Here is a 70,563-nt window from a genome sequence, read left to right on the forward strand (position 1 = left end):
GAGTACACCAGGGAGAGAGTACACCAGGGATAGAGTACACCAGGGATAGAGTACACCAGGGAGAGAGTATACCAGGGATAGAGTACACCAGGGATAGAGTACACCAGGGATAGAGTACACCAGGGAGAGAGTACACCAGGGATAGAGTACACCAGGGATAGAGTACACCAGGGAGAGAGTACACCAGGGAGAGAGTATGCCAGGGAGTTCTTGGAATTCCTCAGAGGGTTTAGAGTTCTTCAAGGTGTTATCCAAGGCTCAGAAATAGAAATTAAATATATAATGATAGTCACAGAACCTCTGATGGGACGGGCATGGTGGGTCACATCTGTTATCCTAGCACATTGTGAAGCTAAGGTTAGAGGAATGTTTGAAGCCATGTATTGGAGACCACACTGGGCAGTATAGTTAGACCCCATTTTGAAAAAAAAAAAAAAAAAAAAAGATTAGCTGAGCACCATGCACATGCCCATAGTCCTAGCTACTTGGGAGGCTGAGGAAGGAAGATCACATGAGTTCAGGAGTTTGAGGCTGCAGTGAGCCATGATAACCTCTGGTTAACAGATGGGGACCATATCTCAAAAAAAAAAAAAAAAGAAAAAGAAAAAGAAAAGAAAACTTCTGATCAATCAATTATTAACAAGTCGAGTAATTTAAAAAATAAAGTTCTTCTTGTTAAAGATACAACAATAGAATTCGAAAACAAGAGTTTTGAAGAAGTTACAAATCGTGATGCCACATTTGGTCGGCTACGGGTCTCTGCAACTTACAGAACATGTCAGAAGATGCATCAATATTCCACAGGAGAAACTTACATTTAAAATTAAAATCAAACTTCCATAAAACTGACTTGCTTGAAGAGTTTAATCCTTTGAAAAAAATAGTTCCACAAGAACCGCCAGCTCCAGATATACTAAAATTTGTCTCAAAATAATTTATCCCAGTGTTGTCAGACGTTAGATAATATTCCAGAAACAGTTGCTTCAGCAGATTCTTTTCAAAAGGAAAAATGAAGTTGTTCAAGGCATAAAGTTCGTTGACCTAATAAATAAATTGACACAAAAGTTGGTTAGAAAAATTATTGGAATCTTCTAGATCCAATTAATAAAGTAATATTATTTATTCTATTAAAACTATGACACTGATTTCTGGTGGGGATTTTTATGATTCTGTTATTACTCTTCTATAAATATTATCCCTATTACATATTTCAAATGATAAAAAATATAGGCTTGAGAAAGCTGAATATCCTCCCGCCTTTCATGACACTTTCTTCTGCTGTTCTTCGAACAAGGTGCCCCGCATTTCCATTTTGCACCGAGCCTTGGGAATTTTGTAGCCGGCCCTGCCATGGCCATTTTTATACAAGTTATCTCATTTGATCCTCAGAAGCAAACATGCCAGGGTGGTATTACCCTGGTTTACAGAGGCAGGTCCTGGAGCCTAGAAAGGTTAGAGGACAAAGTCACCTGGCTACTAAGTGGCAGAGATGCAATTTGAAATAAAATCCCCCTCTCTTCAAAGTCCATATTCCTAACCACCGCCACGTGGTGTCCTGATAACCTCCGCTCTTCCTCTTCCTACAACGCCAAAGCTACAGTAATGCTCTGCCTAAGGCCAGAGTCCATGGAGCTACTGTCATCCTCTCCCATCTCCTGAGCTGAGTGCTGAGTCCAGAGCCTGGCCTGACCTGCAGGAGGTGAGGGAATGAACGCGCAGTTACTGCCACCTGTTGGCGGCTCATCTATCTGAACCTGAAACGCAGATTAATCTCAGTTTCCTGCCTGCCTGAAGCCTGGATGTGCACCTGAGACTTCTAGCAATTTCTCGTTTCCCCTAATGAACCTATTGAGAGTTCTCACAATTTTATGCATTCTCTCAAGCAATTAGCTTTCATTTATTTATTTTTAATGTTCTCTTTTGTGTCCACATTCTTTTTTATTCACTCATTTTCCTGTTTACTTTCAGCTTCATTTGTTCTTTTTCTCCCCCAGGGTTGTTACAGTGGAATATTCGATTGTCTATTTCTGAGCTTTTCTATTTCCCATTATAATAGCAGTTAATGTTATGAATTTCCCTCCAAGCACTGCTTTAGCTGTATTGCCACAAATTTTGGTATGTTATGTTTCCATTTGCTGTCATGTGAAAACATTTTTAAATTTCTCCTTTGACTCATTAGAAATATGTTGAGTAATGTCCAGATATGGTGGGAATTTTCCAGCTATTTTCCTTTAATCACAGTTTCATACATTCCGCTGTGGATAGACATTGTGTTTCATATGATTTAAAATTGCTTTGATTTTTTGTTTCTTATACCAGTACGAGCTCTCTTAGATAATATTTTAATGCATTTTACTGTTATTGGGAGGAGTGTCCTGTAAAGCTTAAATAGGTCGCAATGGATGATACTGTTATTCAAGTCCTCTCTATCTTTATTTATACTTTGCTGCTAAAAAAAAAAATCATTTCAAAGAAAAAAGAGTTGAAATATTCAATGATAATTGTTAATTTTTAAATTTCTTCTTTTAGTTCTATTAATTTCTATTTAAGAACTTTGAGATTCTCTTATTAGGTGCATACTAATTTAATAATAATAATATCTGTTCTTGGTGATTTAACAACTTTATCATTGGAAAACATAGCCTCTTTACCAGTAATAATACACCTTGCTGTAAGATCTACTTTGATTTATAGCCAATTAGCCAATACAGCTAATTCTGTTTTCATTAGATTAATGATTCCATACTATAATTCTTTCTACCCCTTTACTATGAACCTATCTTTGTCCTTACATTTGATAAAGATATTGGATTTTTATAGACAGCATGTATTTGGGTCTTGTTTTATACTACAAGTTTGCTAGTGAGGAATTCTCTTAGTTTTTGTTGTTGTCATTAGAAAATGCCTGGCCGGGAGGCTGAGGCAGGAGAATGGCGTAAACCCGGGAGGTGGAGCTTGCAGTGAGCTGAGATCCGGCCACTGCACTCCAGCCTGGGCGACAGAGCGAGACTCTGTCTCAAAAAAAAAAAAAAAAAAAAGGAAAATGCCTGGCCTTCCGCATTCCCCTCTATGCACACAAATAATGTCATCTGCTTGGAATGAACCTAGTCTACCATTTCTCAGTCAAGGAAACCTGGACATTAAGAAATTCACCCAAGGCCGAGTGTGGTGGCTCATGCATGTAGTTCCCAGCACTTTGGGAGGCTGAGGCAGGCGGATCACGAGGTCAGGAGATCAAGACCTTCCTGGCTAACATGGTGAAACCCTGTCTCTACCAAAACTATAAAATATTAGCTGGGCGTGGTCGCAGGCACCAGTAGTCGCAGCTACTCAGGAGGCTGAGGCAGGAGAATGGCATGAACCTGGGAGACAGAGCTTGCAGTGAACTGAGATCCAGCCACTGCACTCCAGCCTGGGTGACAGAGTGAGACTCCGTCTCTTCCAAAAAAAAAAAAAAAAAAAAAGTGAAAAAGAAAAGAAAAGAAAAGAAAATGCCTTTACTTATTATTGGAATCTGTGTTTAGCATTGGTCTAGAAATGTATTTTTGCTTGTAAGGGCCCTATGTTGACATAGTTTTCTTCATTTGGTACTTAAATATGTCACTTTATTTTTTCTACTTCTGTAAGCAGTGTCTTCTCTCAGCATGTTTTTAAGATTTTCTCATTATTTTTGATTCAAAACAATTTGATTATTTATGGTTTGGCTCTGTGTCCCTACCCAAATCTCATCTGGAATTATAATCCTATAATCCCCAGTGTGGGGAGCGGGACCTGGTGGCAGGTGTTGATCATGGGGAGGTGATTTCTGCCATGCTGTTCTCATGATAGTGAGTGAATTCTCAAGAGATGTGATGGTTTTATAAGTGGCAGTTTCCTTCTGTGCTTGCTCTTGAGCTCTGTCTCTCTTCCTCTCTCTTTCTCTCTCTTTTTTCTGACACCATGGTAGACTTGCTTGCTTCCATTTCACCGTCCATCATGAGTGTGAGATTCCCGAGGCCTCCTGGCCATGCTTTCTGTTAATCCTGAATAACTGTGAGTCAAAGATACCTCTTTTATTTATAATTATCCAGTCTCAGGTAGATCTTTACAGCAGTCTGAAAATGAACTTGTGTAATTATGATATTCTTGTTCTGTTTTTTTAAAATAATTATTATTCTTTGATGTCTTTCAATACCAAATTTGTATGTTTCTAGTCTCACGACATTAATAAAAATAGGCTATTATTTCATTAACTTTATATTTTCTCCTGGAACTTCTTTCTGCCTTCCATCCACGTAGGTGCTGGATTGCTTGATATTTCTATGAAGTGCACTGTTTATTTTTTATCCAGCCTTTTATTTTCTCCCTTTGCTTCATTTCCTCATTTGTTTGTGTTAATGTAGACTCAGCCTTACTGATCCTTTCTTCTATGCTGTCATACATCATAAATCCAATTCAGAATATTTTTTTGTTCACACGCTCATTTTGTTCTATTGCTGGAGGGTCCATTTTGTTCTTTACATGTGTTCTTCCTCATCAAAAAGGTTTACTCTTCAGCCCTTGACATATTTATAACTTTTGTGATAGCTCCTTTACATTCCTTTTTCTAATCCTAGTATCTTTGTCATTATTGGGTCTGTTTTTACTGAATGACTTTTCTGCTAGTTTTGGGCCATATTTTCCTACTTCTTTTCATGCTTGGAAATCTTTTATTGGAATCAGGATCTAATAAGGCCTATTTTTTTTTTTTTTTTTTAATTAGGAAACAGGGTCTTGCTCCGTTGCCCATGCCGGAATGCATTGGGGCAATCTCAAGTCACAGAACCTCTGCCTCCCTGGTTGAAGCAATTCTCTTATCTCAGCCTCCTGAGTAGCTGGGACTACAGGCCTGTGCCACCAAGTCCAGCTAATTTTTGTATTTTTCGTAGACATAGGTTGGCCTGGCTGATCTTGAGCTCCTGTCCTCAAGTGATTCACCTGTCTTGGCCTCTCAAAGTGCTGAGATTATAGGCATAAACCGCCACGCCTGATCAGCTTAAATTGCTGAATAATAATTTTGGTTGTTGGTTTTTTTTTTTTCCGAAAGAATGCTAGAGATTATCTGGTTCATTTTTGGGGTTCTATACATTCATTTGCTTTTTTCAGGAATGAATTCAAATTGTCTTGATGCAGTAGTTGCAGAACAGTTTAATCTAGAGCTGACTAGCACCACTACTTGCTGATGACTTTCTGAGGACTCTGAATTATCTCCACTTTACTGTGGGGATGAAGAGTTTTCAAGACTTGTCTGTCCTCCTGAAACTGCCACTCACTCCCTTACAGCGTCTTTGCTTTTTTCTGACTTGGGGAATCATAGCTTAAGTGTGCACACATCATAACATAGCCCAAGAGTGAAAGCACTCTTATTTTTTCCAACACTCAAGATCAATGCTTCCTTCACTGGCCCACTCTCTGATATGTGCACTGGAAATTGGATTCTGGTACAGGTTGGCTGTTTGTACTCTCCAAATACTGTGTTGAAATGTAATCCCCAGTCTTGGAGGTGGAACCTGGCAGGAGGTGTCTGGGTCATTGGGGTGGATCCCTCATGAATGGCTTGGTGCTGTCCCAGAGATAATCAGTGAGTTCCTTCTTTGAGTCATGGGAGATCTGGTTGTTTAACACAGTGTGGCACCTCCCCAACTCTGGCTCCTTCTCTGACTTGTGATACTCCTGTTCCCCCTTCCCTTTCCTACACAAATGGAAGCTTTCTGAGGCCTCAAAAGGAGCAGATGCTGGCACCATGCTACTCATACAGCCTACAGAATAGGGAACCAAAATAAACTTCTTTTCCTTATGAACTACCCAGCATTAGGTATTCCTTTATAGCAGTAAAAACAAACTGACACAGAAAATTGGTACTGTTCAGGGGGCATTGCTGTAAAGACAGCAGAAAATATGGAAGTGGCTTTGTCACTGGGTACTGGCAGAGGCTGAAAGAGTTTCCAGGGCCCAGCAAAAGATAGGAAGATGAGGGAAAGTTGGAACTCTTTAGAAACCTGTTAAATGTATGTGACCAAAGTGCTCATAGAGATATGGACAGTGAAGTCCAGGCTGTCAGGTGTAAGATGGAAAAGTGGAAGTTATTGGGAATTGACAAGGGTCACCAGTGTTACACCCTAGTATAGAGCTTGGCCGCATTGTGTCCATGTCCTAGAGATTTATGCAAAGTTGAACTTTAGAGTGATTACTTAGAGGATCTGATCTAAGTAATTTCCAAGGAGCAAAATAGTCAAGATATGTGGCTGCTTCTGCAAGCTAACAGTGAGATACAGGAGCAAAGAAATGATTTAAATATGGAACTTATATTTAAAGGGGAAGCAAAGTATAAAAGTTTGGAAAATTTGCAGCCTAGGAATTTAGTAGAGAAAGAAAAAGCATGTTGAGAAGAGGAATGTAAGTGGGCTGTGGAGAATCACTTGCTAGAGAGATTCCATGACTGAGAAGGAGCCATGTGCTAATGGCCAAGACAATGGGGAAAAGGCTTACAAGGCATTTTTGAAAACTTTGAGGCATGCCCTCCTACTACAGCCCACAGGCCTAGGAGGAAAGAATGGTTCAGTGGCCACACCCAGGGCACAGCTGCCCTGCTCAGCCTCAAGACACTGTTCCCACATCCTGGCTGCCCAGGCTCCAGCCTCAGCTCAAAGGGCCTAATGTACAGATTGGCCACTGCTTCAGTGGGTGAAAGCCATAATGTCTTGGCAGCTTTCATGTGGTGTTAAGCCTGCAAGTATGCAGAGTGCAAAAAGGAAAGAGGCTTGGCAGCTTCCACCTACATTTCAGAGGATGTGTGGCCAAGCCTGGTTCTCCAGGCAGAAAACTGCTGCAGAGGGAGAATACCAACAGAAAAATTCTACTAGTGCAGTGCTAAGGGAAAAGTGGGGTTGGATTCCCCACACAGTGTCCCCAGTGGGGCATTACCTAGTGGAGCTGAGGGAAGGGGAATACTGCTGTACAGACTTGAGAATAGGAGCACCACTGACAGCTTGTACCCTCAACATAGAAGAGCCACAGGCATCAGATTCTGACCTGTGACAGGAGCCATGTGGGCTGCACCCTGGAAAGCCACAGGGGCAGAGCTGCCCAAGGTCTTCAGAGCCCACCCTCACACCAGAATACGGAACATGGAATCAAGAATTGTTTTGGAGCTTTGGGGTTTAACGGCTTCCCTGCTGAGTTTCTGACATGTGTGGGGCCTGTAATCCCTTTTATTGTCCAGTTTCTGCCTTTTGGAATGGTGGTGTCTAGTCAATGCCTGAACCATCATTGTAACTTGAAAGGCAATAACTTATTTTTGATAGTACAGGCTAAAAGGTGGAAGGAACTTGAGTCTCAGGGGATGAGACTTTGGACTTTGGACTTTTGATTCAGTTAATGCTGGAAGGAATTAAGACTTTTGGGAGTGATTGGGAAGGGATGATTGTATTTTGCAATGTAAGAAGGACATGAGATTTGAGGGTCCAGGGGAAGAATAATATTTTTCAGATGTTTGTCCCCTTTAAACCTCATGCTGAAATCTAATCCTCAATGTTGGAAGTGGAATCTGGTGGGGAGTGTTTGAGTTGTGGGGTGAATCCCTGATGAATGACTAAGTGCTTTGGTCCCAATAATGAGTGAGTTCTTGCTCCGACTTCATACAACATGTAGTTGTTTAAAAGAATCTGGGACCTCCTTTCACCCTCTCGCTCTGCTCTCACCAGGTGATATTACTGCTCCCACTTCACTTTCCACTAGGACTGAAGGCTTATTGAGGCCTAATGAGGGCCAGATGCAGGTATCATGCTTCTCACACAGCCTGCAGAATAGTGAGCCAAAATAACTTCCTTTCCTGCTGTATTATTCCACCTCAAGTATTCCTTTAGAGCAACACACACAGACTAACACAAGGAGTATTGTGTTGTGTGAGCTTTGACCTCGGTCTTCTCAATGCCACAGGATGCTGGTCTCCATGGGAGTCTTCCTCCCTGTCCTGTCTTTCAAGACCCAAATGGCCATTAAAGGGTCTTCTCAAATGAAAGGAGAGTTTCATCCTAAGAGAGTTTTGCTGCTTCCCCTAGAACATAGGAATGAATGCCATTGTCATGGTGACATTTTAATTTTTCTTTTCCTGTGAAGTTTCACTTCTTTTATACAATCAACTGATATATGCTTCCAGGAACCAGGAAATCCACTAATTTATTCAAAATAATAATATATGCATGGTGAATATTAAATGACTAAATAAAGGCAGGGTCTGACTGTCCTGGCATCAAGGTAGGTGAGTGTGACTGAGTTGGACAATTACAGGATTAGACCCCGCCTTGATTTAAATTTTGGACATTTTCTTGATTATGGTGATTTTTCATGAATGTTATTTTTTTAAAAATCTATCACATTATAAGATCATCTATCTTAAGTATGGAATATATTAATGCTTGCATTTTATATCTGAGGCCAGAGCCTCCCTCAATACACCCTAGTCCTGGCTCTGTCATCGCATCTGGATATTATCTGCATCCAGATAAAAATGTTTTTACTCTAACAAGGTCTGGTTACTTTTTTCAATCTTGAGATTAGGAAAAACAATGGATTATTTTGGAAGAAAGGTGCATTTTCCCTGAGGTTGATGATATGCACATTTAGTGCAGAGTTAATGTGAAGAAATAGAGAGCTTCTTCTGCATGTAGGATACACCCACAGAGTTCATGATTGAAGGAACAAACCCTCCCAAGGAGAGAGAGCGGGGCCAGGGAGCCATCCTGATGCTTCCCCTTAAAGTTGATGCATCTTTCTTCTTGAGGTTTACTCCCGGCTGCTTGTGTCCCATGCTGTATGGTCCTCACTTAATTGTGCCCTCCAAAAGACTTGTTTTTAAGAACATTTACTTGGATCCTATTGAGTTTGTATGTAAGGACACCCTTGTACAACTGCATTTTGCCATCCAAGTTATGAAATAGCTTATGAATGAGCAGCACATAAATGAATAAGACAAAGTCCACACCAGTAGAACTCTCATAGCTAAATGGAGAATTAAAAATTCATGCACCTCTGTAGGAGGCGTAATTGCATAGGAAACCTTAACCAGAAGAAGGGAGTCCTTGTGAAGAACAGAGGACTGGGCATCCCCTCCCTTGGCAGATCCGCTATGATTCCATGAGGAAAGTGGTCTTCGAGTAGGGCTTGCTTTTTTTAGGGAAGATGTGGGGTAGGCATACAAGGGGAGGGTGTAGGAGGAGCAAAGCACACGTTCTACAAAAATGTCGGGAATAACTGGGAAGGTCAAGGGATCCAAATAATACAGATGCCTGTGACCCTGGAAAGCACTCCAAGCCCCACTGTGGCATCCTTGACCCATGCCTGGAGAGAAGAAAAGGGTGTTCCAAGGATGTTAGAGATTGGCCTGCCCAAACCAGCACCACACCATGACCACAATGACTAGGATCAAGATTCTGTAAATCTGAACACCACAGTTTAATTTTGTTTACATGTCGCACATCTCTGACAAGGGAGCCCTTTCTGAATCCACATCAGTTACAGCAGCTTCTTGGCCTCCTCATGGCTTTTTGCAGCATTTTATTGCAGAGACACCACAGATGCCGATATGTTTATACCTTCTAGGGCAAAAGCCTGGATGACATATGGCACCACTCCTAAGGCAGGTAACAGGATTCCTTATATCACCAAAAACACCTAACAGGAAAAACACAAAAAGAGCAAACAGCGTGTTAGAACTCAAAACTCATGTTGCAAAAACACAAACGCTGTGTCTGTATTGCCTTGAATAGATCTGCAGTGGACTTCTTTCTGAAGCCAGGGCTTTTCCATGAGACGCGAGTCAATCATTTGGATGGAAGTTTCTGACATGGAAACTGGCACTGCTGTGGTTTTGGGGATGTTAGTTTTTGTCGAATCTGATTGTGAAAGACCCTGATCTCTCCTGAGTGACTGGCGTCTCCCGGTGGGGTCTGGTAGGAGCTCGGTAATGTTCTCTTGTGACTTCAGCTCCACCACAAGTAGATAAGATCAAAGCCACCCTACCTCCGTTTTAACACACAAGCCAGTAACTTTTTGCTTTTCAAATCATTTAGTCTGTTAAGTATTTGATCTGAGATGGGATAAAAAGATACAACTCACAGAAATTGTTCAATGTGAAATTAACACCATGTAACTTACAGTTGAAAACCACAATTAACCATAGAAATAAACTTTTGTAATTGCTTGTTTCTAATATCTAAGTCCTGGTTTCACCCCATTCTTCTTTTTTTATCCCTCCCTGCCTCTCTCCCTCCCTCCCTGCCTCTCTGCCTCTGTCCCTCCCTCCCTGCCTCCCTCCCTCCTTTGCTCCCTGCCTGCCATCCTGCCTCTCTCCCTCCCTGCCTCCGTCCCTCTCTGCCTCCCTCCCTCCCTCCCTGCCTCCCTGCCTCCCTGCCTTGCTTCATGATACTGTCCTGGGTGTTGGAAAATTTGAGGTCTCTGGAGCCACTCAGAGCCCCGTTCTTCTCAAAAAACCCAGGACTCATAAATAAAATTGGTAACATGACGCTTTCACAATATAATATCTATGTGATTAATTGTTTTGGGTTTTAGTCTCAAATTTTCTTTTTCCCTCTCTCCATCCTTCCCTTCCACTCTCCCTCTTTTATCCTTTCATGGTTTTTATTTTATTTCCATAACATGAAGGAGAAAATGAAGCTTAGGCGTCCCGGTTAAAAGTTGCTTTCCATGGGCCGTCTCTAGACTGTGAACCTGCGGTGGCCTCGTGGCAGGGACTGTTCTCAGGGTCTCCGATCGGAAAAGTCCTGGGGAAGAGTGTCTGCAGCAGTAGCTCCTACAGTATAGGCTGCACCTTAAAATTATTTGGAACTCTCTACGTTGCAGTATCTACCCTTTCAATATAAAAATTTAGAAAATGACATTCTGTACTACTTTCTTTAGATAAAATTAAATTTCTGACTTTTATTTAAAAAGTCACCTAACAGGTTTCAACCACAGTCTTAGCAGTTATAGCATGGAAAGCAGTGAGGAGATGAGATTTACAAGCTACTGGGCTCCTTCATATTGGCTTAGAAGAGAGAGTGAGGTGTCCATCGGGTTCTCAAGCTCCTTTTCTATTGAAGGAAGCAATGCTTGGTTCAACTAAGTAGGGCATTCAGTCTACTCAGTCTAAAAACGTGGGTAGAAGAAACGAAAGAGAGAGAAAGAAGGTCATGCTCTGGGGAGACAGGGAGAAAGAAAGAGATAAAAGAACAAGAGAGAGAGGGAAGGAGAGAGAGAATCAGGAAAGAAGGATAGAGGGGACACAGAGAGAGAGAGAGGCAGGAAAGAGAGGTATGAGGGAGAGACAGGTGGAGGGATACGAGAGGAGACAGGGAGCCTGTACCCCATTCTTCCATTTTTCCAACCTCCCATTTCCCTGGCCCACCTCACCTGGAAGAGGCATCAGGAATATGAAGAGGAACGAGAAGAGCAGATACAGGACCTTCATGGCTGATGGCTGGGAACTTCACCAGGAGCTGAGTCTGGGGAAGACACCGAGCCTTCCACCTTATAAAGGTCCTGGCCCGTGGTCACCGGGTAGAGTTCAGAACTGGTATTGGCTGCAACGCTCATTACACGGATTAGAATTCAACCACTTTGGTGAGTCAGAGAATGGTCCTCAAAGAACAATGCACACGCAGGAGATCTTATGCAAATTTGGACTCGGGAAACCCCAGAAAATCCCTTCCTCCTGCTCTTGGGACCAGAAAATTCCTCTTATCTTGTGCCACTTAAAATCCAGTGTATGAGTAGAATGAAGGACTGGACCTGTCTCACAAGGGAACAAACTCAAACTCAGGGTCTGTAACCTGCCACTCACCTGCTGCCCACTCTGTGAGATGCCCTGTTTTTCCTGAGTGTTTGTGGGCAGTCTCAGGCCAAACTGAGAGGTCTTTCCATGTAATTCTACCCATTGCTGGAACATTCAGCTCCTGGGGCTGATACAGGGCTGGCTCAAACTCAAGGACCCTGGAGGGGCTCAGGGCTTCTGGAGGCACCAGGAGCATGGTGGGCCCCATCCTCCCAGGTGATCCGAGCTAGTGAAATTCATGTGAAAGCTCCCCTGAAACTCCCCATCTTCCCCCCGGGACAGAGATGAGGCAGATGGGTGCCCGCTTCCTCCCTCTGAGAAGGAGAATGGGAAGGTGGGATTGTGACTACATGTGTCCCCTCAGAGTCCACCTAGGCCCGGGCCAGGAGGTGGCCTTTGGCCCATAGTTGAATTCCTTAGGGTCACGCCATCACTCAGGGAAGGTCAGCTCCACAGGACTTCAGGGCTCTGGGAGCCAGGCTTTCTCTGCTTTCTACAGACGTCAGCGTGAAGGGAGCTCACTGTTGCTGGGATTTGGCGGAGCGGCACGGAGTGGGGGTGCAAGGCCTCCACGTGGTCTCCTTGTTGGTGATGGGACGCACTTTTGAAGGAGCCCGATGTTTTCAGGGCTGTGTGAAGTCTCTGAGGCCTCTCAGGACCCCGTCCTTTCTCCGTAACCCAGAGGAGCAATCGGCGGCCACAGGCAACGGACAGAGCCCTGTGCCGGGCCCTCAGGAGAGGACTTTTCTCGGGAAAATGAGTGGCCTTCATCCTAGTTCCTCCCTCTTTGGCTGTAAGGGCAGTTTGAGAAACAAGCAGGCCCCAGTGTCCGTGTCTGTGATGTCTCGGCAGTGCAGCTGTGACAGAGCCATGGGGACGATGAGCCTTTACTCATGGCCTGCCTGGTCTCTTCCTTTAAAATGTCAGGTTCTGAAGAACCCTGATTCCTGTCAGGCCAGGGGTGGATTTAAAGGACGCTGGTAGTGATATTGTGTGGCCAAGATACTTAATGACATTTTTATAAAAGGAAGTTTCTAGACCTAGAATGGTGGCTCAGGCCTGTCATCCCAGCACTATGGGAGGCCGAGGCAGGTGGCTCACGTGAGGTCAGAAGTATGAGACCAGTTTGACCAACACGAAAAAACCCCGTCTCTATGAAAAATACAAAAATTAGCCAGGCGTGGTGACTTATGCCTATAATTCCAGGTATTTGGGAGTTGAGGCACGGGAATCGCTTATGACAGAGCAAGACTTAGTCTCAAAGCAAAAAAAAAAGAAGGTTCTGACGGCATATGCAAAGAGAGGGCTGGGTCAAGTCCTGTCAGAACTGCTAAACAAATATGCATCCAGGGCTGGAGCTCAGTCACCAAGGAGTCACTCGGATTGGCAGGAGTTTGTCTCCCTGTGTGTTGAGCAGGCTGGAATTGAGGGGCAGACTCATTCATTCCTGACACTAAAACTATTTCTTCCTGGTGAAGAAAGCATACAGAGAAACGGAATAGGAAATAAAGCCTTTATGTGCTCTGCCTAAATTAATAATTTATGGCCTTTTTTTTTTGGTATATTTGCATGTCACCTTTAGAAAGTAAGGGGCAGCCCTCACTTGCTGCTGATGACCTGCCTCGCCATGTGCATGTCCTGCCACGACCACGTAGAAATGCTTCAATGACCCACAGTCTTTTGCCAGATGAGACTGGTGTCCAGGGTACCGGCTCCTCATCTCACTCGGACTGATGCCAAAGATGTACAATTTGGTGCCAATGTCCGAGCCTTAATGCTTCCAGGTGTAGACCTTTTAGCTGATGCTGTAGCCTTATAATGGGGCCAAAGGGAAGAACAGTGATTACTGAACAGAGCTGGGGAAGTCCCAAAGTAACAAAAGATGGTGTGACTGATGCAAAGTCAATTGACTTAAAGGATAAATATAAAAACACTGGAGCTAAACTTGTCCAAGATGTTGCCAATAACACAAATGAAGAGACTGGGGATGGCACTCCCACTGCTACTGCACTGGTACCCTCTCTTTCCAAGTAAGGCTTCCAGAAGGTTAGCAAAGGTGCTAATTCCAGTGCAAATCAAAAGAGGTGTGACGTTAGCTGTTGATGCTGTATTCGCTGAACTTAAAAAGCAGTCTAAACCTGTGACGAAACCTGAAAATTGTGCAGGTTGCTACAATTTCTGCAAATGCAGACAAATTGGTAACATCATCTCTGATGCAATGAAAAAGGTTAGAAGAAAGGGTGTCATCACAGTAAAGTTTGGAAAAACGTTGACCGATGAATGAGAAATTATTGAAGACATGAAAATTTGACAGAGGATATATTTCTCCATACTTTATGAATACATCAAAAGGTCTGAAATGTGAATTCCAGGATGCCTATGTTCTGTTGCGTGAAAAGAAAATTTCTAGTGTCCAGTCCATTGTACCTGCTCTTGAAATTGCCAGTGCTCACCGTAAATCTTTGGTCATAATTGCTGAAGACATTCATGGAGAAGCTCTAAGTACAGTTGTCTCCAATAGGCCAAAGGTTGATCTTCAGGTTGTGGCAGTCAAAGCTCCAGGGTTTGGTGACAATAGAAAGAATCAGCTTAAAGATATTGCTACTGGTGGTGCAGTGCTTGGAGAAGGGGGCTGACACTAAATCTTGAAGATGTTCAGCCTCGTGACTTAGGAGAAGTTGGAGAGGTCACTGTGATCAAAGACGATGCCATGCTCTTAAAAGGAAAAGGTAACAAGGCTCCAATTGAAAAATGTATTCAAGAAATCATTGACCGGTCACATGTCACCACTAGTGAATATGAAAAGGAAAAACTGAATGAACAGCTGGAGAAATTTTCAGATGGAGTAGCTGTGCTGAAGGTTGGTGGGACAAGTGATGTTGAAGTGAATGAAAAGACAGAGTTACAGGTGCCCTTGATGCTACAAGAGCGGCCGTTGAAGACATTGTTTAGGGAGGGGGTTGTGCCCTGCTTTGGTGCATTCCAGCCTGGACTCATTGACTCCAGCTAACAAAGATCAAAAAATTGGTATAAAAATTATTTTAAAAACACTCAAAATTTCAGCAATGACCATTGCTAAGAATGCAGGGGTTGCAGGATCTTTGATAGTTGAGAAAATTATGCAAAGTTCCTCAAAAGTTGGTTATGATACTATGTTGGGAGATTTTGTGAAAGAGTGGGAAAAGACATTATTGACCCAACAAAGGTAGTGAGAATTGCTTTATTGGATGCTGCTGGCATGGCCTCTCTGTTAACTACAGCAGATGTTGTAGTCACAGAAATTCCTAAAGAAGGGAATGGCCCTGGAATGGGTGCAATGTGTGGAATGGGAGGTGATATGGGAGTTCACCTGTTCTAATTCTTAGAGTAGTGCTTTACCTTTATTAATGAATTGTGACAGGAATCCCAAGGCAGTGTTCCTCACCAATAACTTCAGAGAAGTCAGTTGGAGAAAAGGAAGAAAAGGTTGGCTGATGTTTAAGAAACCACTATAACCATCGGCTACTTGTTTCAGCTGACAAAATCTATCATGGTTTACAGCTATCATTATCCATGCCTACGGATAATTTATTTTCTTTTTTGGATGAAAAAATGTTGTACATTCCTGATACTGGGTACAAGAGTCATGTACCAACGCACAGCTTTCAACTTAAATCACTGAGTCATTTTTACTACTGTTCTGTTCAAATCAGGATTTTAGTGCTTGCCACCACCAGATGAGAAGTTAAGCAGCCTTTCTGTGCAGAGTGAGAATAATTGTGCACATAGTAGAGAAACACCCAATTATGTGACAACCTTTGTGTAATAAAAATTTGTTTAAAGTTAAAAAAAAGAAAGAGGCAAACATCATGACACTTCACGGTAATTATCTCAGCATGAATCTCTTAAATATGAGGGAAAATTCCCACATCAAGCACAATACAATTTACACATGTTAAGAAAATAATTCTTCGATATTATTTATTATCTTGTCAATATTTCACATTTCTCCAGTTGTTCCAACTATGGCTTCATGGCTGTTGATGTTTCCGGATACAAGTTAATCTAGATTTGCATATTGAATTAGGCTGTCACATCTCTTAATTTGTTGAGTAGATATTCTTAAGGAAATGTCATGGTACTATGAGAAGAAGCTTACTGGGGCTTAGAGTTTGAATTAAGGGACTGATTCCCATCTTTTTCATGTGTGGCATCACTCCTGATTGATACGTTCTTAATGACTCCTATGATTAGCATTATTGTTATAAAAGTAATACACTCACATTTAAAAACTCACCCATATCAGAGAGTGAATTTTTTCCTATACAGAAGTTCCAATCCCAGGAACCACCGATAGCATTGTGGTTTTATACTTGTTGTCCTCTCTAGATCTCAGTACTTTTGTGAGGCCTTGTTAGAGAAGGAGGTAAAATTGCTCTGAAATAGGAAAGTCACTGTGACATGCAGCGCCTCTGTGCCCGTGGGGAAGAAGCCACCAGGGCTATGGTAACATGGGCCTGGTCGCTCAAGGACAGCTGAGCTGACTGTTCCCATGAAGATTCCAGTGGTTGCAGCTGCTTCTTTTATCTTGGCACAGCCCAATGAGACTCCTTCACAGCTGTGCTCATGCTAGTGATGAAGTGTGTTTGATAAGGACCAATAGAGGGGCATCTTTGTTTTAAAGGATGGGTTATTATCCTGTTTCAGCAAGGAAGACTGTCCACTGGCGGAACCATGGGGTTCTTCACCAAAACCAGAGATGCAGCAATTCTAGGATTTGGAGACATGTTAAGATATAAATGACTTTTTTTTTTTTTTATTAATGAGCTAAAAGCAAAGCCAGGTTGTGTATAAAATGGGAACCAGCAAGTTTGACTGATAAATAGACTCACTGTGCTGTCTTTTAATGGAACATGACCCATGCTGTGTCCTTGTACCTCTTTCTGTCACTGGGGAGAGAATTTCAGGCTGTTTCTTTGTGGCAAAATGGTTCACTTCCCCAGGCAAGAGTGGAAACCCTCATTCCTATAGATAGGCTCCTAGAAAGCAAAGCCTCTCGTATCTATGATCTAGAAAACAAAATCTCTGTGCATTATGTCCTCAATGTTAAGTAACAGAAGCAGTTTTACTGGTTCTCAATTCCGGAGGCAGGGCCAGCTTCGTGGGCTTGAGGGCAGGGCAGTGACACAGGGACTTACTCTCAGTAGGGCCGGTGCCTGGTGGCAGGCTCTGCTGATAGCCCCCTGACTTCCTCAGTTTTTTCTGTGAACTTGTGTTTTGTAAGTGAAGCTCACTGAGACAATGGAGTAGGCGCATGGGCAGAATGGCTATGAGGGGAGACAAGGTGGGCAGGCTCAGGCCCAGGGACATGAAGGCCACATACTAGAGCTTGATGCCCTGAGCATAGACATTCTTGGAGTAGCCCAGGCATGTCTGGACCGGATGGGAGGTGGCAGCAGCAGCCGCCGCAGTGTCCTCAGCCCTGGGGTGAAAGGAGGGTCTCTGTTTGGAGGCAGCACCAACACCTCTGTGCCTGTGCTTTCTCAGAGTCATCCTTGGAGCTTCTGCACAAATACTTACCCCCTGACCTGAGCACCAAGACAGGAACCATAGGAGCTCAGATAGCAAATTGGGAGGAGAGAATCACAAAACAAAAGTGTGCCTGTGGACATGGCAATAGAGTATACCAGGGATAGAGTATACCAGGGATAGAGTAAACAAGTGATAGAATATACCAGCAGTAGCATATACCAGCGATAGAGTATACCAGGGATAGAGTATACCAGCGATAGAGTATACCAGGGATATAGTATACCAGCGATAGAGTATACCAGAGAGAGAGTATACCAGTAATAGAGTATACCAGGGATAGAGTATACCAGCAATAGAGTATACCAGTGATAGAGCATACCAGGGATAGAGTATACCAGGGATAGAGTATACCAGCGATAGAGTATACCAGCGATAGAGTATACCAGCGATAGAGTATACCAGCAATAGAGTATACCAGTGATAGAGCATACCAGGGATAGAGTATACCAGCAATAGAGTATACCAGGGAGAGAGTATACTATGGAGTTCTTGGAATTCCTCAGAGAGTTTAGAGTTCTTCAAGGAATTATCCAAGGGACAGAAATAGAAATTAAATATATAATGATAGTCATGAAACCTCTGATGGGACAGGCATGGTGGGTCACACTTGTTATCCCAGCACGTTGTGAAGCTGAGATCTGAGGAATGTTTGAAGCCATGTGTTGGAGACCACCCTGGGCCATATACTTAGTTAGACCCCATCATAAAAAAAACAACAACAAAGATTAGCTGAGCACAGTGGCACATGCCCATAGTCCTAGCTACTTGGGAAGTTGAGGAAGGAGGATCACATGAGTTCAGGAGTTTGAGGCTGCAGTGAGCCATGGTAATCTCTGGTCAACAGACGGAGACCATATCTCAAAAAAAAAAAAAAAAAAAAGAAAAGGAGAGAAAAGAAAACTTCCGATCAATCAATTATTAACAAGAAGAGCAATTTTAAAAATAAAGTTCTTCTTGTTGTTAAAGATACAACAATAGAATTCAAAAACAAGAGTTTTGAATAAGTTACAAATCATGATGCCACATTTGGTCGGCTGTGGGCCTCTGCAGCTTACAGACCATGTCAGAAGATGCATCCAAATTCCACTGGAGAAATTTACACTTAAAATTAAATTCAAACTTCCATAAAACTGATTTGCTTAAAGAGTTTAATCCTTTGACAAAAATAGTTCCACAAGAACCACCAGCTCCAGATATACTAAAAATTTGTGTCAAAATAATTTATCGCAGTGCTGTGAGAACTTATATAATATTCCAGAAACAGTTGCTTCAGCAGATTCTTTTCAAAAGGAAAAATGAAGTTGTTCAAGGCATATATTAATTGACAGAAACGTTGGCCAGAAAATTTTTTTGATTTATCGAGATCCAATTAATAAAGTATTACTATTTATTCTATTAAAACTATGACACTGATTTCTGGTGGGGATTTATGTGATTCTGTTGTTACTCTTCTATAAATATTATCCCTATTACATATTTCAAATGATAAAAAATATTGGCTTGAGAAAGCTGAATATCCTCCCGCCTTTCATGACACTTTCTTCTGCTGTTCTTCGAACAAGGTGCCCCGCATGTCCATTTTGCACTGAGCCTTGGGAATTTTGTAGCCGGCCCTGCTGTGGCCATTTTTATACAAGTTATCTCCTTTGATCCTCAGGAACAAACATGCCAGGGTGGTATTACCCTGGTTTACAGAGGCAGGTCCTGGAACCTAGAAAGGTTAGAGGACATATTCAAAGTCACTTGGCTACTATGTGGCAGAGATGCAATTTGAAATAAAATCCCCCTCTCTTCAAAGTCCATATTCCTTACCACTGCCACACGGTGTCCTGATAACCTCCGCTCTTTCTCTTCCTACAACGCCAAAGCTACAGTAATGCTCTGCCTAAGGCCAGAGTCCATGGAGCTACTGTCATCCTCTCCCATCTCCTGAGCTGAGTGCTGAGTCCAGAGCCTGGCCTGATCTGCAGGAGGTGAGGGAATCAGCGCGCAGTTACTGCCACCTGTTGGCGGCTCATCTATCTGACCCTGAAACGCAGATTAATCTCAGTTTCCTGCCTGCCTGAAGCCTGGGTGTGCACCTGAGACTTCTAGTAATTTCCCTTAATGAACCTATTGAGAGTTCTCACAATTTTATGCATTCTCTCAAGCAATTAGCTTTCTTTTATTTATTTTTAATGTTCTCTTTTGTGTCCACATTCTTTTTTATTCACTCGTTTTCCTATTTACTTTTAGCTTCATTCGTTCTTTTCCCCCCCCAGGATTTTTACAGTGGAATATTAGATTGTCTATTTCTGAGCTTTTCTATTTCCCATTATAATAGCAGTTAATGTTATAAATTTCCCTCCAAGCACTGCTTTAGCTGTATTGCCACAAATTTTGGTATGTTATGTTTCCATTTGCTGTCATGTGAAAACATTTTTAAATTTCTCCTTTGACTCATTAGAAATATGTTGAGTAATGTTCATATATGTGGGGAATTTTCCAGCTATTTTCCTTTAATCACAGTTTCATACATTCCACTGTGGATAGACATTGTGTTTCATATGATTTAAAATTGCTTTGATTTTTTGTTTCTTAGACCAGTATGAGCTCTCTTAGATAATATTTTAATGCATTTTACTGTTATTGGGAGGAATGTCCTGTAAAGCTTAAATAGGTCGCAATGGATGATACTGTTTTTCAAGTCTTCTCTATCTTTATTTATACTTTTCTGCTAAAAAAAAAAAAACCATTTCAAAGAAAAAAGAGTTGAAATATTCATTTTTTTAAAAAATGTTCTACTATGATACATCTTTTTAATTTATTTTTTATTATTTATTTATTTATTATTATTATACTTTAAGTTCTAGGGTACATGTGCATAACGTGCAGGTTTGTTACATATGTATACTTGTGCCATGTTGGTGTGCTGCACCCATCAACTTGTCAGCACCCATCAACTCGTCATTTACATCAGGTATAACTCCCAATGCAATCCCTCCCCCCTCTCCCCTCCCCATGATAGGCCCCAGTGTGTGATATTCCCCTTCCCAAGTCCAAGTGATCTCATTGTTCAGTTCCCACCTATGAGTGAGAACATGCGGTGTTTGGTTTTCTGTTCTTGTGATAGTTTGCTAAGAATGATGGTTTCCAGCTGCATCCATGTCCCTACAAAGGACACAAACTCATCCTTTTTTATGGCTGCATAGTATTCCATGGTGTATATGTGCCACATTTTCTTAATCCAGTCTGTCACTGATGGACATTTGGGTTGATTCCAAGTCTTTGCTATTGTGAATAGTGCCGCAATAAACATACATGTGCATGTGTCTTTATAGAAGCATGATTTATAATCCTTTGGGTATATACCCAGTAACGGGATGGCTGGGTCATATGGTACATCTAGTTCTAGATCCTTGAGGAATCGCCATACTGTTTTCCATAATGGTTGAACTAGTTTACAATCCCACCAACAGTGTAAAAGTGTTCCTATTCTCCACATCCTCTCCAGCAGCTGTTATTTCCTGACTTTTTAATGATCGCCATTCTAACTGGCGTGAGATGGTATCTCATTGTGGTTTTGATTTGCATTTCTCTGATGGCCAGTGATGATGAGCATTTTTTTCATGTGTCTGTTGGCTGTATGAATGTCTTCTTTTGCGAAATGTCTGTTCATATCCTTTGCCCACTTTTGGATGGGGTTGTTTGTTTTTTTCTTGTAAATTTGTTTGAGTTCTTTGTAGGTTCTGGATATTAGCCTTTTGTCAGATGAGTAGATTGCAAAAATTTTCTCCCATTCTGTAGGTTGCCTGTTCACTCTGATGGTAGTTTCTTTTGCTGTGCAGAAGCTCTTTAGTTTAATGAGATCCCATTTGTCAATTTTGGCTTTTGCTGCCGTTGCTTTTGGTGTTTTAGACATGAAGTCCTTGCCCATGCCTATGTCCTGAATGGTACTACCTAGGTTTTCTTCTAGGGTTTTTATGGTATTAAGTCTAACATTTAAGTCTCTAATCCATCTTGAATTAATTTTCCTATAAGGAGTAAGGAAAGGATCCAGTTTCAGCTTTCTACTTATGGCTAGCCAATTTTCCCAGCACCATTTGTTAAATAGGGAATCCTTTCCCCATTTCTTGTTTCTCTCAGGTTTGTCAAAGATCAGATGGCTGTAGATGTGTGGTATTATTTCTGAGGACTCTGTTCTGTTCCATTGGTCTATATCTCTGTTTTGGTACCAGTACCATGCTGTTTTGGTTACTGTAGCCTTGTAGTATAGTTTGAAGTCAGGTAGCGTGATGCCTCCAGCTTTGTTCTTTTGACTTAGGATTGTCTTGGTGATGCGGGCTCTTTTTTGGTTCCATATGAACTTTAAAGCAGTTTTTTCCAATTCTGTGAAGAAACTCATTGGTAGCTTGATGGAGATGGCATTGAATCTATAAATAACTTTGGGCAGTATGGCCATTTTCACGATATTGATTCTTCCTATCCATGAGCATGGTATGTTCTTCCATTTGTTTGTGTCCTCTTTTATTTCACTGAGCAGTGGTTTGTAGTTCTCCTTCAAGAGGTCCTTTACATCCCTTGTAAGTTGGATTCCTAGGTATTTGATTCTCTTTGAAGCAATTGTGAATGGAAGTTCATTCCTGATTTGGCTCTCTGTTTGTCTGTTACTGGTGTATAAGAATGCTTGTGATTTTTGCACATTAATTTTGTATCCTGAGACTTTGCTGAAGTTGCTTATCAGTTTAAGGAGATTTTAGGCTGAGACAATGGGGTTTTCTAAATATACAATCATGTCATCTGCAAACAGGGACAATTTGACTTCTTCTTTTCCTAACTGAATACCCTTGATTTCTTTCTCTTGCCTTATTGCCCTAGCCAGAACTTCCAACACTATGTTGAATAGGAGTGGTGAGAGAGGGCATCCCTGTCTTGTGCCAGTTTTCAAAGGGAATTTTTCCAGTTTTTGCCCATTCAGTATGATATTGGCTGTGGGTTTGTCATAAATAGCTCTTACTATTTTTAGGTACGTTCCATCAATACTGAATTATTCAATGGTAATTGTTAATTTTTAAATTTCTTCTCTTAGTTCTATTAATTTCTTTTTAAAGACTTTGAGATTCTCTTATTAGGTGCATACTAATTTAATAATAATAATATCTGTTCTTGGTGATTTAACAACTTTATGATTGGAAAACATAGCCTCTTTACCAGTAATAATACACCTTGCTGTAAAATCTACTTTGATTTATAACCAATTAGCCAATACAGCTAATTCTGTTTTCATTAGATTAATGATTCTGTACTATAATTCTTTCCACTCCTTTACTATCAACCTATCTTTGTCCTTATATTTGATAAAGACATTGGGTTTTTATAGACAGCATGCATTTGGGTCTTGTTTTATACTACAAGTTTGCTAGTGAGGAATTCTCTTAGTTTTGTTGTTGTCATTAGAAAATGCTTGGCCTTCCGCATCCCCCTCTATGCACACAAATAATGTCATTTGCTTGGAATGAACCTAGTCTACCATCTCTCAGTCAAGGACACCTGGACATTAAGAAATTCACCCAAGGCCGGGTGTGGTGGCTCACACCTATAGTTCCCAACACTTTGGGAGGCCGAGGTGGGTGGATCACGAGGTCAGGAGATCAAGACCTTCCTGGCTAACATGGTGAAACCCTGTCTCTACTAAAAATACAAAATAATTAGGCTGGCATGGTGGCAGGCCCCTGTAGTCAAAGCTACTTGGGAGGCTGAGGCAGGAGAATGGCGTGAACCCAGGAGGCAGAGGTTGCAGTGAGCCGAGATCGCACCACTGCATTCCAGCCTGGGTGACAGAGCGAGACTCCGATCTCCTTAAAAAACAAACAAACAAACAAACAAAAAACAAAGAAAAGAAAAGAAAAGAAAATGCCTTTACTTATTATTGGAATCTGTGTTTAGCATTGGTCTAGAAATGTATTTTTGCTTGTAAGGGTCCTATGTTGACATAGTTTTCTTCATTTGGTACTTAAATATGTCACTTTATTTTTTCTACTTCTGTAAGCAGTGTCTTCTCTCAGCATGTTTTTAAGATTTTCTCATTATTTTTGATTCAAAACAATTTGATTATTTATGGTTTGGCTCTGTGTCCCTACCCAAATCTCATCTGGAATTATAATCCTATAATCCCCAGTGTGGGGAGCGGGACCTGGTGGCAGGTGTTGATCATGGGGAGGTGATTTCTGCCATGCTGTTCTCATGATAGTGAGTGAATTCTCAAGAGATGTGATGGTTTTATAAGTGGCAGTTTCCTTCTGTGCTTGCTCTTGAGCTCTGTCTCTCTTCCTCTCTCTTTCTCTCTCTTTTTTCTGACACCATGGTAGACTTACGTGCTTCCATTTCACCGTCCATCATGAGTGTGAGACTCCCGAGGCCTCCTAGCCGTGCTTTCTGTTAATCCTGAGTAACTGTGAGTCAAAGAAACCTCTTTTATTTCTAATTATCCAGTCTCAGGTAGATCTTTACAGCAGTCTGAAAATGAACTTGTGTAATTATGATATTCTTGTTCTGTTTTTTTGAAATAATTATTCTTCTTGGATGTCTTTCAGTACCAAATTTGTATGTTTCTAGTCTCATGGCATTAATAAAAATAGGCTATTATTTCATTAACTTTATATTTTCTCCTGGAACTTCTTTCTGCCTTCACACACACGTAGGTGCTGGATTGCTTGATATTTCTATGAAGTGCACTGTTTATTTTTTATCCAGCCTTTTATTTTCTCCCTTTGCTTCATTTCCTCATTTGTTTGTGTTAATGTAGACTCAGCCTTACTGATCCTTTCTTCTATGCTGTCATACGTCGTAAATCCAATTCAGAATATTTTTTGTTCACACGCTCATTTTGTTCTATTGCTGGAGGGTCCATTTTGTTCTTTACATGTGTTCTTCCTCATCAAAAAGGTTTACTCTTCAGCCCTTGACATATTTATAACTTTTGTGATAGCTCCTTTACATTCCTTTTTCTAATCCTAGTATCTTTGTCATTATTGGGTCTGTTTTTACTGAATGACTTTTCTGCTAGTTTTGGGCCATATTTTCCTACTTCTTTTCATGCTTGGAAATCTTTTATTGGAATCAGGATCTAATAAGGCCTTTTTTTTTTTTTTTTTTTAATTAGGAAACAGGGTCTTGCTCCGTTGCCCACTCCGGAATGCAGTGGGGCAATCTCTGCATCCCTGGTTGAAGCAATTCTCTTATCTCAGCCTCCTGAGTAGCTGGGACTACAGGCCTGTGCCACCATGCCCAGCTAATTTTTGTATTTTTCGTAGACATAGGTTGGCCTGGCTGATCTTGAGCTCCTGTCCTCAAGTGATTCACCTGTCTTGGCCTCTCAAAGTGCTGAGATTATAGGCATAAACCGCCACGCCTGATCAGCTTAAATTGCTGAATAACAATTTTGGTTGTTGGTTTTTTTTTTTTTTTTTCCGAAAGAATGCTAGAGATTATCTGGTTCATTTTTGGGGTTCTATACATTCATTTGCTTTTTTTCAGGAATGAATTCAAATTGTCTTGATGCAGTAGTTGCAGAATAGTTTAATCTAGAGCTGACTAGCACCACTACTTGCTGATGACTTTCTGAGGACTCTGAGTTCTCTCCACTTTGCTGTGGGGATGAAGAGTTTTCAAGACTTGTCTGTCCTCCTGAAACTGCCATTCACTCCCTTACAGAGTCTTTGCTTTTTTCTGGCCTGGAAAATCTTAGCCCATGTGTGCACACGTCATGACATAGCCCAAGAGTGAAAGCACTCTTATTTTCTCCAACACTCAAGATCAATGCTTCCTTCACTGGCCCACTCTCTGATATGTGCACTGGAAATTGGGCTCTGGTACAGGTTGGGTGTTTGTACTCTCCAAATACTATGTTGAAATGTAATCCCCAGTCTTGGAGGTGGAACCTGGCAGGAGGTGTCTGGGTCATTGGGGTGGATCCCTCATGAATGGCTTGGTGCTGTCCCAGAGATAATCAGTGAGTTCCTTCTTTGAGTCATGGGAGATCTGGTTGTTTAACACAGTGTGGCACCTCCCCAACTCTGGCTCCTTCTCCTGACTTGTGATAATCCTGTTCCCCCTTCCCTTTCCTACCCAGAGGGAAGCTTTCTGAGGCCTCAAAAGGAGCAGATGCTGGCACCATGCTACTCATACAGCCTACAGAATAGGGAACCAAAATACACTTCTTTTCCTTATGAACTACCCAGCATTAGGTATTCCTTTATAGCAGTATAAACAAACTGACACAGAAAATTGGTACTGAGCAAGGGGCATTGCTGTAAAGACAGCAGAAAATATGGAAGTGGCTTTGTCACTGGGTACTGGCAGAGGCTGAAAGAGTTTACAGGGCCCAGCAAAAGATAGGAAGATGAGGGAAAGTTGGAACTCTTTAGAAACTTGTTAAATGTATGTGACCAAAATGCTCATAGAGATATGGACAGTGAAGTCCAGGCTATCAAGGTGTGAGGTGGAAAAGTGGAAGTTATTGGGAATTGGAACAAGGGTCACCAGTGTTAAACTCCAGTAAAGAACTTGCCTGCATTGTGTCCATGTCCTAGGGATTTCAGCAAAGTTGAACTTTAGAGTGATTACTTAGAGGATCTGATCTAAGTAATTTCCAAGGAGCAAAATAGTCAAGATATGTGGCTCCTTCTACAAGCTTACAGCGAGATACAGGAGCAAAGAAATGATTTAAATATGGAACTTATATTTAAAAGGGAAGCAAAGTATAAAAGTTTGGAAAATTTGCAGCCTAGGAATTTAGTGGAGAAAGAAAAAGCATGTTGAGAAGAGGAATGTAAGTGGGCTGTGGAGAATCACTTGCTAGAGAGATTCCATGACTGAGAAGGAGCCATGTGCTAATGGCCAAGACAATGGGGAAAAGGCTTACAAGGCATTTTTGAAAACTTTGAGGCATGCCCTCCTACTACAGCCCACAGGCCTAGGAGGAAAGAATGGTTCAGTGGCCACACCCAGGGCACAGCTGCCCTGCTCAGCCCCAAGACACTGTTCCCACATCCTGGCTGCCCAGGCTCCAGCTTCAGCTCAAAGGACCTAATGTACAGATTGGTCACTGCTTCAGTGGGTGAAAGCCATAACGTCTTGGCAGCTTTCATGTGGTGTTAAGCCTGCAAGTATGCAGAGTGCAAAAAGGAAAGAGGCTTGGCAGCTTCCACCTACATTTCAGAGGATGTGTGGCCAAGCCTGGTTCTCCAGGCAGAAAACTGCTGCAGAGGGAGAATACCAACAGAAAAACTCTACCAGGGCAGTGCTAAGGGGAAAAGTGGGGTTGGATTCCCCACACAGTGTCCCCAGCGGGGCATTGCCTAGTGGAGCTGAGGGAAGGGGAACACTGCCGTCCAGACCTGAGAATAGGAGCACCATTGACAGCTTGTACCCTCAGCATGGAAGAGCCACAGGCATCAGATTCTGACCTGTGACAGGAGCCATGTGGGCTGCACCCTGGAAAGCCACAGGGGCAGAGCTGCCCAAGGTCTTCAGAGCCCACCCTCACACCAGAATTCGGAACAGGGAATCAAGAATTGTTTTGGAGCTTTGAAGTTTAATAGCTTCCCTGCTGAGTTTCTGACATGTGTGGGGCCTGTAATCCCTTTTATTGTCCAGTGTCTGCCTTTTGGAATGATGGTGAGTAGCCAACGCCTGAACCATCATTGTAACTTGAAAATAAATAACTTGTTTTTGATAGTACAGGCTAAAAGGTGGAAGGAACTTGAGTCTCAGGGGATGAGACATTGGACTTTGGACTTTTGATTCAGTTAATGCTGGAAGGAATTAAGACTTTTGGGAGTGATTGGGAAGGGATGATTGTATTTTGCAATGTGAGAAGGACATGAGATTTGAGGGTCCAGGGGAAGAATAATATTTTTCAGATGTTTGTCCCCTCGAAACCTCATGCTAAAATCTAATCCTCAATGTTGGAAGTGGAATCTAGTGGGGAGTGTTTGAGTTGTGGGGTGAATCCCTGATGAATGACTAAGTGCTTTCGTCCCAATAATGAGTGAGTTCTTGCTCCGATTTCATACAACATGTAGTTGTTTAAAAGAGTCTGGGACCTCCTTTCACCTTCTCGCTCTGCTCTCACCAGGTGATATTACTGCTCCCACTTCACTTTCCACTAGGACTGAAGGCTTATTGAGGCCTAACGAGGGGCAGATGCAGGTATCATGCTTCTCACACAGCCTGCACAATAGTGAGCCAAAATAACTTCCTTTCCTGCCGTATTATCCCACATCAGGTATTCCTTTAGAGCAACACACACAGACTAACACAAGGAGTATTGTGTTGTGTGAGCTTTGACCTCGGTCTTCTCAATGCCACAGGATGCTGGTCTCCACGTGAGTCTTCCTCCCTGTCCTATCTTTCAAGACCCAAATGGCCATTAAAGGGTCTTCTCAAATAAAAGGAGAGTTTCTTCCTAAGAGAGTTTTGCTGCTTCCCCTAGAACATAGGGATGAATGTCATTGTCATGGTGACATTTTAATTTTTTTTTCCTTGTGAAACTTCACTTCTTTTATACAATCAACTGATATATGCTTCCGGGAACCAGGAAATCCACTAATTTATTCAAAATAATATTGTATACATGGTGAATAGTAAATGACTAAATAAAGGCAGGGTCTGACTGTCCTGGCATCAAGGTAGGTGAGTGTGACTGAGTTGGACAATTACAGGATTAGACCCCATCTTGATTTAAATTTTGGACGTTTTGTTGATTATGGTGATTTTTTCATGAATATTATTTTTGTAAAAATCTATCACATTATGAGATCATCTGTCTTAAGTAGGGAATATATTAATGCTTACGTTTTATACCTGAGGCCAGAGCCTCCCTCGCTTCACCCTAGTCCTGGCTCTGTCATCACATCTGGATAAAATCTGCATCCAGATAAAAATGCTTTTACTCTAACAAGGTCTGGTTACTTTTTTCAATCTTGAGATTAGGAAAGACAATGGATTATTTTGGACCGAAGGCACATTTTCCCTGAGGTCGATGATATGCACATTTAGTAGAGAGTCAATGTGAAGAAATAGAGAGCTTCTTCTGCATGTAGGATACACCCACGGAGTTCATGATTGAAGGAACAAACCCTCCCAAGGAGAGAGAGCAGGGCCAGGGAGCCATCCTGATGCTCCCCCTTAAAGTTGATGTGTCTTTCTTCTTGAGGTTTGCTCCCCTCTGCTTGTGTCCCATGTTGTATTGTCCTCATTTAATTGTGCCCTCCAAAAAACTTGTTTTTAGGAGCATTTACTTGGATCCTATTATGGTTGTATGTAAGGAAACTCTTGTACAACTGCTTTTTGCCATCCAATTTATGAAATAGCTTATGAATGACCAGCACATAAATGAATAAGACAAAGTCCACACCAGTAGAACTCTCAAAGTTAAATGGAGAATTAAAAATTCATGCACCTCTGTAGGAGGTGTAACTGATAAGAAATCTTAACCAGAAGAAGGGAGTCCTTGTGAAGAACAGAGGACTGGGCATCCCCTCCCTTGGCAGATCCACTATGATTCCATGAGGGAAGTGGTCTTTGAGTTGGGCTTCTTTTTTATTTAGGGAAGATGTGGGGTAGGCGAGGGCATGCAAGGGGAGGGTGTAGGAGGAGCAAAGCACATGTTCTAGGAAAATGCTGGGAATAACAGGGGAAGGTCAAGGGATCCAAAAAATACAGATGCCTATGACTCTGGAAAGCACTCCAAGCCCCGCTGTGGCATCCCTGACCCCTGCCTGGAGAGCAGAAAAGGATGTTCCAAGGATGTTAGAGATTGGCCTGCCCAAACCAGCACCACACCATGATCACAATGACTAGGACCAAGATTCCGTAAATCTGAACACCACAGTTTAATTTTGTTCACATGTCGCACATCTCTGATGAGGGATCCTTTTCTGAATCCACATCAGTTACTGCAACTTCTTGGCCTCCTCATGGCTTTTTGCAGCATTTTATTGCAGAGACACCACAGATGCCGATATGTTTATACCTTTTAGGGCAAAAGCCTGGATGACATATGGCACCACTCCTAACGCAGGTAACAGGATTCCTTATATCACCAAAAACACCTAACAGGAAAAAAACACACAAAAAGAGCAAACAGCGTGTTAGAACTCAAAACTCAGATTGCAAAAACACAAACCCTGTGTCATTATTGCCTTGAGTAAATCCACAGTGGGCTTCTTTCCCAAGCCTGGGCTTTTCCATCATGATAACGCTATGTGAGTTAATCATTTGGATGGAAGTTTCTGACATTGAAACTGGAACTGCTGTGGTTTGGAGGATGTTTGTTTTTGTCGAATCTGATTGTGAAAGACCCTGATCTCTCCTGAGTGACTGGGGCCTCCGGGTGGGGTCTGGTAGGAGCTCGGCAACGTTCTCTTGTGACTTCAGCCCCACCACAAGTAGATAAGATCAAAGCCACCCTACCTCTGTTTAACACATAAGTCAATAACCTTTTGCTTTTCAAATCATTTAGTCTGTTAAGTATTTGATTTGAGATGGAATAAAAAGCTGAAACTCACAGGAATTGTTTAATGTGAAATCAACACCACGTAACTTAGAGTTGAAAACCACAATTAACCATAGAAATAAACTTTTGTAATGGCTTGTTTCTAATATCTAAATCCTGGTTTCAATCTCATTCTTCTTTGTTTATCCCTCCCTGCCTCCCTGCCTCCCTCCCTCCCTCCCTCCTTGCCTGGTTCCCTCCCTGCTTCCCTCCCTCCCTCCTTGCCTCCCTCCCTCCCTCCCTCACTGCCTCCCTGCCTCCCTGCCTTCCTTCATGATACTGTTCTAGGTGTTGGAAAATATGAGGTCTCTGATGCCTCTCAGAGCCCCGTTCTTCTCAAAAAACCCAGGACTCATAAATAAAATTGGTAACATGAGGTTTTCACAATAAAATATCTATGTGATTAATTGTTTTAGGTCTTAGTCTGAAATTTTCTTTTTCCCTCTCTCCATCCTTCCCTTCCACTCTCCCTCTTTTATGCTTTCATGGTTTTTATTTTATTTCCATAATATCAAGGAGAAAATGAAGCTTAGGCATCCCGGTTAAGAGTTGCTTTCCATGGGCCGTCTCTGGACTGTGAACCTGCGGTGGCCTCGTGGCAGGGACTGTTTTCAGGGCCTCCAACTGGAAAAGTCCTAGGGGCAGAGTGTCTGCAGCAGTAGCTCCTACAGTATAGGCTGGGCCTTAAGATTATCTGGAATTCTCTAGGTTGCAGTATCTACCCTTTCAATATAAAAATTTAGAAAATGACATTCTGGACTACTTTCTTTAGATAAAATCAAAATTTCTGACTTTTATTTAAAAAGTCACCAACAGGTTTCAACCACAGTCTTAGCAGTTACAATGTGGAAAGCAGTGAGGAGATGAGATTTACAAGCTACTGGGCTCCTTCATATTGGCTTAGAAGAGAGAGTGAGGTGTCCATTGGGTTCTCCAGCTCCTTTTCTATTGAAGGAAGCAATGCTTGGTTCAATTAAGTAGGGCATTCAGTCTACTCTGTCTAAAATCGTGGGTAGAAGAAACGAAAGAGAGAGAAAGAAAGACGTGCTCTGGGGAGAGAGGGATAAAGAAAGAGACATAAAAGAGAGAGAGAGAGAGGGAAGAAGAGAGAGAAGCAGGAGAGAAGGATGGAGGGGACAGAGAGAGAGAGAGAGAGGCAGGAGAGAGAGGGATGAGGGAGAGATAGGTGGAAGGGAATGAGAGGAGACAGGGAGCCTGTACCCCATTCTTCCATTTTTCCAACCTCCCATTTCCCTGGCCCACCTCACCTGGAAGAGGCATCAGGAATATGAAGAGGAACGAGAAGAGGAGATACAGGACCTTCATGGCTGATGGCTGGGAACTTCACCAGGAGCTGAGTCTGGGGAAGACACCGAGCCGTCCACCTTATAAAGGTCTTGGCCGGTGGTCACCGGGTAGAGTTCAGAACTGGTATTGGCTGCAACACTCATTACAGGGATTAGAATTCAACCACTTTGGTGAGTCAGAGAATGGTCCTCAAAGAACAATGCACACGCAGGAGATCTTATGCAAATTTGGACTCGGGAAACCCCAGAAAATCCCTTCCTCCTGCTCTTGGGACCAGAAAATTCCTCTTATCTTGTGCCACTTAAAATCCAGTGTATGAATGGAGTGAGGGGCTGCACCTGTCTCACAGGGGAACAAACTCAAAATCAGGGCCAGTAACCTGCCACTCACCTGCTGCCCACTCTGTGAGACACCCTGTTTTTCCTGAGTGTTTGTGGGCAGTCTCAGGCCAAATTGAGAGCTCTTTCCATCTCATTCTATCCATTGCTGGAACATTCAGCTCCTGGGGCTGATACAAGGCTGGCTCAAACCCAAGGACCCTGGAGGGACTCAGGGCTTCTGGCAGCACCAGGAGCATGGTGGGCCCCGTCCTCCCAGGTGATCCGAGCTAGTGAAATTCATGTGAAAGCTCCCCTGAAACTCCCCATCTTCCCCCCAGGACAGAGATGAGGCAGATGGGTGCCCGCTTCCTTCCTCCGAGAAGGAGAATGGGAGGGTGGGATTCTGACTACATGTGTCCCCTCAGAGTCCACCTAGGCCCGGGCCAGGAGGTGGCCTTTGGCCCACAGTTGAATTCCTTAGGCTCACGCCGTCACTCAGGGAAGGTCAGCTCCACAGGACTTCAGGGCTCTGGGAGCCAGGCTTTCTCTGCTTTCTACAGACGTCAGCGTGAAGGGAGCTCACTGTTGCTGGGATTTGGCGGAGCGGCACGGAGTGGGGGTGCAAGGCCTCCACATAGTCTCCTTGTTGGTGATGGGACACACTTTTGAAGGAGCCCGATGTTTTCAGGGCTGTGTGAAGTCTCTGAGGTCTCTCAGGACCCCGTCCTTTCTCCGTAACCCAGAGGAGCAATCGGCGGCCACAGGCAACGGACAGAGCCCTGTGCCAGGCCCTCAGGAGAGGACCTTTCTCGGGAAAATGAGTGGCCTTCATCCTAGTTCCTCCCTCTTTGGCTGTAAGGGCAGTTTGAGAAACAAGCAGGCCCCAGTGTCCGTGTCTGTGATGTCTCGGCAGTGCAGCTGTGACAGAGCCATGGGGACGATGAGCCTTTACTCATGGCCTGCCTGGTCTCTTCCTTTAAAATGTCAGGTTCTGAAGAACCCTGATTCCTGTCAGGCCAGGGGTGGATTTAAAGGACGCTGGTAGTGATATTGTGTGGCCAAGATACTTAATGACATTTTTATAAAAGGAAGTTTCTAGACCTAGAATGGTGGCTCAGGCCTGTCATCCCAGCACTATGGGAGGCCGAGGCAGGTGGCTCACGTGAGGTCAGAAGTATGAGACCAGTTTGACCAACACGAAAAAACCCCGTCTCTATGAAAAATACAAAAATTAGCCAGGCGTGGTGACTTATGCCTATAATTCCAGGTATTTGGGAAGTTGAGGCACGGGAATCGCTTATGACAGAGCAAGACTCAGTCTCAAAGCAAAAAAAAAAGAAGGTTCTGACGGCATATGCAAAGAGAGGGCTGGGTCAAGTGCTGTCAGAACTGCTAAACAAATATGCATCCAGGGCTGGAGCTCAGTCACCAGGGAGTCACTCAGATTGTCAGGAGTTTGTCTCCCTGTGTGTTGAGCAGGCTGGAATTGAGGGGCAGACTCATTCATTCCTGACACTAAAGCTATTTCTTCCTGGTGAAGAAAGCATACAGAGAAACGGAATAGGAAATAAAACCTTTATGTGCTCTGCCTAAATTAATAATTTATGGCCTTTGTTTTTTTGGTATATTTGCATGTCACCTTTAGAAAGTAAGGGGCAGCCCTCACTTGCTGCTGATGACCTGCCTCGCCATGCGCATGTCCTGCCACCGCCCCGCAGAAATGCTTCAATGACCCACAGTCTTTTGCCAGATGAGCCCAGTGTCCAGGGTACTGGCTCCTCATCTCACTCGGACTGATGCCAAAGATGTACAATTTGGTGCCAATGTCCGAGCCTTAATGCTTCAAGGTGTAGGCCTTTTAACCGATGCTGTAGCCTTATAATGGGGCGAAAGGGAAGAACAGTGATTACTGAACAGAGCTGGGGAAGTCCCAAAGTAACAAAAGATGGTGTGACTGATGCAAAGTCAATTGACTTAAAGGATAAATATAAAAACACTGGAGCTAAACTTGTCCAAGATGTTGCCAATAACACAAATGAAGAGACTGGGGACGGCACTCCCACTGCTACTGCACTGGTACCCTCTCTTTCCAAGTAAGGCTTCCAGAAGGTTAGCAAAGGTGCTAATTCCAGTGCAAATCATAAGAGGTGTGACGTTAGCTGTTGATGCTGTATTCGCTGAACTTAAAAAGCAGTCTAAACCTGTGACCAAAATTGCGCAGATTGCTACAATTTCTGCAAATGTGGACAAATTGGTAACATCATCTCTGATGCAATGAAAAAGGTTAGAAGAAAGGGTGTCATCACAGTAAAGTTTGGAAGAACGTTGACCGATGAATGAGAAATTATTGAAGACATGAAAATTTGACAGAGGATATATTTCTCCATACTTTATGAATATATCAAAAGGTCTGAAATGTGAATTCCAGGATGCCTATGTTCTGTTGCGTGAAAAGAAAATTTCTGTTGTCCTGTCCATTGTACCTGCTCTTGAAATTGCCAGTGCTCACCGTAAATCTTTGGTCATAATTGCTGAAGACATTGATGGAGAAGCTCTAAGTACACTTGTCTCCAATAGGCCAAAGGTTGATCTTCAGGTTGTGGCAGTCAAAGCTCCAGGGTTTGGTGACAATAGAAAGAATCAGCTTAAAGATATTGCTACTGGTGGTGCAGTGCTTGGAGAAGGGGGCTGACACTAAATCTTGAAGATGTTCAGCCTCGTGACTTAGGAGAAGTTGGAGAGGTCACTGTGATCAAAGACGATGCCATGCTCTTAAAAGGAAAAGGTAACAAGGCTCCAATTGAAAAATGTATTCAAGAAATCATTGACCAGTCACATGTCACCACTAGTGAATACGAAAAGGAAAAACTGAATGAACAGCTGGAGAAATTTTCAGATGGAGTAGCTATGCTGAAGGTTGGTGGGACAAGTGATGTTGAAGTGAATGAAAAGACAGAGTTACAGGTGCCCTTGATGCTACAAGAGCTGCCGTTGAAGAAGGCATTGTTTAGGGAGGGGGTTGTGCCCTGCTTTGGTGCATTCCAGCCTGGACTCATTGACTCCAGCTAACGAAGATCAAATAATTGGTATAGAAATTATTTTAAAAACACTCAAAATTTCAGCAATGACCATTGCTAAGAATGCAGGGGTTGCAGAATCTTTGATAGTTGAGAAAATTATGCAAAGTTCCTCAAAAGTTGGTTATGATACTATGTTGGGAGATTTTGTGAATATAGTGGGAAAAGGCATTGTTGACTCAACAAAGGTAGTGAGAATTGCTTTATTGGATGCTGCTGGCATGGCCTCTCTGTTAACTACAGCAGATGTTGTAGTCACAGAAATTCCTAAAGAAGGGAATGGCCCTGGAATGGGTGCAATGTGTGGAATGGGAGGTGATATGGGAGGTGACCTGTTCTAATTCCTAGAGTAGTGCTTTACCTTTATTAATGAATTGTGACAGGAAGCCCAAGGCAGTGTTCCTCACCAATAACTTCAGAGAAGTCAGTTGGAGAAAACGAAGAAAAGATTGGCTGATGTTTAAGAAACCACTATAACCATCGGCTACTTGTTTCAGCTGACAAAATCTATCACGGTTTACAGCTATCATTATCCATGCCAACGGATAATTTATTTTCTTTTTTGGATGAAAAAATGTTGTACATTCCTGATACTGGGTACAAGAGTCATGTACCAACGCACAGCTTTCAACTTAAATCACTGAGTCATTTTTACTACTGTTCTGTTCAAATCAGGACTTCAGTGCTTGCCACCACCAGATGAGAAGTTAAGCAGCCTTTCTGTGCAGAGTGAGAATAATTGCGCACATAGTAGAGAAACACCGAATTATGTGACAACCTTTGTGTAATAAAAATTTGTTTAAAGTTAAAAAAAAGAAAGTAAGAGGCAAACATCATGACACTTCACGGTAATTATCTCAGCATGAGTCTCTTACATATGAGGGAAAATTCCCACATCAAGCACAATACAATTTATACATCTTAAGAAAATAATTCTTCGATATTATTTATTATCTTGTCAATATTTCACATTTCTCCAGTTGTTCCAACTATGGCTTCATGGCTGTTGATGTTTCCGGATACAAGTTAATCTAGATTTGCATATTGAATTAGGCTGTCACATCTCTTAATTTGTTGAGTAGATATTCTTAAGGAAATGTCATGGTACTATGAGAAGAAGCTTACTGGGGCTTAGAGTTTGAATTAAGGGACTGGTTCCTTAATTTTTCATGTGTGGTTCCCATCTTTTTCATGTGTGGCATCACTCCTGATTGATACGTTCTTAATGACTCCTATGATTAGCATTATTATTATAAAAGTAATACACTCACATTTAAAAACTCACCCATATCAGAGAGTGAATTTTTTCCTATACAGCAGTTCCAATCCCAGGAACCACTGATAGCATTGTGGTTTTATACTTGTTGTCCTCTCTAGATCTCAGTACTTTTGTGAGGCCTTGTTAGAGAAGGAGGTAAAATTGCTCTGAAATAGGAAAGTCACTGTGACATGCAGCGCCTCTGTGTCCGTGGGGAAGAAGCCACCAGGGCTATGGTAACATGGGCCTGGTTGCTCAAGGACAGCTGAGCTGACTGTTCCCATGAAGATTCCAGTGGTTGCAGCTGCTTCTTTTATCTTGGCACAGCCCAGTGAGACTCCTTCACAGCTGTGCACATCCTAGTGATGAAGTGTGTTTGATAAGGACCAGTAGAGGGGCATCTTTGTTTTAAAGGATGGGTTATTATCTTGTTTCAGCAAGGAAGACTGTCCACTGGCGGAACCATGGGGTTCTTCACCAAAACCAGAGATGCAGCAATTCTAGGATTTGGAGACATGTTAAGATATAAATGACTTTTTTTTTTTTTAATTAATGAGCTAAAAGCAAAGCCAGGTTGTGTATAAAATGGGAACCAGCAAGTTTGACTGATAAATAGACTCACTGTGCTGTCTTTTAATGGAACATGACCCATGCTGTGTCCCTGTACCTCTTTCTGTCACTGGGGAGAGAATTTCAGGCTGTTTCTTTGTGGCAAAATGGTTCACTTCCTCAGGCAAGAGTGGAAACCCTCATTCCTATAGATAGGCTCCCAAAAAGCAAAGCCTCTCGTATCTATGATCTAGAAAACAAAATTTCTGTGCATTATGTCCTCAATGTTAAGTAACAGAAGCAGTTTTACTGGTTCTCAATTCCGGAGGCAGGGCCAGCTTCGTGGGCTTGAGGGCAGGGCAGTGACACAGGGACGTGCTCTCAGAAGGGCCGGTGCCTGGTGGCAGGCTCTGCTGCTGGCCCCCTGACTTCCTCAGTTTTTTCTGTGAACTTGTGTTTTGTAAGTGAAGCTCACTGAGACAATGGAGCCGGCACATGGGCAGAATGGCTATGAGGGGAGACAAGGTGGGCAGGCTCAGGCCCAGGGACATGAAGGCCACATACTAGAGCTTGATGCCCTGAGCATAGACATTCTTGGAGTAGCCCAGGCATGTCTGGACCGGGATGGGAGGTGGCAGCAGCAGCCGCCGCAGTGTCCTCAGCCCTGGGGTGAAAGGAGGGTCTCTGTGTGGAGGCAGCACCAACACCTCTGTGCCTGTGCTTTCTCAGAGTCATCCTTGGAGCTTCTGCACAAATACTTACCCCCTGACCTGAGCACCAAGACAGGAACCATAGGAGCTCAGATAGCAAATTGGGAGGAGAGAATCACAAAACAAAAGTGTGCCTGTGGACATGGCAATAGAGTATACCAGGGATAGAGTATACCAGGGATAGAGTAAACAAGCGATAGAGTATACCAGCAGTAGCATATACCAGCGATAGAGTATACCAGGGATAGAGTATACCAGCAATAGAGTATACCAGGGATAGAGTATACCAGCGATAGAGTATACCAGCAATAGAGTATACCAGTGATAGAGCATACCAGGGATAGAGTATACCAGGGATAGAGTATACCAGCGATAGAGTATACCAGGGATAGAGTATACCAGGGAGAGAGTATACCAAGGAGAGAGTATACTATGGAGTTCTTGGAATTCCTCAGAGAGTTTAGAGTTCTTCAAGGAATTATCCAAGGGACAGAAATAGAAATTAAATTAAATCCCAGTCATGAAACCTCTGATGGGACGGGCATGGTGGGTCACACTTGTTATCCCAGCACATTGTGAAGCTGAGATTTGAGGAATGTTTGAAGCCATGTGTTGGAGACCACCCTGGGCCGTATACTTAGAGCCCATCTTAAAAAAACAACAACAACAAAGATTAGCTGAGCACAGTGGCACATTTCCCTAGTCCTAGCTACTTGGGAAGTTGAGGAAGGAGGATCACATGAGTTCAGGAGTTTGAGGCTGCAGTGAGCCATGGTAATCTCTGGTCAACAGACGGAGACCATATCTCAAAAAAAAAAAAAAAAAAAAAGAAAAGGAGAGAAAAGAAAACTTCCGATCAATCAATTATTAACAAGAAGAGCAATTTTAAAAATAAAGTTCTTCTTGTTGTTAAAGATACAACAATAGAATTCAAAAACAAGAGTTTTGAATAAGTTACAAATCATGATGCCACATTTGGTCGGCTGTGGGCCTCTGCAGCTTACAGACCATGTCAGAAGATGCATCCAAATTCCACTGGAGAAATTTACACTTAAAATTAAATTCAAACTTCCATAAAACTGATTTGCTTAAAGAGTTTAATCCTTTGAAAAAAATAGTTCCACAAGAACCACCAGCTCCAGATATACTAAAAATTTGTGTCAAAATAATTTATCGCAGTGCTGTGAGAACTTAGATAATATTCCAGAAACAGTTGCTTCAGCAGATTCTTTTCAAAAGGAAAAATGAAGTTGTTCAAGGCATAAAGTTTGATGACCTCATAAATTAATTGACAGAAACGTTGGCCAGAAAATTTTTTTGATTTATCGAGATCCAATTAATAAAGTATTACTATTTATTCTATTAAAACTATGACACTGATTTCTGGTGGGGATTTATGTGATTCTGTTGTTACTCTTCTATAAATATTATCCCTATTACGTTTTTCAAATGATAAAAAATATTGGCTTGAGAAAGCTGAATATCCTCCCGCCTTTCATGACACTTTGTTCTGCTGTTCTTCGAACAAGGTGCCCTGCATGTCCATTTTGCACTGAGCCTTGGGAATTTTGTAGCCAGCCCTGCTGTGCTCATTTTTATACAAGTTATCTCCTTTGATCCTCAGGAACAAACATGCCAGGGCGGTATTACCCTGGTTTACAGAGGCAGGTCCTGGAACCTAGAAAGGTTAGAGGACATATTCAAAGTCACCTGGCTACTATGTGGCAGAGATGCAATTTGAAATAAAATCCCCCTCTCTTCAAAGTCCATATTCCTTACCACTGCCACATGGTGTCCTGATAACCTCCGCTCTTCCTCTTCCTACGACGCCAAAGCTACAGTAATGCTCTGCCTAAGGCCAGAGTCCATGGAGCTACTGTCAATGTCTCTCATCTTCTGAGCTGAGTGCTGAGTCCAGAGCCTGGCCTGATCTGCAGGAAGTGAGGGAATGAGCGCGCAGTTACTGCCACCTGTTGGCGGCTCGTCTATCTGACCCTGAAACGCAGATTAATCTCAGTTTCCTGCCTGCCTGAAGCCTGGGTGTGCACCTGAGACTTCTAGTAATTTCCCTTAACGAACCTATTGAGAGTTCTAACAATTTTATGCATTCTCTCAAGCAATTAGCTTTCTTTTATTTATTTTTAATGTTCTCTTTTGTGTCCACATTCTTTTTTATTCACTCGTTTTCCTATTTACTTTCAGCTTCATTCGTTCTTTTTTCCCCCCAGGGTTTTTACAGTAGAATATTAGATTGTCTATTTCTGAGCTTTTCTATTTCCCATTATAATAGCAGTTAATGTTATAAATTTCCCTCCAAGCACTGCTTTAGCTGTATTGCCACAAATTTTGGTATGTTATGTTTCCATTTGCTGTCATGTGAAAACATTTTTAAATTTCTCCTTTGACTCATTAGAAATATGTTGAGTAATGTCCAAATATGTGGGGAATTTTCCAGCTATTTTCCTTTAATCACAGTTTCATACATTCCACTGTGGATAGACATTGTGTTTCATATGATTTTAAATTGCTTTGATTTTTTGTTTCTTATACCAGTACGAGCTCTCTTAGATAATATTTTAATGCATTTTACTGTTCTTGGGAGGAGTGTCCTGTAAAGCTTAAATAGGTCGCAATGGATGATACTGTTTTTCAAGTCTTCTCTATCTTTATTTATACTTTTCTGCTAAAAAAAAAAAAAAACCATTTCAAAGAAAAAAGAGTTGAAATATTCATTTTTTAAAAAATTTTTCTAATATGATACATCTTTTTTAATTTATTTTTTATTATTTATTTATTTATTATTATTATACTTTAAGTTCTAGGGTACATGTGCATAACGTGCAGGTTTGTTACATATATATACTTGTGCCATGTTGGTGTGCTGCACCCATCAACTCGTCAGCACCCATCAACTCGTCATTTACATCAGGTATAACTCCCAATGCAATCCCTCCCCCCTCTCCCCTCCCCATGATAGGCCCCAGTGTGTGATATTCCCCTTCCCGAGTCCAAGTGATCTCATTGTTCAGTTCCCACCTATGAGTGAGAACATGCGGTGTTTGGTTTTCTGTTCTTGTGATAGTTTGCTAAGAATGATGGTTTCCAGCTGCATCCATGTCCCTACAAAGGACACAAACTCATCCTTTTTTATGGCTGCATAGTATTCCATGGTGTATATATGCCACATTTTCTTAATCCAGTCTGTCACTGATGGACATTTGGGTTGATTCCAAGTCTTTGCTGTTGTGAATAGTGCCGCAATAAACATACGTGTGCATGTGTCTTTATAGCAGCATGATTTATAATACTTTGGGTATATACCCAGTAACGGGATGGCTGGGTCATATGGTACATCTAGTTCTAGATCCTTGAGGAATCGCTATACTATTTTCCATAATGGTTGAACTAGTTTACAATCCCACCAACAGTGTAAAAGTGTTCCTATTTCTCCACATCCTCTCCAGCAGCTGTTATTTCCTGACTTTTTAATGATTGCCATTCTAACTGGCGTGAGATGGTATCTCATTGTGGTTTTGATTTGCATTTCTCTGATGGCCAGTGATGATGAGCATTTTTTCATGTGTCTGTTGGCTGTATGAATGTCTTCTTTTGCGAAATGTCTGTTCATATCCTTTGCCCACTTTTTGATGGGGTTGTTTGTTTTTTTCTTGTAAATTTGTTTGAGTTCTTTGTAGGTTCTGGATATTAGCCCTTTGTCAGATGAGTAGATTGCAAACATTTTCTCCCATTCTGTAGGTTGCCTGTTCACTCTGATGGTAGTTTCTTTTGCTGTGCAGAAGCTCTTTAGTTTAATGAGATCCCATTTGTCAATTTTGGCTTTTGCTGCCGTTGCTTTTGGTGTTTTAGACATGAAGTCCTTGCCCATGCCTATGTCCTGAATGGTACTACCTAGGTTTTCTTCTAGGGTTTTTATGGTATTAAGTCTAACATTTAAGTCTCTAATCCATCTTGAATTAATTTTCGTATAAGGAGTAAGGAAAGGATCCAGTTTCTGCTTTCTACTTATGGCTAGCCAATTTTCCCAGCACCATTTATTAAATGGGGAATCCTTTCCCCATTTCTTGTTTCTCTCAGGTTTGTCAAAGATCAGATGGCTGTAGATGTGTGGTATTATTTCTGAGGACTCTGTTCTGTTCCATTGGTCTATATCTCTGTTTTGGTACCAGTACCATGCTGTTTTGGTTACTGTAGCCTTGTAGTATAGTTTGAAGTCAGGTAGCGTGATGCCTCCAGCTTTGTTCTTTTGACTTAGGATTGTCTTGGAGATGCGGGCTCTTTTTTGGTTCCATATGAACTTTAAAGCAGTTTTTTCCAATTCTGTGAAGAAACTCATTGGTAGCTTGATGGGGATGGCATTGAATCTATAAATAACTTTGGGCAGTATGGCCATTTTCACGATATTGATTCTTCCTATCCATGAGCATGGTATGTTCTTCCATTTGTTTGTGTCCTCTTTTATTTCACTGAGCAGTGGTTTGTAGTTCTCCTTGAAGAGGTCCTTTACATCCCTTGTAAGTTGGATTCCTAGGTATTTTATTCTCTTTGAAGCAATTGTGAATGGAAGTTCATTCATGATTTGGCTCTCTGTTTGTCTGTTACTGGTGTATAAGAATGCTTGTGATTTTTGCACATTAATTTTGTATCCTGAGACTTTGCTGAAGTTGCTTATCAGCTTAAGGAGATTTTAGGCTGAGACAATGGGGTTTTCTAAATATACAATCATGTCATCTGCAAACAGGGACAATTTGACTTCTTCTTTTCCTAACTGAATACCCTTGATTTCTTTCTCTTGCCTTATTGCCCTAGCCAGAACTTCCAACACTATGTTGAATAGGAGTGATGAGAGAGGGCATCCCTGTCTTGTGCCAGTTTTCAAAGGGAATTTTTCCAGTTTTTGCCCATTCAGTATGATATTGGCTGTGGGTTTGTCATAAATAGCTCTTACTATTTTTAGGTACGTTCCATCAATACCGAATTATTCAATGGTAATTGTTAATTTTTAAATTTCTTCTCTTAGTTCTATTAATTTCTTTTTAAAGACTTTGAGATTCTCTTATTAGGTGCATACTAATTTAATAATAATAATATCTGTTCTTGGTGATTTAACAACTTTATGATTGGAAAACATAGCCTCTTTACCAGTAATAATACACCTTGCTGTAAAATCTACTTTGATTTATAACCAATTAGCCAATACAGCTAATTCTGTTTTCATTAGATTAATGATTCTGTACTATAATTCTTTCCACTCCTTTACTATCAACCTATCTTTGTCCTTATATTTGATAAAGACATTGGGTTTTTATAGACAGCATGCATTTGGGTCTTGTTTTATACTACAAGTTTGCTAGTGAGGAATTCTCTTAGTTTTGTTGTTGTCATTAGAAAATGCTTGGCCTTCCGCATCCCCCTCTATGCACACAAATAATGTCATCTGCTTGGAATGAACCTAGTCTACCATCTCTCAGTCAAGGACACCTGGACATTAAGAAATTCACCCAAGGCCGGGTGTGGTGGCTCACACCTATAGTTCCCAACACTTTGGGAGGCCGAGGTGGGTGGATCACGAGGTCAGGAGATCAAGACCTTCCTGGCTAACATGGTGAAACCCTGTCTCTACTAAAAATACAAAATAATTAGCCAGGCATGGTGGCAGGCCCCTGTAGTCCAAGCTACTTGGGAGGCTGAGGCAGGAGAATGGCGTGAACCCAGGAGGCAGAGGTTGCAGTGAGCCGAGATCGAGCCACTGCACTCCAGCCTGGGTGACAGAGCGAGACTCCGATCTCCTTAAAAAAAAAACAAAAAAACAAAAAACAAAAAAAACAAAACAAAGAAAGAAATGAAAAGAAAATGCCTTTACTTATTATTGGAATCTGTGTTTAGCATTGATCTAGAAATGTATTTTTGCTTGTGAGGGTCCTATGTTGACATAGTTTTCTTCATTTGGTACTTAAATATGTTACTTTATTTTTTGTACTTGTGTAGCAGAGTCTTATCTCAGCATGTTTTTAAGATTTTCTCATTATTTTTGATTCAAAACAATTTGATTATTTACGGTTTGGCTCTGTGTCCCTACCCAAATCTCATCTGGAATTATAATTCCATAATCTCCAGTGTGGGGAGTGGGACCTGGTGGCAAGTGTTGATCATGGGGAGGTGATTTCTGCCATGCTGTTCTCATGATAGTGAGTGAATTCTCAAGAGATGTGATGGTTTTGTAAGTGGCAGTTTCCTTCTGTGCTTGCTCTTGTGCTCTGTCTCTCTTCTTCTCTCTTCCTCTCTCTTTTGTCTGACACCATGGTAGACTTGCTTGCTTCCACTTCACCTTCCATCATGAGTGTGAGACTCCCGAGGCCTCCTAGCCGTGCTTTCTGTTAATCCTGAATAACTGTGAGTCAAAGAAACCTCTTTTATTTCTAATTATCCAGTCTCAGGTAGATCTTTACAGCAGTCTGAAAATGAACTTGCGTAATTATGATATACTTGTTCTGTTTTTTTTAAAATAATTATTCTTCTTGGATATCTTTCAGTACCAAATTTGTATGTTTCTAGTCTCACGACATTAATAAAAATAGGCAATTATTTCATTAACTTTAGGCTTTCTCCTGGAACTTCTCTCTGCCTTCACACACACGTAGGTGCTGGATTGCTTGATATTTCTATGAAGTGCACTGTTTATTTTTTATCCAGCCTTTTATTTTCTCCCTTTGCTTCATTTCCTCATTTGTTTGTGTTAATGTAGACTCAGCCTTACTGATCCTTTCTTCTATGCTGTCATATGTCATAAATCCAATTCAGAATATTTTTTGTTCACATGCTCATTTTGTTTTATTGCTGGAAGGTCCATTTTGAACTTTACATGTGTTCTTCCTCATCAAAAATGTTTACTCTTCAGCCCTTGACATATTTTTAACTTTTGTAATAGATCCTTTACATTCCTTTTTCTAATCCCAGTACCTTTGTCATTATTGGGTTTGTTTTTACTGAATGACTTTTCTCCTAGTTATGGGCCATATTTTCCTACTTCTTTTCATGCTTGGAAATTTTTGATTGGATTAGGTATATAATAAAGCCTATTTTATTTTTTAAAATTAGGAAACAGGGTCTTCCTCCGTTGCCCACGCTGGAATGCAGTGGTGCAATCTCAGGTCACAAAACCTCTGCCTCATTGATTTTAGCAATTCTCTTATCTCAGCCTCCTGAGTAGCTGGGACTACAGGCCTGTGCCATCAAGCCCAGCTAATTTTTGTATTTTTCATAGACATAGGTTGGCCCGGCTGGTCTCGAGCTCCTGTCCTCAAGTGATTCACCTGTCTTGGCCTTCCAAAGTGCTGAGATTACAGGCATGAACCGCCACGACTGCCCAGCTTAAATTGCTGAATAACAATTTTGGTGTTCCCCCCCCTTCCAAAAAATGCTAGACATTATTTGTTTCATTTTTGGGTTTTTATACATTAGTTTGTTTGTTTCAGGAATGGCTTGAAAATGTCTTGGAGCAGTAGTTGCAGAATAGTTTAATCTAGAGCTGACTAGCACCACTACTTGCTGATGGCTTTCTGAGGACTCTGAGTTCTCTCCACTTTACTGTGGAGATGAAGACTTTTCAAGACTTGTCTGTCTTCCTGAAATTGCCACTCACTCCCTCCCGGAGTCTTCACTTTTTTTGGCCTGGGGAAGTCTTAGCCCAAGTGCGCACACATCATAACATAGCCCAAGAGTGAAGGCATTCTTCTTTTCTACAACAGTCAAGATCAATGCTTCTTTCACTGGCCCACTCTCTGATATGTGCACTGGAAATTGGGGTCTGATACAGGTTGGATGTTTGTACTCTCCAAATACTATGTTGAAATGTAATCCCCAGTCTTGGAGTTGGGACTTGGCAGGAGGTCTCTTGGTCATTGGGGTGGATCCCTCATGAATGACTTGCTGTTGTCCTAGAGATAATCAGTGAGTTCCTTATTTGAGTCATGGGAGATCTGGTTGTTTAACACAGTGTGGCACCTCCCCAACTCTGGCTCCTTCTCCTAACTTGTGATACTCCTGTTCCCCCTTCCCTTTCCTACCCAGATGGAAGCTTTCTGAGGCCTCAAAAGGAGCAGATGCTGGCACCATGCTACTCATACAGCCTACAGAATAGGGAACCAAAACAAACTTCTTTTCCTTATGAACTACCCAGCATTAGGTATTCCTTTATAGCAGTATAAACAAACTGACACGGAAAATTGGTACTGTTCAGGGGGTATTGCTGTAAAGACAGCAGAAAATATGGAAGTGGCTTTGTCACTGGGTACTGGCAGAGGCTGAAAGAGTTTACAGGGCCCAGCAAAAGATAGGAAGATGAGGGAAAGTTGGAACTCTTTAGAAACCTGTTAAATGTATGTGACCAAAGTGCTCATAGAGATATGGACAGTGAAGTCCAGGCTGTCAGGTGTAAGATGGAAAAGTGGAAGTTATTGGGAATTGGAACAAGGGTCACCAGTGTTACACCCTAGTATAGAGCTTGGCCGCATTGTGTCCATGTCCTAGAGATTTATGCAAAGTTGAACTTTAGAGTGATTACCTAGAGTATTTGGTCTAAGTAATCTCCAAGGAGCAAAGTACTCAAGATATGTGGCTGCTTCTGCAAGCTTACAGTGAGACACAGGAACAAGGAAATGATTTAAATATGGAACTTATATTTAAAGGGGAAGCAAAGTATAAAAGTTTGGAAAATTTGCAGCCTAGGAATTTAGTAGAGAAAGAAAAAGCATGTTGAGAAGAAGAATGTAAGTGGGCTGTGGAGAATCACTTGCTAGAGAGATTCCATGACTGAGAAGGAGCCATGTGCTAATGGCCAAGACAATGGGGAAAAGGCTTACAAGGCATTTTTGAAAAGTTTGAGGCATTCCCTCCTACTACAGCCCACAGGCCTAGGAGGAAAGAATGGTTCAGTGGCCACGCCCAGGGCACAGCTGCCCTGCACAGCCCCAAGACACTGTTCCCACATCCTGGCTGCCCAGGCTCCAGCCTCAGCTCAAAGGGCCTAATGTACAGATTGGTCACTGCTTCAGTGGGTGAAAGCCATAACGTCTTGGCAGCTTTCATGTGGTGTTAAGCCTGCAAGTATGCAGAGTGCAAAAAGGAAAGAGGCTTGGCAGCTTCCACCTACATTTCAGAGGATGTGTGGCCAAGCCTGGTTCTCCAGGCAGAAAACTGCTGCAGAGGGAGAATACCAACAGAAAAACTCTACCAGGGCAGTGCTAAGGGGAAAAGTGGGGTTGGATTCCCCACACAGTATCCCCAGCGGGGCATTGCCTAGTGGAGCTGAGGGAAGGGGAACACTGCCGTCCAGACCTGAGAATAGGAGCACCATTGACAGCTTGTACCCTCAGCATGGAAGAGCCACAGGCATCAGATTCTGACCTGTGACAGGAGCCATGTGGGCTGCACCCTGGAAAGCCACAGGGGCAGAGCTGCCCAAGGTCTTCAGAGCCCACCCTCACACCAGAATTCGGAACATGGAATCAAGAATTGTTTTGGAGCTTTGAGGTTTAACAGCTTCCCTGCTGAGTTTCTGACATGTGTGGGGCCTGTAATCCCTTTTATTGTCCAGTGTCTGCCTTTTGGAATGGTGGTGTTTAGCCAATGCCTGAACCATCATTGTAACTTGAAAGGAAATAACTTATTTTTGATAGTACAGGCTAAAAGGTGGAAGGAACTTGAGTCTCAGGGGATGAGACCTTGGACTTTGGACTTTTGATTCAGTTAATGCCAGAAGGAGTTAAGACTTTTGGGAGTGCTTGGGAAGGGATGATTGTATTTTGCAATGTGAGAAGGACATGAGATTTGAGGGTCCAGGGGAAGAATAATATGTTTCAGATATTTGTCCCCTTTAAACCTCATGCTGAAATCTAATCCTCAATGTTGGAAGTGGAATCTGGTGGGGAGGATTTGAGTTGCGGGGTGAATCCCTGATGAATGACTAAGTGCTTTCGTCCCAATAATGATTGAGTTCTTGCTCCGACTTCATACAACATGTAGTTGTTTAAAAGAGTCTGGGACCTCCTTTCACCTTCTCGCTCTGCTCTCACCAGGTGATATTACTGCTCCCACTTCACTTTCCACTAGGCCTGAGGGCTGATTGAGGCCTAATGAGGGGCAGATGCAGGTATCATGCTTCTCACACAGCCTGCAGAATAGTGAGCCAAAATAACTTCCTTTCCTGATGTATTATCCACCTCAGGTATTCCTTTAGAGCAACACACACAGACTAATACAAGGAGTATTGTGTTGTGTGAGCTTTGACCTCGGTCTTCTCAATGCCACAGGATGCTGGTCTCCATGGGAGTCTTCCTCCCTGTCCTGTCTTTCAAGACCTAAATTGCCATTAAAGGGTCTTCTCAAATAAAAGGAGAGTTTTTTCCTAAGAGAGTTTTGCTGCTTCCCCATAACATAGGAATGAATGCCATTGTCATGGTGACATTTTAATTTTTTTTTGCGAAGCTCCACTTCTTTTATACAATCCACTGATATATGCTTCCGGGAACCAGGAAATCCACTAATTTGTTCAAAATAACAATGTATACATGATGAATAGTAAATGACTAAATAAAAGCAGGGTCTGACTGTCCTGGTATCAAGGTAGGTGAGTGTGACTGAGTTGGACAACTATAGGATTAGACCCTGCCTTGATTTACATTTTGTACATTTTGTTGATTATATGATTTTTTTCATGACTATGATTTTTAAAAAAATCTATCGCATTATGAGATCATCTGTCTTAAGTATGGAGTATCTAAGTGCTTATATTTTATACCTGAGGCCAGAGCCTCCCTCGCTTCACCCTAGTCCTGGCTCTGTCATCACATCTGGATAAAATCTGTACCCAGATAAAAATGCTTTTACTCTAACAAGGGCTGGTTACTTTTTTCTGTCTTGAGATGAGGAAAGACAATGGATCATTTTGGAACTAAGGTTCATTTTCCCAGAGGTCGATGATATGCACATTTAGTGCAGCGTCAATGTGAAGAAATAGAGAGCTTCTTCTGCATGTAGGATACACCCACAAAGTTCATGATTGAAAGAGCAAACCCTCCCAGGGAGAGAGAGCAGGGCCATGGAGCTATCCTGATGCTTCCCTTTAGAGTTGATGTGTCTTTCTTCTTGAGGTTTGCTCCTCTCTGCTTGTGTCCCATGGTATACTGTCCTCATTTAATTATGCCCTCCAAAAGGCTTGTTTTTAAGAGCATTTACTTGGATCCTATTGTGTTTGTATGTAAGGACACCCTTTTACAACTGCATTTTGCCATCCAATTTGTGAAATAGCTTATGAATGACCAGCACATAAATGAAAAAGACAAAGTCCACACCAGTAGAACTCTCATAGCTAAATGGAGAATTAAAAAATTCATGCACCTCTGTAGGAGGCGTAATTGCATAGGAAACCTTAACCAGAAGAAGGGAGTCCTTGTGAAGAACAGAGGACTGGGCATCCCCTCCCTTAGCAGATCCGCTATGATTCCATGAGGAAAGTGGTCTTCGAGTTGGGCTTGCTTTTTTTAGGAAAGACGTGGGGTAGGCATACAAGGGGAGGGTGCAGGAGGAGCAAAGCACACGTTCTATTTAATTGTCGGGAATAACTGGGAAGGTCAAGGGATCCAAATAATACAGATGCCTGTACTCTGGAAAGCACTCCAAGCCCCACTGTGGCATCCCTGACCCCTGCCTGGAGAGAAGAAAAGGGTGTTCCAAGGATGTTAGAGATTGGCCTGCCCAAACCAGCACCACACAATGACCACAATGACTAGGATCAAGATTCCGTAAATCTGAACACCACAGTTTAATTTTGTTTACATATCACACATCTCTGATGAGGGAGCCCTTTCTCAATCCACATCAGTTACAGCAACTTCTTGGCCTCCTCATGGCTTTTTGCAGCATTTTATTAGAGGGACACCACAGACGCCGATATGTTTATACCTTCCAGGGCAAAAGCCTGGATGACATATGGCACCACTCCTAATGCAGGTAACAGGATTCCTTATATCACCAAAAACACCTAAAAGGAAAAAAACACACAAAGAGCAAACAGCGTGTTAGAACTGAAAACTCATGTTGCAAAAACACAAACGCTGTGTCTGTATTGCCTTGAATAAATCTGCAGTGGACTTCTTTCTGAAGCCTGGGCTTTTCCATGAGACGCGAGTCAATCATTTGGATGGAAGTTTCTGACATGGAAACTGGCACTGCTGTGGTTTGGGGGATGTTAGTTTTTGTCGAATCTGATTGTGAAAGACCCTGATCTCTCCTGAGTGACCGGGGCCTCCGGATGGGGTCTGGTAGGAGCTCGGTAATGTTCTCTTGTGACTTCAGCTCCACCACAAGTAGATAAGATCAAAGCCACCCTACGTCCGTTTTAACACACAAGCCAGTAACTTTTTGCTTTTCAAATCATTTAGTCTGTTAAGTATTTGATCTGAGATGGGATAAAAAGATACAACTCACAGAAATTGTTCAATGTGAAATTAACACCACATAGCTTACAGTTGAAAACCACAATTAACCACAGAAATAAACTTTTGTAATGGCTTGTTTCTAATATCTAAGTCCTGGTTTCAACCTCATTCTTCTTTTTTTTATCTCTCCCTGTCTCTGTCCCTCCCTCCCTGCCTCCCTGCCTCTCTCCCTCCCTCCTTGCCTCCCTGCCTTTTTCCCTCCCTGCCTCCCTCCCTTCTTCCCTCCCTGCCTGCCTCCCTGCCTTTCTCCCTCCCTGCCTCAGTCCCTCCCGGCCTCCCTCCCTCCCTCCGTCCCTGCCTGCCTCCCTGCCTCCCTGCCTCCCTGCCTCCCTCCCTTCCTGCCTCCCTCCCTCCGTCCCTGCCTGCCTCCCTGCCTCCCTGCCTCCCTCCCTGCCTCCCTACTTCCCTGCCTTCCTTCATGATACTGTTCTAGGTGTTGGAAAATTTGAGGTCTCTGGTGCCACTCAGAGCCCCGTTCTTCTCAAAACACCCGGGACTCATAAATAAAATTGGTAAAATGATGCTTTCACAATATAATATCTATGTGATTAATTGTTTTAGGTTTTAGTCTCAAATTTTCTTTTTCCCTCTCTCTATCCTTCCCTTCCACTCTCCCTCTTTTATCCTTTCATGGTTTTTATTTTATTTCCATAATATCAAGGAGAAATGGAAGGTTAGATGTCCCGGTTAAAAGTTGCTTTCCATGGGCCGTCTCTGGACTGTGAACCTGCGGTGGCCTCGTGGCAGGGACTGTTTTCAGGGCCTCCGATCGGAAAAGTCCTAGGGGCAGAGTGTCTGCAGCAGTAGCTCCTACAGTATAGGCTGGGCCTTAAGATTATCTGGAATTTTCTAGGTTGCAGTATCTACCCTTTCAATATACAAATTTAGAAAATGACATTCTGGACTACTTTCTTTAGATAAAATCAAAATTTCTGACTTTTATTTAAAAAGTCACCTAACAGGTTTCAACCACAGTCTTAGCAGTTGTAGCATGGAAAGCAGTGAGGAGATGAGATTTACAAGCTACTGGGCTCCTTCATATTGGCTCAGAGAGAGAGTGAGGTGTCCATCGAGTTGTCAAACTTCTATATTGAACCAATGCTTGGTTCAATTACGTAACGCATACGGTCTACTCCGTCTAAAAGTGTGTGTAGAAGAAAGAGAAAGACCAGCTCTGGGGGACAGAGGGAGAGAGAGAGACAGGGAAAATAGAGAGAGAGAGGGAAACAGAGAAAGAGGCAGGAGGGAGTGGGGAGAGAGAGAGCGGCAGGAGAGAGCGATAGAGAGAGAGGGGACAGGAGTGAGAGAGGGAGAGAGCAAGGGTCAGGAGAGATAAAAATAGAGGGAGACAGACAGATACAGGAGACAGAGACAGGAGAGGGAGACAGAGAGACAGTCAGGAGAGAGAGGGATAGAGGGAGACAAGGAGAGACGGGAAATAGAGAGATAGAGGGAGAGGGTGCAGGAAAGAGAGAGAGGTAGAAGAGAGCGCGTAGGGAAAGAGAAACGAGAAAGACAGGGAGAGAGCAAAGGGCAGGAGACACAGTCAGGAGAGAGAGATGTAGGAGAGAGAGTCAGGAGAGAGAGAGAGAGAGGCAGGAGAGAGAGAGAGAGGCAGGAGAGAGAGAGATAGAGGAGGGAGGGAGAGAGAAACAGAGGGAGGATTAGGGGAAATCAGAGAGGATATGGACAGCCTCTACCCGATTCTTCCATTTTTCCAACCTCCCATTTCCCTGGCCCATCTCACCTGGAAGAGGCATCAGGAATATGAAGAGGAACGAGAAGAGGAGATACAGGACCTTCATGGCTGATGGCTGGGAGCTTCACCAGGAGCTGAGTCTGGGGAAGACACCGAGCCGTCCATCTTATAAAGGTCCTGGCCCGTGGTCACCGGGTAGAGTTCAGAACTGGTATTGGCTGCAACGCTCATTACACGGATTAGAATTCAACCACTTACCTGGTGAGTCAGAGAATGGTCCTCAAAGAACAATGCACATGCAGGAGATCTTATGCAAATCTGGATTCAGGAAACCCCAGAAAATCCCTTCCTCCTGCTCTTGGGACCAGAAAATTCCTCTTATCTTGCGCCATTTAAAACCCAGTGTATGAATGGAGTGAGGGGCTGGGGCCTTCTCACAGGGGAACAAACTCAAACTCAGGGCCTGTAGCGTGGAACTCACCTGCCACCCACTCTGTGGGACGCTCTGTTTTTCCTGAGTATCTGGGGACACTCTCAGGCCAAACTGGGAGCTCTTTCCATCTAATTCTACCCATTGCTGGGACATTCAGCTCCTGGGGATGATATAGGGCTGGCTCAAACCCAGGGACCCTGGAGGGGCTCAGGGCTTCTGGCAGCACCAGGAGCATGGTGGGCCCCATCCTCCCAGGCGATCTGAGCTAGTGAAATTCATGTGAAAGTTCCCCTGAAACTCCCCATCTTCCCCCCGGGACAGAGATGAGGCAGATGGGTGCCCGCTTCCTTCCTCTGAGAAGGAGAATGGGAGGGTGGGATTGTGACTACATGTGTCCCCTCAGAGTCCACCTGACCCTGGCCAGGAGGTGGCCTATGGCCCACACTTGAATTCCTTAGGCTCACACCGTCACTCAGGGAACATCAGCTCTGCAGGACTTCAGGGTTTTGCGAGCCGGGGCTTTCCCTGCTTTCCACAGACGTCAGTGCCAAGGGAGCTCACTGCCATTGGGATTTGGTGGAGAAGCACGGAGTGGGGGTGCAAGGCCTCCACGTGGTCTTCCTGTTGGCGATGGGTCCCTCAGGACCCTGTCCTTCCTCAGTGACCCAGAGAAGTCATCGGGGATCATAAACAATGACTAGAGCCCCATGCCAGGTGCTCAGGGGCCAGGCTTTTCTCAGGAAAATAAGAGACCTTTTTCCTGGTTCCTCCCTCTTTGGATCTAAGGGCAGTTTGAGAGACAAGCAGGCCCCAGTGTCCGTGTCTGTGATGTCTCGGAGGTGTAGCAGTGACACAGCCATGGGGACAATGACACTTTACTCATGACCTGCCTGATCTCTTCGTTTAAAATGTCAGGTTCTGAAGAACCCTTTTCCTGGCAGGCCAGAAGTGGATTTAAAGGAAGCTGGTGAGGACATTGCGCAGCCAAGACCTTCAATGACTTTGTCCATAAAAGGGAGTTTCTGATGGGGTATGCAAAGAGAGGGCTGGGTCAGGTGCCATTGGAACTGCTAAACGAACATGAACCCAGGGCTGCAGCTCAGTCACCAGAGAGTCATTCCCTTTGTCAGGAGTTTGTCTCCCTGTGTGTTGAGCAGGCTGGAATCAAGGGGCAGACTCATTCATTCCCGACACTAAAACTATTTCCTCCTGGTGAAGAAAGCATACAGAGAAATGGAACGGGAAATAAAGCCTTTATGTGCTTTGTCTAAATTAATAATTATGTTTTTAAAATGTATATGTCGCTGTCACCTTTAGAAAGAGGCAAACATCATGATACTTCACACTGTTATCTCAGCACGGATCTCTTACAAATGAAGGAGAATTCTCACACCAATCATGGTACTATTTACACAAATTAACAAGAATAACTCCGTGGCCTGAACAGACAGGAGCTGTAGGTGCTCAGGAAGCAAAGTGTCAGTAAATTATTACAAAACAAAAGTGTGCCCAGTAAATTATTGCAAAACAAAAGTGTGCCCAGGGACACTGAAATTATTCCAAGAGTAGCTTCACGGCTGGGTGCATGTTCAATCCAGATTCACATGTTGAAATAAGTTGTCACATCTCTTTCCTTGTTGAGTAAATATTCTTAAGGAAATGCCATGGTACTTGGCAAGGGGTCTTACTGGAGTTATTACATAACTCTTATATGTAAATAAGAGTTTGAGTTAAGAAAGTGGTTCCCATTTTTTCACGTGTGGCATCACTCCTGATTGATACGTTCTTAATGACTCCTATGCTTAACATGATTATTATAAAAGTAATACACTCATATTTAAAAACTCACTCATAGAAGACAGTGAATTTTTCCTATACAGCAGGTCCAATCCCAGGAACCACCAATATAGCTTTGTGGTTTTATACTTGTTGTCCTCTCTAGAGCTCAGTACATTTGTGAGGCTTTGTTAGAGAAGGAGGTAAAATTGCTCTGAAATAGGAAAGTCACTGTGAAATGCAGCACCTCTGTGTCGCTGGGGAAGAAGCCACCAGGGCTATGGTAACATGGGCCTGGTTGCTCGAGGACAGCTGGGCTGACTGTTCCCATGAAGATTCCTATGGTTGCAGCTGCTTCTTTTTTCCTGGCATGGTCCAATGTGACTCCTTCACAGCCATGTTTGTCCTGGTCATACGCTTTGTCTGATAAAGTTCACCAGAGTATCACTTTTGTCTTTGAAAGGTACAGTTATGATCTTGCTTTAGCAAGGAAGACCATCCACCAGCACAGACATGAGGGCCTTCCCAAAAGCTCAAAACATAGCTATGATGGGATTTGAGGGCATGCCAAGCTTAGGTAAAACCTAATTTAATTCATTTTTATGAGCTCAAAGCAAAGCCGTGTAAAAGGGGAACCAACAAGCCTGCCTGAGAGACTCATGGCCTGCTTTTAATGGAACATGAGGATCCATGCTGTGTCCCCAAACCTCACGCTGTGTCCCAAACCCCTTTCCTGTAACCGGGGAGGTGCTTTCAGGCTGTGTCTTTGTGGCAAAGTGGTTCGGTTCCCCAGGTGAGAGTGGGAAGCCTCATTCCTGTAGATAGGCTCCCAGAAAACGAGGTGTCTCCCATCTGTGATTTCAGAAAACGAAGTTTCTCGGCACTAAGTCCTCAGCGTTAAGTAACAGGAGCAGGTGTATTCATTTCTATTTCTGTGGAATGGCCAGCTTCATGGGCATCAGGGCAGGGCAGTCCCCTGCTCTCGGAGGGCTGGGGCCTGGTGTGAGAAAGCCACCCTATCGACATTCCGAATAATTTTTTCTTTGAACGTGCGTTTTGTAAGTGCGGTCTTGTGAGTGCAGCATGTGCATGGGCAGAGTGGATACACACGGACACAAGCTGGACAGGCTCAGGCCCTGCGGCACCACGGGCACATGACTGGTGAGAGCTGGTCTAGCTGCCCTTAGCACGTGCAGCCCTGGAGCAGCCCAGACACCTGGGGGCTGGGATGTGAAGGTGGCAGTAGCAGCAGCAGCAGTGTTCTCAGCCCTGGGTGTTCTCTGTGTGGGGGCGGCACCGACACCTCTGTGCCTGTTCATCCCCAGAGTTACTCTTGGAGCTTTTGCACAAATGTTAACCTTCTTGCTTGCTCACTGGGACAGGAACCATAGATGACCAGGCAGCAAACTATCAGTAAATTAATGAAAGACAAAACGTGCACATGGACATTGCAATAAAGTAGACCAGGGAGTTAGAGTTTTTCAGAGTGTTTAGAATTCTTCAAGGAGTTATCACGGCCTCAAAAATGGAAATTAAATTTATAAAGATCATCATGTTCAACAGAGAAGAGTGCTACTTTTATATAAACTTTCAGATGAATCAAACCTTAATAAGCAGGGCAATTTTTAAATAGTTTTTCTTCTTCTTATTAAAGATACAGAAATGGAATACATAAGCAGGCATTTTCAATAAACTACAAATTATGATGCCACTTTGGGTCTGGCGTAGGCCTCTGCAAATTACAGGAAATATCAAAACAAGGCATCAGAATTCCATTGGATAAGTTCGCATGTAAAATTCAGTTCAAACTTACAGGATTTGTTTAAACCATTTTAAAAGAATTCATTTTATGGTGGCTCACACCTGTAATCCCAACACTTTGGGAGGTTGAGGGGGACAGATGACCTGAGGTCAGGAGTTCGAGACCAGTATGGCCAACATGGGGAAACCCCATCTCTACTAAAAATACAAAAATTAGCCAGGTGAGGTGGCGCATGCCTGTGATTCCAGCTACTCTGGAGACGCAGGCAGGAGAATCACTTGAGCCAGGGAGGCAGAGGTTATAGTAAGCTGAGATTGTGCCACTGCACTCCAGCCTGGGAGACAGAGCGAGATTTCTTCTCAAACAAACAAACAAACATTTTTAAAAGAATCACTAGCTCCAGATATACTAAAATTTGTTAGCATATCAAAATAATTCATCCCCATATTGTTATAGCTTAGAAAATATTCCAGAAGCATTTGCTTCAGCAGATTCTTCTCAAAATAAAAAATGAAGTTGCACCAGGTATAAAGTTTGATGACAAAACAAATTAGTTGACGATGAGTGGGCCAGAAAAATTGTGTGATTCACCCATATATCCCATTAGTAAGACATTACTATTTATTATATTATAATCATGACACTCATTTTGTGGGGAGATTTGTATGACTGTCATTACTCCTGTATAACTATTATCTCTATTTCATTTTTCAAATGATAAAAAATATTGGCTTGAGAAAGCTGAATATCCTTCCACCTTTCACGACACTTTCTTCTGCTGCTCTTTGTACAAAGCGCCCTGCATTTCCATTTTGCACTGAGCTTTGGGAATTTTGTAGCCGGCCCTGCCATGGCCATTTTTATACAAGTTATCTCATTTAATCCCCAGACACAAACCTGCCAGAGGGGTATTACCCAAGTTCACCGAGGCAGGTCCTGGGGCCTAGAAAGGCTAGAGGACATGTTCAAGGTCACCTGGCTACTAAGTGGCGGATGCAATTTGAAATAAAATCCCCCTCTCTTCAAAGCTCATGTTCCTAACCACCGCCACATGGTGTCCTGATAACCTCCCCTCTTCATCCTCCTACAGCCCAAAGCTACAGTAATGCTCTGCCTAAGACCAGAGTGCATGGAGCTACTGTCATCCTCTCCCATCTTCTGAGCTCAGTGGTGAGTCAGAGCCTGGCCTGACCTGCAGGAGGTGAGGGAATCAGCCCACAGTTACTGCCACCTGTTGGCGGCTCATCTATCTGACCCTGAAACGCAGATTAATCTCAGTTTCCTGCCTCCCTGAACCCTGGGTGTGCACCTGAGACTTCTTGTCATTTCTTTACCCCTTAATGAACCTATTGAGAGTTCTCACAATTTTATGGATCCTCTCAAGGAATCAGCTTTTATTTATTTATTTTTAATGTTTTTTTGTGTGTGTCCATTTTCTTTTTATTCAGTCTTTTTCTCTGTCTCTCTCTTTTTTTTTTCTTATTTACTTTGGGTTTAATTTGTTCCCTTTTCCCTTACCGTTTCTTACAGTGGAACCTTAAATTGTCTATTTGTGAGCTTTTCTGCTTTCTATCATAATGGCATTTAATTATAAATTTGTCTCGAAGAGCCGCTTTTGTGGCACTTCCACAAATTTCATTATGTTATAGTTTCATTTTCTAACAGTTCAACATATTTTCTAATGTATCTTGTGATTTCTCCTTTGACCATTTAGAAACATGTTCATTGATGTCCCAATATATGGGGATTTTTCCAGATGACTTTCTGTTATTGATAGCTTTGTAAATTCCACTGTAGATAGACACTATCTTTTGTATAATTTTAAACTTTGTTGATTTTTTGAGACATTTCATAGGTTAGTATGAGCTCCATTGGGTAATATTTTAATGCATTCTGCTGTTATTTGGTAGAGTGTTCTAGAAATCTCAAATAGGTTGTGCTGGATGATACTGTTGTTCAAGCCTTCTCTATCTTTACTAATATTTTGTCTGCTTTTAAAAATCTATTACAAGAAGAGAAGCATTGAATTGTCTAATTGTAATGTTAATTTGTCTATTTCTTTAATGTCTACTGATTTTTCTTTAAGAATTTCAAAATTCTGTTATTAGGCACATACTGATTTAATATTAACGTCTGTTCTTGGTGATGTAACCGCTTTATCATTAGGAAAAATATCCCTCCCTATTACTGATAATACCCCTTGCTCTAAAATCTACCCCAATTTATGTCAATGAGCCAATATAGCCAATACTATTTTCTTTATACTAATGTTTTCATACTATATCTCTTTCCATCCTTTTATTTTTACTCTAAATTTGTTCTTACAGTTTATATATAAAGTGGGTTTTTATAGACAGTATGTAGTTGGGTCTTGTTTTTTACTGAACTGAAAATCTCTATCTTTAAGGAGCTTCTAGAATGTCCACAGCACGCTCTTTTCATCATGTGGAATCAAATTTTTACCTGGCATCTTCCCTTTCTACCAAAAAAATTATTTTTGCTTTTTATAGTATGGACTTGCTGGTGAGGAATTCTCTTAGCTTTTACTGTTGTTACTGGAAAATGCCTTTACTTATTATTTGATTATGTGTTTACCCTTTTTTAGAAATATACTTTTGCTGGGATGGATTTCTAAGATAACATTTTTTTTTTCTTTTGGCAGTTGAAGATATCACTTATGTTTTGTTCTTCTGTAAGTAACATGTCTCCTTTCAGGCTGCTTTGTAGTTTTATTTTTGTTTTTGAGATGGAGTCTCACTCTGTTGCTCAGGCTGGAGTGCAGTAGGGTGATCTCAGCTCACTGCCATCTCCACCTCCTGGGTTCAAGAGATTCTCCTGCCTCAGCCTCTCGAGTAGCTAGGATTATAGGTGCGTGCCACCATGCCCAGCTAATTTTTGTATTTTTTTTTTTTTAGTAGAGACAGGGTTTCACCATGTTGGCCAGGCTGGTCTCAAACTCCTGACCTCAGGTGATCTGCTCGCCTTGGCCTCCCAAAGTGCTGGGATTATAGGCATGAGCCATTGTGCCCGCCCTCAGGTTGCTTTTAAAATTTTCTTTTTATTACTGATTTAAAATAATTTGATTATGATATGTTTCAAGTGGTTTTCTTCATGTTTGTTCAGTTTGGATGTCTTCGTGTGGTAATTTTGTGTGTCTATAGTCTCACCAAATTTGGAAAACAATAGGCCATTCTTTCCTTAGCTCTATCCTCTCTCCCAAAACTTCTTTTTTTTAATATTTGAGACAGAGTCTTGCTCTATTGCCCAGGCTGGAGTGCAGTGGTGTGATCTCGGCTCACTGCAACCTCTGCCTCCCGGGTTTAAGTGATTCTCCTGTCTCAGACTCCAGAGTAGCTGGGATTAGAGGTGCATGCCACCACACCCAACCAAGTTTTTATTTTTAGTAGAGGTGGGGTTTCACCATATTGGCCTGGCTGGTCTTGAACTCCTGACCTTGTGATCCGCCCTCCTCAGTCTCCCAAAGTGCTGGGATTACAGGTGTGAACTGCCACACCTAGCCATCTAAACACACATTGGTGCTAGGTTGCTTCATGTTTCTGCACAGGTCACTGCTTATTATTTTCCAGCCCTTTCCTCCTCTCTTTGCATTATTTTTTTATAAATATAAACTCAGTAGTAATATAAACTCAGGTTTACTGATCTTTATTTTGGAATATATGCCACAATCCAATTCATAATATTTTTTACTCAGATGTTTATTTTTAATCTCTGGAAATTCCATCCTTTTTTTCTTTATATCTCTCACTCATTATAAACAGTTTTTCTCTTCAACCTTGGACACATTCATAACATTTATAATAGCTCATTTATATCTTTTTTGCTGATCCTAGTGTTCTTGTCATTTCTGGATCTGTTTTAACTGAAAGATTTTCCTCTTGGTTATGACCATATTTTCCTGCATGGCTACTAAGTTTTTACCAGGTTCAGTGCATTATAAAGCACAAATTGTTGAATGATGGATTTACTTGTTTCCCTTTGAAGAATGTTAGGCTTTATTTTGTCACACATTTAAGTTTCTTATAGATCAGTCTGGTCCTTTCAAGAATGGTTTAGAAAAAAATTTGTTAGAGTAGTTGCAGAACATTTTAATCTAGAGCCAAATAGCACCACTGCTAATGTGTTAGTTGTCTGAGAACTCTGCAGTCTCTCCACTTTGCTGGTGGGAATGAAAACTTTTCCAGCCTTTAGTGCTCCTGAAATTGTTATCCAATCCCTTTTGGGTGTTTTCGTTTGCCTCTGGCCTTGTGAAATCTTACCCCAAGCACGCTCACATGAAAACACAGCAGCCCAGGACTGAAGATTTACCATGCGTCCCTGCCCCTACCGCCAACACTTGGGGGCCTCGCTTCCTTCTAGGTACCCTCTCTCTGCTATTCTGCCCTGGAAGTGGGGGTGTCTTGTGCTTCGGAAAGTTTAATTTCAGTCTCTTCAATGCCTCAGGATCGCTGGTCTTCGTTTGAGTCTTCCTTTGTGTGCTGTGGTCTGGACCCTGCCGCTGTAGTGAGCTGGGGGCAGTCGAAAGCATCACTTCACTGGTCTGTTGCACTGCTTATTACCCAATCTCTGAACACAGCTGTCACACCTGTTGACAGGTTCCCTTTTGTCTACTGTCAGAGGGAGATTCCCATAGCAGTGAGTCCATTTTGGATGGAAAGTGAGGAGCAGTCTCATCTTTTTGGGACCTTGAGCCTTTCTTCCTAAGAGCCTTGTTGTATTGTCTTTTCTCCATATATAGTGCCATGACTGGGGTCTGGTGTCAGGTATGCAGGACCACGCACTCCATTTGCTGGAATCCTTCTGCATCAACGTTGAGAGAGCACTAGATAGTTAAACTGCAGTACCTCCAAATCATTTGAATGATTAAAGATACTTCAATCAATAAATCATTTGAATGTACTTCAATTCAATAAATACTTGTGAACAACCTTCATGCTCAGGGCACTTTACAAGCAGTCCAGGAAGAATTAAGACAAACTCCTTGCTTTAAGGCTCACAAAATCTAATATGGAGATGGGCAGTATGTCACTGTACATAATGTAAAAACCAAGCAAGGGTTATAGATGGAGGACTCAAGTCAGAACCCTGTGGTGAACCAGAGGAAAGACTGTAAGCATTTGGAAAATCACCTGTGTTTTTAAGATGGAGATAAAATGTGAAACGGTCCCTGAAGGACAGGTTAAAGTTTAGAGATGAAGTTGGAGGAGTGAGGCAGACATGAGGCCAACCAGAGCAGAGGCATGGGTGAGAGAAAGCAAAGTGAATATCTGAGGAAGAGCCAGGTTCCCTATTTCTCCGAAGACAAAGTTTTTGGAAGGAATTGGGATAGCCCCTGAGGGATGCATGAAAACCTTAGAGATAGATTTAGTGGAGAGATGCCATTTGGGGTGGAGAGATGCCATTTGGGGTAGAGGGACTGAAAAGGCTCAAGGCTTGGGTGACATGAAAGCAAAGGGCGTATTTCAAGAGAGTGAAAAGTCCAACTTCACTGGGGCGTCACGTTCACAAAGGAGGAATAGAACCCGGTAACCCTTGGATAATAAGGTCAGCCTCCCTTGTCGATTTCTCCAGAGATTCTACTTTCTTTGAAAGAAAGGTGAGTCCTTAAGATTTGCTGAGTTGCCTGTTTGGAAACAACTACCAAAATGACCAGCTTTTTTTTTTTTTTTTAAATCAAGCTCTTAATTTTTTTTGAAAAACATTTTAATTTGATTTTACTTTTATAAACTTTAAGAAGGCATTTCCACACTTTACAACATTCTCGTCATGTTTCTGGGTTTTTACTTCTTTCTTCGACAGCATTTTCGGCCACGTGTCGAGCACTTGCCAATCTGTTCCTCCTTTGGAAGGCAGCTGAGCACAGCACACCGGCCACCTCTGACTCTGCAATAATATTTCTGCAATGTGTTTATGATTCCTCCATGACCTGCAATGACAAAATAGCACACATGGAAAGGTTTTAGGACGGCTTTTGGTATTCCTCAAATAAATAACTCATCTGTTGCTTTTCTTGTATTCTTTTATTTCTTTTTCCTTTTTCTATAAAATTGGGAGAAAAATAAAGGTATGACTAAACGACCCATAGACATTATTTCTATGGCTGCAGCTCAGCTGTGGACCCACAGTGGCACCAGGGAAGTGGCGCGACCCTGTGACTGCCACAGGAACAGTGGGGGTGCTGAGGCTGTGGTGTCCTCAGAGGCAGCCCAAACACTCCACCTCCAACCACTGCACTTAGTAAAACAGGAGCCTGTGCTTCTGTTCTGTTCAGAGTAAATCAATCTTCCCTGCTGTATTAAAATTTTATGTTGGATTCATGTCTCATCAGCAGGTATAACAATCTTCCCATGAAGAGATGGGGAAAGAGCTTTGGGGAGCTATTTAGTTTCTTACGAGTGGATCAGGAAAGTTTGGGAAACCTGATTTACAGTTCTTTTTTTTTTTTTTTTTGAGATGGACTCTCACCCTGTCACCCAGGCTGGAGTGCAGTGGCGCGATCTCGGCTTACTGCAACCTCCACCTCCCAGATTCAAGCAATTATCTGTCTGTCTCCCGAGTAGCTGGGATTACAGGTGCCTGCCACCATGCCCGGCTAATTTTTGTATTTTTAGTAGAGACAGGGTTTCACCATCTTGGCCAGGCCGGTCTTGAACTCCTGACCTCGTGATCCACCCACCTCGGCCTCCCAAAGTGTTGGGATTACAGGTGTGAGCCACCGCACCCGGCTGCTAAATGATTCTTGTCTGAAAAAAAAAATGGTGATGCCTAGTTCCCATACAACAAACCTGCTTGGTCTAAGGTGCTCTGAAGGATGGAGAAAGACTGACTCTGAATTATGTATTCTCAATTAGTTCAATCCTTGGATTTCCCAGCCCATCTTACCTGGAACAGGCACCAAAAACAAGAAGAGCAAAGCAAACAGAAGATAATGGATCCTCATAGCTGCCAGGCTTCACCCCACGCTGAGACTGGATGGAAAGGTGTGCTTGGTCACTTTATAAAGGTTCCAGCCATGGCTGCAATTCTTGTCATGTTACAGTGATGAGACTATGACATGTTTCCTGATGCATCATACCAATTCCTCTCACCATGTAGAACACACCCACTCACTCAGTTAATTAGGAACCCAATGGAGAGGCAGAGCTCCCTGTGAATGTGTGGCTGTCCTGGAGCTCTCTGGGCTCCAGGGGCTTCAGTGTGGGTTGGATTGGGTTGTGGGTACAGATAGGGCTGGCATGGGCAAGAATGCCCCCTTTGGGGAGTAGTCTCAGGGCATTTGGCTGGGGCCTGACTTGTCCATATTTTGTTACTCTGGAGCTTTTCTGCCTCTTCCTAAAATACTGGGAGAGTCTAAGACCCTCCTGGGGACCAAATAAATCCAGCCCTGGACATATTCAGTATCTGGCAATAGGACTAGCTTTTTGGTAGTGAAGTAAGGGAGGAAAATGGGCTACATTCCCTGTCCCCCTGGCCCTTGGCCTATGATGGAGTGCTATAATTTGAGTGAAACATGGGTCATTCTTTCATTTTCATTGCGGAGGGAGACAGAGTCTCACTCTGTTGCGCAGGCTGGAGTGCAGTGGCCTCATTACAGCTCAGAGCAGCTTGAGCTGTCAGGCTCAAGAGGTCCTCCCACTTCAGTCCCCTGAGTAGCTGGGACCACAAATGCATGCCTCCACACCTGGCTAAATTTTAAATTTTCTGTAGAAAATAAAGCGGGTTCTCAATATGCTGCCCAGACTGGTTTTGAGCCCGGATGTGAACTCCGGGGCTCAAGCAATCCTCCCGCTTCGGCCTCCTAAATTGCTGGGATTACTGGTATGAGCCACTGTGTGCAGCCCATGTCTGATTCTTCATTATTGTCTAAAACCTACCAAATTTATGAGTAAAGAAGGTGTTTAATTTTACTTCATCAGAGAAAGGGGTGCTGGGATGATAGATTTAATAGACTGGCGTCTCCTCCTAGTCAAAGACTATCCCTGTACAAAAGAGGGGCTTCAGAATAGACATTTAAGACCTCAAGTTACTCTTGACTCAGGAGCATTCGAGGTTGTCCAGGGGCCAGATGATTTCCCCTGGATATAGATTCAATGTTTCGAGGGAAAAATGCTAAAAAAGAAAAAAAAAAAACAGCGATTAAGCGATTAGACTTAAATGTTCAGGAATCCAATAGATGGGTTATATTTGGTTGACTATCAATTGGGAGTGAAGTAAGTCAATGACAATTCAATTGGGAGTTGAAGTCACCATGATGTCTCCTAGCTGCTGCTTCATGTGAATGCAATTATAACGGATCCACTAAGGATCCAGGGTGTGTTAGTTCTGGCAGTGTGTGTTCAGAATTTGTGTGCACCACACCTGTCAGATTCAGTAAGCAAACTCTGAACACACACTATAGGAAGGGACAAGTATCATGTTTTCAGGGTAGGTGAGGGTGAAGTGGGTGAGATACAAAGAGGGACCAGTCTTGGTTCTTTCTCTCCAGAAGCTCCATGTAGGGCCAGCTAGATGGGCAAGCAGTCAAATGATAAATTTAGGATGGATTCTAATGGGAGTCATAGGAAGAGTTCAAGCACAGGGCTGCAGAAATGTAGAAGAAAGATAACTCAGGCTAAGAGTGGAGCCCGATCAGCAGATGTAAGACTTTAGATTTGTAGATACTTCTTTTTAAAATCTAACTTTCCTCTTAAGTTCATGATTTGAGACAAAGCAATTGGAGATATTTATAAATGGGGGAAGGAGGTGAGTGTGGATGGGATGAGTGCTGACTTCACAGTCTTACGATGTCAGAGATAACAATGGCGTTGGGTGTTGTAGAAGATTAGCACCAGCTCTCAGCCTGGGGTGCAGAGAGTCAGACGCTGGAGATGACTTGCTTTTCCACATGGAGAATAGACCTCCACAGGTGAACCCCTGGTCTAACCTGTTCCTTCACAGACTGGGAGGCATTTTTATGACAACACCACTATTTCATAAAGGTTCCTTGGGAAGGAAAAAGCGCCACTTTTTCTTGTCAACTAATCTGGGAGCTGGGAATTGGAGACTGGGCTGTGACAATCAGCCTTTTCAAGTTTGGACACACTCCTCACTCACAAAATCAGTTTTGAGGGGGACTTATGTGTTTTAAGAAAATTATAAAAGTAATGCATTTTTATGGTAAAATTCAAACAATAGAAGAGAGAGACTGTGTAATTTACTTCTTTACTCTGGGGAACCACTGGTAACTGTGAATTGCCCTCTTTTTGGCTTATTACAATCCTTTTTATGTCATAAATACTTTTAGCCTCCCAAATGATAACAATTACACATGTACTGTCCTAATAGTTGGGTGAATAAATTCATGCATCTGAAGCTTTACAACACTAACAAGAGCTGGGTCTTGTCACTCCCTGTCCCTGGGCTGAGTCATAGCTCTTGGAACTGCAGATCCTGCAAATTTTTGCACTCCATGTTCTTGATTTCCTTGTAGCTCTCACAGCCAACATTTCTACAATTTTGATTAGGTTGCGCGAGGAAGAGAAACTTTAGTTATTTATCACCTTTGTTCATGTCAGACTTTCCTTTAATTATTCTTTTTAAATCCTGTTCTGAAAATGTGGAGCAGAGATGTGAGTGCTCCAAGTTTTTGGCTTGAGGGCAGAGCTCTGTGGAAGACAAACACCAGGTCTGAAGTGAGGCATCACTGGGCTGTGGCTCAGCCCTACCATGTATGGTGTGGGTTTACCTGAATGAATTACCTAAGCTCTGTGAGCATCTGTAACTCAGCAACAAAGCACAGAGAGCAGTACATTTCCTGTTTAGGTCACAGTGAAAGCCCTATGAGTTAATGGTGTGAAATTGACTTGTACATTGCAAATTACCATGTGACCCATGTATCACCACAGTGTCACCCACGTGACCCTCGGCTAACAATATCAAGCCTCTGACATGGGCTCCCAGCACGGGAATCCAGGTTGTCAACTCTTCTTCATCTTGACATAGTCTAAGATGAAGGTTGGCTCAGCCATTCTCCTTTGCAGCCATTAATCTTATCACAACCACCATTATATAAGTTATATAAAGGCAGACAGTTTTGCAGTTTTATAGATGAGGACACTGAGGCTCAGAGAGGTTGAGTGACATGCTGTAGTGAATGGCAGCATTGTGACCTGAAGCCAGCGTGGCCAGTCATTCCTCTGTCTGCTCTCAGAGCCATCCCTTGCCTGCTGGTGGTCTACACTCATATGTAGTGGTCTATACTTAGGTGTGTACCCTTTTCCATCACCCCATTGTCCCTAAACTCACTGCATCCTCGCATCTCAAGAAATCTGTCCAAACTACTTTTCCTAAGTTCAGCCAAGCCTTTTACATCCCCAGCTCAATGGATTTTTTTTTTTTGTCTGTAATCTCCCAACTGACTGACTACTTTGCAATATGTGTCTTGTAAGGCCACTTTCAGAAACCTATCCCTCCATTTCAGTTCAATATCCAGAGAACTTCATGGACATCTGTTCTGTATTAGGGTCTTTGGACCTGGTGCTGTGCAGGATAGAAACATAAACAATATTTACTCTCTAGGCTCTGAATGTTCACTATTTCCCAGTCTAATGGAAAAAGATACAAGCTGACACAGTAACACGATGTAACAGACATCTGCTTTCCATTTTCTCCTCCTGTCCTTCCCATTACTGCCTTTGATTCATCATGGAATTTTTCTTCCTTCTCCTGTCCCTGAAGTCCCCAAAAGGGAGCATCTTCAAGAATTTAACACTTTTATGGCAATCATAATGATGATGATGACAACGATCCTCCTCCTTATCATCATCACCACATCATCGTAACAGATTTATTGAGCACATATTATGTTCCAGACACTGTGCTAAGCAATTTACTTGCATTTATTTCATTTGAATCATGCAGTAATTTAATAATGTTGATACACTTACTTGCATTTCACAAATGGGGAAACTGAGACCTAGAAGGCCAGTTGAGGCTCCCATGTTCCTAACTGTATTCCAGATGCTTACTTGCTGGCCTCTGCTGGCTTCATACGATCTTTGGGATGTGGTTATCTATTCCTGCATGCAGCTACCTTCCATCTTCATCTCTAGTCTGGACCATTTCTCTAATGTTCTCAACCAATCTTTACATCACTTGAATATCTTTACCATCTTAAGAACATTAATACCTTGTACCTCTTCTCTCTTTATGTAAACATCAACTTCACTCCCCAGATTGCTTGGTGACAGAGGCTGGAAACTAGATTCTTTCTGACTCTCCTCTTCCTAATTGCCCAGACACCATCACACATGGCATCTTTTCTTTCTTTCTTTTTTCTTTCTTTTTTTTTTTTTTTTTTTTTTTTGAGACAGAATCACACCCTATCTCCCAGGCTGGAGTGAAGTGACGCAGTCTTGGCTCACTGCAACCTCCACCTCCCGGGTTCAAGCAATTCTCCCACCTTGGCTTCCCAAATAGCTGGGACTACAAGTATGTGCCACCATGCCCAACTAATTTTTGTATTTTTAGTAGAGACAGGGTTTCACCATGTTGGCCAGGCTGGTCTCGAACTCCTGACGTCAATTGACCTGCCCTCCTCGGGCTCCCCATGTGCTAGGTTTACAGGCATGAGTCACCATGCTTGGCCAGGCATCAGCCAATTCTTTCTACAAAGTGGTTTGCATAATTTTCAGGGACCAACCCAAATACCAGCTCCTTGTTGAAAGTGATCCCCAGTTGAAAGTGATCCCAATCACCCCAGTTGAAAGTGATCCCTCCCTCCTCTGCAGTTCTGCAGAGCACATTTTGCATGACACTTGGAGCTTCTACCAAGTTCCATAATGAATGCCGTATACTATTTGTGAACATTTCTTATTATCTTTAATAGATGGTGTCTTTTCATTTATGTCCTTACATTAATGAGTAAGTACATACTCAAGTCCTATGTTGCTTTCACCCTTTGGATAATAAGAATTATTTTCAAATCCTAGAGTATCCCGTAGGATGCTCAGGATGAATATTACAAAGAAGAAATAATTCCAGAAGATTAAGGAAATAGGAAGAGAACGCTAGCAGCTAATGCAAAGACAACAAATGATTTACAACATGAGAACAATCTGAACACACTTATGGTTTAACAAAACATAAATAAATTCATGAGATACTGAGTGTGGCAGGCAGCCACTACAATGGCCCCCAATAACCCCTGCCTTTAGGGAATGCTGGTATCATGCTTTGGTACAGATATGATATGATATGGAGCAGAAGCTTACGAGACTGAAGGCCAGAAGACCAAGAACTGAACTCAGGGCTGCTGTGTTTCGGAAGCCAGTGGGAGAAAGAGGCAGACCTGAGTGCCAGAGCCATCTAGAAGAAGCAATCAAGAGTTAATACAATGGTCGAGCATGAGAGAAGAAATTAAGAGAGGAGGCAGACTAGGGAGACTGCTCAGGGGACAGGGTAGATGGCGGTCCCATTAATTAGAATTAAAGTGGTGATACCAGCAGGCACTGAGGGAGACACGCTATGGAGAGAGACAGCCAGGGTTAACATATGACATCTTTTTCAAACAGGCTCAAACTAGTTTAGGAATTTATAGGCTTAGCAGTGATGCGGGGTTGCGTGCCTTTCCCAGAGTTTCTAAAATCATGCCTGACAAGATGGGGAATGACTCTCCTAATTTCTATGGGCAAAATCAAGGAGCGGATAAGTGTATGAGAAATTCATATACAGTTACCCTAAAGACATTTTTCTACCCTTCTGGCGGCAATATTTTCACCACAAATAGAATGAAGTGCATAATAGTGCCTCAACTTCTGTTTACACTGTGATACTCCAGTTGGATTCTTCCTATTTATTCATAGCCCTGTCCCAGTGAAATCTCACCCTATGCCACCTCTGGCCACCAGCCTACACAGTTCTGCTGGCTGCTTCCTCAGGCAGGACTTTTAGGGGACAGGTGGCTCTTACAAAACAATCATGAGGTCAACTTATCAATGGGCTGGCAGCCGAGGTGGGGAAGTGATGCGTCCAAGGCAAAAGGTGTGACTCAGGGGACTTTTTTGTTAAAATAGCTCAGCTGCCACCGTCCTTTCTTCAGAACTGGTAATTGAAATGAGCCTATTTACTGACGTGGTAATAGGCCACAGATGACTATTAAATAATTTGCTCATTGTGGCTGGTATCTCTGGAGCTGTTATTACGAATCTGGCACTGCAGTTGGTGCTTTAATGCATTTCTCTGACAAGAAAAGGGCATAAAGTAGGTATCAGAATTTTTACTTAAGGATAAGGAGGAGGCACAGTGGCTCATATGTGTAATCCTAGCACTTTGGGAGGTCAAGGTGGGTGGATCACCTGAGGTCAGGAGTTTGAGACCAGCCTGGCCAACATGGTAAAACCCCGTGTCTACCGAAAATACAAAAATTAGCTAGGAGTGGTGGCAGGCACCTGTAATCTTAGCTACTTGGGAGGCTGAGGCAGAACAATTGCTTGAACCTGGGAGGTGGAGGTTGCAGTGAACCGAGAGCACGCCATTGCACTCCAGCCTTGGCGACAGCAAAACTCTGTTTCAAAAAAAAAAAAAAAGATTAGGAAACTAAGGCTAAGACAAATGAAATAACTTTCTAAAATTTGAAGCCCAGGACCCTCAGGCTCAAAGATTATGCTAACTACTTGCTTTATTATTCAGATTATTGTAGTTATATTTTATATCCATGTTTTTGTCAAAGGTTTTTGGTGTGGGGTTTCCCAGTGGAAAGGTAAATGATTATATATGGTGGAGAATAAATGAGAGAGGGCTTGGGGAATGGAAGCCATACCTCACCCACTTGGCCCAGACCACAGGGCTACTCCTGTTTTGAGGATTTCCAGCTAACTGCCTTATAAAAGTACATAGCACGGTATTTATGGTGCTAGAGCACCAAGAAAAATTCAATAAAATGATGAATTTGACATCATCTCTGGCTCAATCTCCTCTTCAATATTTTTCAAGAGATTTTATGATTGCATATATTAGGGGCCAGCAAACTTTTTCTGTAATGGGCTAGATAGTAAATATTTCCAGGCATTGCTGGCCATGTGGCTTCTGTTGCAACTACTTAATGATTCTGTAGGTGTAGTACAGAAGCAGTCATAAACAAAACATAAACAAATGGCCGTGGCTTTGTTCCAATAAAAATTTATTTATAAAACGGGGTGGCAACTGGATTTAGCCAGTAGTCCATAGTTTTCTGACCCCTGGCATAAATTCGTGAGACAGTGAGTGTGTGGCCGGCAGCCTCTATGATGGCTGCCAGGGATCCCTGTCTTTGTGAAATGCTGTTATTCATGCTCTAGTGTAAGCCACTCCTTTTGATTATGAGCTGACTACATTCACTCATTTCTAATAAATAGATTATAAGTCTATGAAGCAATAGATTATAACCTAATCTCAGAAGTCATGAGAGTAAGCTATAAAAAGGCTGTGGGTTCAGTTTTGGATGCCTTCTCACTCTTCTTGCTCTTATGGAAGCCAGCTGCCATGTTTTGAGCTGCCCTATGGAGAGACCTTTGAGGCAACGAACTGAGGGGGTTCTCTGGCTAACAGCTAGGGAGGTGCTGAGGCTCTGAATATACCAGCCCACACGGAACTAACTCCCGCCAGTAACCATGTGAGTGAGTTTAGGGAAGTAGATCCTTCCCTGTGTAGGCTTGGGATAAAACTGCAGCCCTGGCTGACAACTTATCTGCAACTTCATGACTGAGCTTGACCTAGAAGCACCCAGCTGGGCCATGCCTGGATTCTGCAACCCACAGAATGTGTGAGATAAACAATGTTTGTTGTTTTCATCCACTAAGTTTTGGGATAATTTGTTACATAGCAATGGATAGCTAACATAGTGAGGTATAGTGCAAAGAACAGAAGAGATTTAGAGACCTATGTTCCAGTCCCAGTTTTCTGACAAATTTACTATGTAAATTTAGGCTAACTGTCAACCAAGTCAGGCCCTTCCAGTTTTTATTCTTCCTACTAAAGGGAAAGGAATCATAGATTTCTGAGGTCATTACAGGTCTAAGTCTTCATGGTTCATTGAATTGAGTCAAGCTGATTCCTGCATCTAAACCAGAGTCTTGAACTGGAAACCTATGGGTCAAATATGGTCCATCAACGTATTTTGATATTAGGTGTCAACATTTAAAAAACTAAAAATTTTGTATAAAAA

At 42.5% G+C, this 70,563-nt stretch overlaps 4 protein-coding genes and 2 pseudogenes across 5 annotated transcripts; 2 read left to right on the forward strand and 4 right to left on the reverse strand.

Annotated features, from left to right (window-relative positions):
* Positions 1-9,452: 9,452 nt before the first annotated feature.
* LOC144330596 (defensin beta 4A-like) lies at positions 9,453-11,575 on the reverse strand. The gene is made up of 2 exons (XM_077942802.1): positions 11,428-11,575; positions 9,453-9,690 (listed from the first exon to the last, which is right to left on the reverse strand). Exons 1-2 carry the CDS (start codon positions 11,483-11,485, stop codon positions 9,554-9,556), a joined length of 195 nt encoding a protein of 64 aa, XP_077798928.1. The 5' UTR covers positions 11,486-11,575; the 3' UTR covers positions 9,453-9,553.
* A 1,930-nt stretch (positions 11,576-13,505) lies between these two features.
* Positions 13,506-15,206, forward strand: LOC114675436 (60 kDa heat shock protein, mitochondrial pseudogene; annotated as a pseudogene).
* A 14,115-nt stretch (positions 15,207-29,321) lies between these two features.
* On the reverse strand, positions 29,322-31,334 carry LOC114675439 (defensin beta 4A-like). The gene is made up of 2 exons (XM_028842691.2): positions 31,226-31,334; positions 29,322-29,514 (listed from the first exon to the last, which is right to left on the reverse strand). Exons 1-2 carry the CDS (start codon positions 31,281-31,283, stop codon positions 29,378-29,380), a joined length of 195 nt encoding a protein of 64 aa, XP_028698524.2. The 5' UTR covers positions 31,284-31,334; the 3' UTR covers positions 29,322-29,377.
* Positions 31,335-33,305: 1,971 nt separating this feature from the next.
* Positions 33,306-35,003, forward strand: LOC144330933 (60 kDa heat shock protein, mitochondrial pseudogene; annotated as a pseudogene).
* Positions 35,004-48,994: 13,991 nt separating this feature from the next.
* On the reverse strand, positions 48,995-51,760 carry LOC114676064 (defensin beta 4A). 2 transcript variants are annotated; one of them, XM_077942803.1, is made up of 3 exons: positions 51,652-51,760; positions 51,442-51,533; positions 48,995-49,237 (listed from the first exon to the last, which is right to left on the reverse strand). In XM_077942803.1, exons 2-3 carry the CDS (start codon positions 51,497-51,499, stop codon positions 49,101-49,103), a joined length of 195 nt encoding a protein of 64 aa, XP_077798929.1. In that variant the 5' UTR covers positions 51,500-51,533; positions 51,652-51,760; the 3' UTR covers positions 48,995-49,100. The 2 variants fall into 2 exon arrangements, with proteins under 2 accessions (XP_077798929.1, XP_077798932.1); XM_077942806.1 differs by lacking the exon at positions 51,652-51,760 and having other exon boundaries at positions 51,442-51,612.
* Positions 51,761-61,067: 9,307 nt separating this feature from the next.
* On the reverse strand, positions 61,068-62,540 carry LOC694235 (beta-defensin 103A). Its single transcript, XM_001083420.4, has 2 exons — positions 62,265-62,540; positions 61,068-61,308 (listed from the first exon to the last, which is right to left on the reverse strand). The coding sequence occupies exons 1-2, from the start codon at positions 62,320-62,322 to the stop codon at positions 61,163-61,165; spliced, it is 204 nt and encodes a 67-aa protein (XP_001083420.1). The 5' UTR covers positions 62,323-62,540; the 3' UTR covers positions 61,068-61,162.
* Positions 62,541-70,563: the final 8,023 nt, after the last annotated feature.

Source organism: Macaca mulatta, chromosome 8 (assembly GCF_049350105.2).
Source record: "Macaca mulatta isolate MMU2019108-1 chromosome 8, T2T-MMU8v2.0, whole genome shotgun sequence".
Lineage (NCBI taxonomy): Eukaryota > Metazoa > Chordata > Mammalia > Primates > Cercopithecidae > Macaca > Macaca mulatta.

What these genes read in the sequence shown, in the direction of transcription:
- LOC144330596 (XM_077942802.1), bottom strand. Translation starts at nt 11,485, where the DNA reads ATGAAGGTCCTGTATCTGCTCTTCTCGTTCCTCTTCATATTCCTGATG. An exon ending in ATTCCTGATGCCTCTTCCAG is followed by an intron (nt 9,691 to 11,427) that starts GTGAGGTGGGCC and finishes TTTTCCTGTTAG; the next exon opens with GTGTTTTTGGTGATATAAGG.
- LOC114676064 (XM_077942803.1), bottom strand. Translation starts at nt 51,499, where the DNA reads ATGAAGGTCCTGTATCTCCTCTTCTCGTTCCTCTTCATATTCCTGATG. An exon ending in ATTCCTGATGCCTCTTCCAG is followed by an intron (nt 49,238 to 51,441) that starts GTGAGATGGGCC and finishes TTTTCCTTTTAG; the next exon opens with GTGTTTTTGGTGATATAAGG.
- LOC694235 (XM_001083420.4), bottom strand. Translation starts at nt 62,322, where the DNA reads ATGAGGATCCATTATCTTCTGTTTGCTTTGCTCTTCTTGTTTTTGGTG. An exon ending in GTTTTTGGTGCCTGTTCCAG is followed by an intron (nt 61,309 to 62,264) that starts GTAAGATGGGCT and finishes TTGTCATTGCAG; the next exon opens with GTCATGGAGGAATCATAAAC.
- LOC114675439 (XM_028842691.2), bottom strand. Translation starts at nt 31,283, where the DNA reads ATGAAGGTCCTGTATCTCCTCTTCTCGTTCCTCTTCATATTCCTGATG. An exon ending in ATTCCTGATGCCTCTTCCAG is followed by an intron (nt 29,515 to 31,225) that starts GTGAGGTGGGCC and finishes TTTTCCTGTTAG; the next exon opens with GTGTTTTTGGTGATATAAGG.